The sequence below is a fragment of the Scardinius erythrophthalmus genome (assembly GCF_964197995.2).
Source record: "Scardinius erythrophthalmus genome assembly, chromosome: 1".
Classification (NCBI taxonomy): Eukaryota; Metazoa; Chordata; class Actinopteri; order Cypriniformes; family Leuciscidae; genus Scardinius; species Scardinius erythrophthalmus.
In genome coordinates this window covers 58,863,669-58,924,616 of record NC_138221.1, presented here as the reverse complement: position 1 = coordinate 58,924,616, position 60,948 = coordinate 58,863,669, and the positions used below count along the sequence as shown (strand labels likewise).

Sequence of the window (60,948 nt, the reverse complement as noted above, 5' to 3'; positions counted from 1 at the left end):
CGGATGAAGACATTCTCGGCTCATGTTGTCTTGGCTCACTGAGCATCTCTGGCTGTTGTTATGGGGGCTGCTCTGCGTCTATAGACCGCAGTACAATACCACTGTATGCTGCAGCACAGCATTTACAATAGCTGCATTGTTTACTGCGCCAGGTAGTGACTCATGTATGACCTAATGCTACGAGTGAAAATCCTGGGTTGTAAAATATAGAAAAGTGCTTATTGTTGTCTTGACTGCTAGAGAATAAGGGATGGAGAAGCCTAAGGGGTGGTTGGCACAGGGGCTTATTTTTATATATGGGACAACATGTCTGCCAGGGTGACATAAATTGTGCCCCAGTTGACCAACTATACACTATGTAGCCTACTTATACTATACGCATTCTCACTGTAGGCTATTCTTTCATCAAGTGTATGAAAGTTATTGAAAATATGAAGGTCATTTTGTCATCCAGCATCAGTCTGATCGCTCCTGCACTGCTACATAAGTAAAGCTGTGACAGTTGAGTGCATGAAGTGTTCAACATTCTTGTTGGAATGGTCACTATGTATGAACACTTACACTTACCACAAATTGGCTTAGAATAGTGCATAAGTACACACATTTGGACACACCTGTTACATTCAGGGCAGGGCATTGTCACATTCAGGTAGCTCTATCACAGTAGCCTACTTAGTACACATGTACAAAGGATTGGGAGTAACAGCATTGGTTTCATGCAGCAAATGCATTGCATCATATAACAAAAATGACTGGCACACTGAAATGTCAATAAAACATGCGTTTGCTCTATTGTGATAGCACTAAAATGGGCAAAATAATAATAATAATAATAATAAAATAAGGTACAATTCTCTCTCTCTCTCTCTCTCTCTCTCTCTCTCTCTCTCTCTCTCTCTCTCTCTCTCTCTCTCTCTCTCTCTCTCTCTCTCTCTCTCTCTCTCTCTCTCTCTCTCTCTCTCTCACACACACACACACACACACACACACACCTTGAAAACCAGATGCAGTCCATGGCAGACGATAGACACGGAGGATATGTTTAATATTACATCTTTTATTATAAATACTAATGCCATTTTTCTCACTCTGGCTATGTAGGGAGTGACTATGTTGCTGTAACTTGGACTTTTATTTGACATTCGCGTCTTTCTTGTGCGCATGCGCGTGTTACCCGGCAGTAAAACTCGCTTATTCACACAGGTGAACAACAGCAAAACAGACTCAGAGATCGTCCCGATATCAGAGATTAGACATGGGCAAAGGCGGCGGAACATTTGAGAGACTGTTGGGTATGTATTATATTTGATGTTTTCGGTGTTAATTCTGACTGACAGACCGATGAGTCTGCTAATGCTAACGCTAGCCCAGCTTCAGTAGTCACGGTAATGTTAGCTCTCAGCATCTATTGTCTTTATTTTTCCCATCGAACATTCAAACACCAGTGACACGAACTTAAACATGACATTGCGACTATCCTTTTCAGTTCAGTTCAACTTTATTGTGTTGTTATTGTCTTAAATTAATCAATTAAGTTATCTTATGTAAGCTAGTTAGCAGCGCACCGGAGCTAAAGCTATTTTCGGGCCTCTATTTCACAAGCTACAAAAATCATAAAATAACTAATCATGTGTGCGTTTTTCCATTTATGTACTCTTTCGTGTGTGTCTGGTGTCATTGGCAGTGAATTTTGTTGGTCATTGACAAAATTCGCTGCTGGCAAGGCAATTATACCGCACATTTAATTTGGCATATTGTAATTGCCTTTCTTATAAATATTTATGCTTTCAGTTGCTCACACCTTTTGGAAAAGTGTGATTTGAGGATTTTGGAAGGTTTGAGTTAGTGTATTCCTGTTAGTCACGGTTGGTTCTTCCTGTTTGCTCATGTAATCGAGTCGAGAGAGAGAGAGAAATGTTTTGGTCCACTTACAGATTCACCACAAAACAGTAACTTCCTATTTCACACACCAGCTCCATTTCCAAGACTTCACAAAGCTCTATCTATCTATCTATCTATCTATCTATCTATCTATCTATCTATCTATCTATCTATCTATCTATCTATCTATCTATCTATCTATCTGTCTTTATTGTAATTGTGAAACATTGATTGATTAAATTGTGTACATTTCTGATTTTGAATTAGGCAACATGTAAAATCATTTTACAGTGAGATATCGAACAACAAGTTTTCTTTCTTTTTTGTGTGAATATTGTGTAATTTGTATTTTAAATATGTAGGTAAATGCTGTTTGTATTGTTATATTATTGGTGCCTGTAAATGAAGAATATTAAATATTGTTGTTCCTTGTGTTCATTTAGTGAATAAAAAAGAATAAACATAATATTTTATAGCGCCTATCAAATTTGCATCTCAAAGTGCTTTAAAAGAATGAAAACAAAAATCCACATTAAAATACTTGATGAAAACATGCTATCAAATAAATGTAAGTGCATAATATAAAAAACAATAACAAAATAATCACATAAAATTAAGCTAACTCAAAAAGTTTGAAAAACATGCATTTATTATTTATAATCTGATTTTATCTTAATGTGTAAGGTCACTCACTGTCAAGGACCGCGATTGTTATTTGCCAAAGTTAATTTTAACGTATTCCATAATGTATTCCAGATACAGCAAATACATTTTTTTACTTTATGTATTTGATTATTCTTTCTTGCCAGGTTCTTCAACAATGTATATAATCATAGATGATTTACAAATAATCACAATAGTTTAGAAAACATTATGTGATAAAATTTCAAATTGGAGCCTGTACTCCGTCGATTCTTGCACCCAACAACACAACATTTGTCTGGGCCGCCTCCTTTGTTTTGCCTCCAGCTAACGCCGTGACGTCGGCGCAAAAAGGGTCTTTTCCTCTTCCTTTTCCCATGCTTTCAGTAAACAGACCTTGAGAGAATTGATTCTGATCAGACATGTGATCCTCCAATCATTTACAGACAAGGCTACCAGCCAGCTGCTGCTGGAGACCGACTGGGAGTCCATTCTGCAGATATGTGACCTCATTCGGCAAGGCGATACGCAGTAAGAACATAAAACATTTGGTCATGTTTGCATATCAGTGTAAGAGCACGAGTCATAAATATTTTCTTGACATCCTTATATACTGTTTTGTCATTTCCCACCACCAGGGCAAAGTATGCAATTGGTGCCATCAAGAAAAAACTCAATGACAAAAATCCACATGTAGCGCTCTATGCTCTTGAGGTAAGTGTCAGTCATCTTCATTATATGTTGAACACTCTAGACCAGGGGCTTTCAAACTGGACGCAAAAAAGAAATTGAGGATTAAAAGTTAAAAAGTTTAAAGATAAATTGTAAAAAAAAAAAAAAAGATTACTTAATTGATAAATGATAAATACATTAAAGTGCCCCTATTATGCTATTTAAAATTTTGTTTTGGAGGTCTCCTGCAACAGGTTTCATGTATCCAAGGTTAAAAAGCACTTTAATTTTCTCATAATATACATTGCAGCATCACCTCTTTTCAGAAGATTCAGTCTCTCTGAACCCCTTCTTTCTGTGAGCCTACTCTGCTCTGATTGGTCAGATGACCCAGTCTGTTGTGATTGGTCTACTGCTTAGACCATTTTACGATTTCCTCTCCATCTTGTGCAGAGTTGAGCTCGCAAGCCTTTCAAAGTATACTCCTTTGGTCGTGAGCATGGAAAGACGCATTCGGTGCGAGTGCACTATAGGCCTGTCACTTTTGTGAAAATTTTTTTGAGACATAAGCGTTCATTAAACATTGTAAAATCGATTTTGCATGTCTAAAGATGTTTCCATTTTAAACGCCAAATATAGGCAAATCTAACGTACGTAAAAGGGCGCTTGAGATGCGCACAAGTCAGCAATATTTCTGATGATTTACTGGCGTGAACTTTTGTGCACAAACAGGAGTGCAACATTCTTGAAAAACAATAAGCAGAGTGGACTGCCATAACATCAATGAAAAACATTACTGCAGGCTTCAACATGGCTGTGTTTATGATTAGAAATGTCAAACAAATTTTGCCTACATAGGCAATTGTAGCCCGAATCTTTATCTGTATGCATGAGACTGTTAGCCTGACGTCGTCATACTCAGATTCTAGTCAGAATATGAGTCTAATACTGCTCCATTGGGCTGTGATTATGGGGCGTGTTTCAAACGAACCAGAAAGGAAAATGCCTCTGCACTCAATTGGATAGACCTACAACCAATCAGAGCAACGGACAAATGCCTTGATCGAGGGTTCTCTGTTCCTCTTTTAAAATTAATGCACTGTTGATATCTTCTATAACATACTCTGGGTTCGGGCCGAATACCGAGCCCGGAGCCTCTCCTCGGACAGCACGCCAAATATGTATTTATTCTGTCTGATTTATTTGTAATTGTGAAATCTCAATTCTCCAGCGGCAGTCATCTTTGTTGTAAATTAATTCAACCCAAGCGCTTTTTGATGACGTGGATGATTACGTTACGCCGCCTTCACACTGGCAGTTGAAATGAGCTCCCATATGGCAGCGAAACGACCGGAAGTCATTCATTTCCTATGGAGATTCGCAGACCGCATGCGAATGGGCCCGAACCAGGTGCGAACGAGTGCGGTGCGAAAAAAATCGTGTCCGTTGGCCATCCGGATGCGTTCAAAAAATTGAACTCTTGCGAAAGGCTACGGACGGTTTCTATCCGAAAATCCCAACGGAAGTTAGCGTTGCTATGGTACTGATAAACAAACCTGGATTCTTAACTTTTAATAAAATAAATAATGATTTTATAACGATTAGTTGTCATGTCATTTTTTTATTTTCATGATGTTTTAACGTTATTAGGGCAGTTAATACAATTAAATAATTCAATATTTAAATATACTCGCTTCCGCCCACTGATCTATATAATGACATATATATCTATACGTGTCCCAAGTTTAGTATATATATATATATATAATGTCATTCTATATAGATCAGTGCTTCCGACGCTTTTCACCGTTGTGTACGACATCCGCTGGGGGCGTATTGCGTATTACGGAGCTGATTTCAACTGCCAGTGTGAAGGCGGTGTACCGTTGCTCATCTGTACATCATCGTATAAAGCCCGCCCTGACAATCTGATTGGTCCGAACAATTTTTGTTCGGGCATAATAGCTCCTCAACGGATCGACCTAAAATATTTGTGGGCAGGGCTAAGTTCGGCTGGCATCCAGGCTATGAGACTGTCTGAATACCGGCAGAATTCACATTTTTGTAGTAAAAAGAGACACATGCAGAAGTATAATTTGCTGTTATGTGCGTTTGTTAGAGCCTGCAGTTGCTGTGTGACGCGCGTTCACTGCGGGCGTATCGTGACGAGCTCCGAGAAAAGACCGTTAAAATCGATTCCCTATTTTTGTTTTCGAAACTTGTGTTGGTTGGTCCGATTGATTGTGCAATCGATTTTCGAACGTAAAGTGACAGCCCTAGTGCACTATCTAGTGCACTATCTAGTGATGCGCCGTTGAACACGTGTGTGGACATCCACGGCGCGGACCCTCTTGATGATAGAAATTGCGTCACGCGGACGACCAAAGTATACTTTGGGCCTTAGAGCACCTGTTGGAAACAGGTCACAAGACTGAGACTGGGCCATCTGACCAATCAGAGCAGAGTAGACCAATCACAACAGACTGAGCCATCTGACCAATCAGAGCAGAGTAGACCAATCACAACAGACTGGGCCATCTGACCAATCAGAGCAGAGTAGACCAATCACAACAGACTGGGCCATCTGACCAATCAGAGCAGAGGAGGCTTGCTGAAAGAAGGGGATAAGAAAGACTGAATCTTCGAACAAACTGTTTTTAGACACTGTGAGAAATTAGGTCATGCTGCAATGTACTGTATATTATGAGAAAATGAAAGTGTTTTTTGACCTTGGATGCATGTAAACCTATTGTAGGAGAACTGTAAACCTTTAAAATAGCATAAGAGTAGCACTTTAATGTTGGGTACATACATAGTAAATACAAGAGATTATAAAAATAAAAATAAAAATAAAAGTTTTGTATTGTGCCCCCGATCAGTCAAGGTCATGTGTGTAAGTCAGCATTTGCTTGTCACCAGGTCCTGGAGTCAGTGGTGAAGAACTGTGGCCAGACGATTCATGATGAAGTGGCCTGTAAGCAGACCATGGAAGAGCTGAAGGAGCTGTTCAAGGTGATTGCTGCTAAACTCAACCTGTCTGTCCTGGAGACTGTTGCTTTAAGAGTCTTTGGCTCCGCCTTTATGATCTTTCCAAGTGGGTCAGACCCAGTGACTCATGCTAAACTGTACTTCCTGATTGTGTCATCGTCGTCACATGTTTATTTTGCTGAGGGGAGTTCCAGCAGAAATCAGAAACTAAACGTATTTGGAGTTCTTTTGTTGATTTTCTGTGAGACTAACAATTCCAGAGAAGGATTTGAGGTGGCTTAATAGAGGCTTGATATTTTGTTGTTCTCATGTGTGTGTTTTTTAATGGAATTTTTAGGCAACTTTTGAGTTCAGAGCTCAGAGCTTGTTTTGTAAGCCATCACTGAGAGAATGTGACTCTTCTGTGTTCAGAAACAACCCGAACCGAACGTGAAGAACAAGATCCTTTATCTGATCCAGGCCTGGTCCCACGCCTTCCGCAACGAGCCCAAGTACAAAGTCGTCCAGGATACCTATCAGATCATGAAGGTGGAAGGTAAGATTCACAAACTAAAGGGACCTCACACATACAGCGATTTGCAGTAACCAAAATTATGTGATATTTTATACACTACTGCAAGTTATAAACAAACACTTGCCAATGCAAAATAAATAGCAAAAACACTTGATTAGTTTTTAAATTAGAGTGTCCGTAAAATAAGATTTTGAATGGTGATCGACTGATATTGACTTGACATTCGTAGCAAAAATTGGGCTCTACCTGGAACCTCCAGTGACGAAAATTGTCATAAATAGATGCTTATTAGATATTCAAAGACTTGTTTTAATGATATAAATGTGTTTTTGCTGATTGCTGATGGTAGATTAGGAACTATTGTAGCGTTTGCCATTATTACTAATAATAGAAAAAACAAATGCTATAATATCTTTAAGTGGACCGTTTACGTTCTTTGTTTAACAGCTCTGTCTAATAAATGTATTAGACAACGGATACACTAAACTAAATGAAGATATTAGAGAATGGGAGCTCGGATGCTCAGGCATTCTTAGCGCTTTCAAAATAAAAGTCCCACTTCCGACACATTGGCCATATAGAAAAACATATCTGCCAGCCAGTGTCGATTAATTAAAAATATTTGACAAATATCGTCTGATATATTGGCCTTGATGATATATCGGTCGACCACTGGTTTTGAGCATTTGTGCTGCCTACTTACAATGAAAGGGGATCCAACTGTACAAACACCTTCTACGACAACAATACACAATGCTAAAGAAGCTGTGTGTGAGAATGTGGCATCACAACAACAATAGTTGCTTAATGACTGCTGTGACACTTTTTAAAGAAATACAATCACTTCTGTTTGACCAGGTCATGTCTTCCCAGAGTTCAAAGAGAGTGATGCCATGTTTGCAGCAGAGAGGGTGAGAATAACTGTTGAGTAAAGCGAATACGTTCTGCACACTCTCTGGTGTTTGGTTTGTCATCAGTTTGTCATGTTTTTTTTGTTTTTAGGCCCCTGATTGGGTGGATGCAGAGGAATGTCACAGATGTAGGGTTCAGTTTGGTGTTATGACCCGAAAGGTACAAACCGCTCCTTTGATAATCTACCATACTGAGTTATATAATGTTTATGAAGTAGCCTATATCAGTGTTTCTCAAAAGATGTCCTGAGGACCCTCACCACTTCACATTTTGTATGTCTCCCTCATCTAACACACTTGATTCAACTCATCAGCTCATTAGTACAGACTGCAAGACTGACCATTCGCCCCCTATTCCCTTAAATAGGACACTATTTGAGAGGACAGCCATTTTTACTGGTGTCCGAAACCATGCTGTACGTTATCGAGTGTACTCATTCATTCCCACAATAACGAGTCTACAACTGGTGTACACTCAGCGGCTAGAGAATACCCATAATGCACTGTGACTGTCACGTCGAATGAATTCCCACGTCTCGCCCGCAGCTGTATCATCCATCCATCCATTTATTTTCCAAACTGCTGGTCCAACGTGGGTGCAGCATAATATCATACTGGTATAAATTCCTTTTTAAATGATTGTTTAATTAATTAATACATGCTAGTTTCCATGACAGAGTTCAAGATCAATTTTTGTTTACTACTAGAGCTGCCAGTTTGCTAAGTTTCAAATGATTTTTAAACTGCAAGCCAAAACTATGCAAAAGCAGCTGCCCACCCGGCGCACTCAGTGTCCAAATTCACTCACTCGTATTCATTCACTCCTTCAAGTGGACTATATTAGTGGAGTAATGTAGGGAATTTAGGGGGCAATTTTGAACACCGCTTCGAATTGGGTGCCTGATGTGGGAGACATCCAAAATGTGCAGTGATGGGGGGGGATCCAGGACAGGTTTGAGAAGCACTGGCCCGTATAAGCTGATCTCATCATGTATAATGGCTGGTGGCTTTTCATTCAGCACCACTGCAGGGCATGTGGGCAGATTTTCTGTGGGAAGTGCTCTTCGAAGTACTCTACCATTCCCAAGTTTGGCATTGAGAAGGAGGTGCGAGTGTGTGAGCCCTGCTTTGAGATTCTCAACAAGTGAGTATATGTGAAGACTGATATCTATAACTTGCTATGTTTCCATTCAATGTTGGGAATTTAATTTATGCGCAAAATTGGAATAACGCATAAAACATTTGCGACTAAAGCAGCGTTTCCATACCCTGTGTTTAAGAAAACAAAATCGTCGTATTTGGTGCAGAATATCTGTGATAAATATGGGAATTTGCTGCAATACGGGGAAGCCATTGAGGCTCTTTTTCCTACATCATAGATGACTTGCAGAGCGCGCAGATGAAACGCAGACACGGTCATGTAATCTTTTATTCGGATGCCTTATGTTTGGGAACGCAATCGTGTGAGATGCTTCTCAGAGGGAATTAAAGCAAATCATTCATGACAGACTTCGGCTCAGGCATTTCAGAACGATCAAACCAACATTTGAGATGCTGTGATGCGATTGGTCTGCTGGTTAGTCCAGTTAGTCCAATGGGTTTGTTTGTATTAATTCACACAAAAATGAAATCTCACAAAAGGAGTTTTGTTGTAAGAATCTTCAAACAGCTGGCAAATTTTGAAATCAATTGTGAGTCGAGTTTCATGCTTGGGGTGGGGAGCATCTGACACACTACCATTCAAAATAGGGCTGAACGATTAAATTGCATTTGCGATAATATCACAATATGACGTCACTGTCTGAATCGGTGTATAAAAGTGATGGGAAGATCATTTAAATGAACGAATCTTTTTTTCCAAGTCATTTAGTTCATTTCAGCAGAATATAGTTAAAATGTTATATGTTAATTGCCAAATTCTCCAACACATCTACTTGCATGTTGATCTTAATGTTGATCATGTTGATCACATCTTATGTTGATCACATTTTGAATAAGAGAAAAAGTAGAATTCAACCAAGGTCAAATTATGAGAAACAGAAAATGGTTTATTCATTGCTTATCTGGGTCTTCAGGCTATGCAGTGTGTTAGATTACCTCACCTCCCGATCTGAGTCATTCGTTCTTTTGTCACGTCACATCCCCATAAGCTGAGCCATGCAGTGTGTACCGAATACAGAAATGATTAGTTCACTTCTCGAGTCTTTGGGTTCGAGTCTAACCGTATGTTGCTATTATATGTAGGTATTTGCTTTATCAATTTGGTTTTCCCCATTATACAGATAAAGTTTAAAGCATTAACCAACTCTTTACCACATTTTCAGTTTTATGGGAAAGAACTATCATGACAGAAATTTGCAAATTTATAAATTGTAAGAAATTAAAAACCTACAATATGAGACCAGAAACACATCACAAACAAACTTGTTTGTAAAAAAATTGTGGGAATTATTAACTAATTTATGTTTCCAATACAGCTGTCACGTCACGTGACAAAGAAACAAACGACTCAGACCTGAAGACTAAGGAGGTGAACTAATCATTTCTGTTTCCTGTACAGAACCTATAGGATGTTGCGCATGTGCGGTCAACACAAACTGAACGAATCACTCTCTGAGACAACTCGAGTCATTATAAAGATTTGTTCAAAATGAAGTAATCGTTCATGATCAACCCATCACTAGTGTATGACGAATCGTTTACTCAGAGCACCTCTAAAATGAGAACGCAAGTGCGCTTTACCCCATGTAGCAAGAGTGCCTAGTAAGAATTAGCCTTAATTATCCACAAATTTTTCAGGTTATTTATATGACAATTGTGTAGTAAATTTCCTATGAAATCATTTCATTTAGATTGGAGTGAGGTGAAACCAGAACAAAGCAAGTTGTTGTTAGCTAGCTGCTAATTTTATTCAATTGTATATGGTAGAAAATGAGACAGTTCAAATAAACTTTTTAATGCTATTTTTTTATGCTATTTTTTAATATTGATATTATTATATACCAAAATAATTATCAAAGAAGGATATTATCGGTGTCTGATAATTGCATAGCTTATATATAATTTGGAAGAGTTTGTAAACTGAATAATTCTCAGCCACAGTCCGGAAGAAAATGAGGGGCCAAAAAAAATGAGTGAGCAACCAAGTGTAAACAGTGAGGAACAAAAGAAACAAACATCAAGGTAAGAGATCATACATAATATGAGATATCAAAATAAGATAAGAAAAAATCACAAACTGTTTCTTTGCTTTTATTTTACATTTATTGTCAGTATTGGGCTCGCAGATCACGTGGGTAGGGCTGCTTTTAAATGTGTGTGTGGATGATCATGTCAAAGATCATTTTGGCCCAGGAAAAACCCTGTAACATATCGGCCTGGTCTACAGGAAAGAACAGTTTATGTTTAATCCATCTAATATTGTGTTGGTCATACCATACAATGATATATAGCTTGTCTTTGTTGGATAATAGAGAAGATATTAAAATAATTAAATCAATCGCAATTAGACTTTCCAAAATCGTTCAGCCCTAATTCAAAAGTTTGGGGACAGGAATATTTTTTGTTTGTTTGTTTATTAATACTTTTATTCAGCAAGGATGTATTCAATTGATCAAAAGTGACAGTTGTCAGTGTCCCGTATTAGTGTCTTTTGACCTATCTCAGTTAGGTTGTAGCTCATGTAGACATTGGATAGAAAGGTAGCTCACTATGTTTTTGAATGTTGCTAATCCCCCCCTACTTTTTGTAATTTCTATCTATTGTGTTGTAATATGATCTTTTTGTATTGTAAAATTATCTTTGAGTTGTCCCTCATGTTCATAAGCCTGCTGACTTCCAGAGAATGACCTGGTTGATTGTGTCTCCTAAACCCTCCTCTTCACCAGCCACCCGTCCCTCTCTCCCCCTCCTAGAAAAGCTGAAGGGAAGGCCGCCAGCGCTGGGCAGTCCGAGCTTCCCCCTGAGTACCTGACCAGCCCTCTGTCCCAGCAGTCTCAGGTAGTGCCCACCGAAGCAGTAAGTAGTTACATTTCATAGAGGGCTCACTCTCATGGGCGTCACAATTATGAAGCATGCCACCAAAATGTACTGACACGGGCAGTAAAACAAAAGTTGAATCATCATCATCACTTTATTTGGAACTTAAATGCAAAGCAATTTTGAGGCTCATGAGTGAGAGCACATATTACTGTCGAGTTTGTGTGCTTACTGTCAATCCCACTCCAATCAGTAATGAACGCAACATTTAAAGGTGAAGTGTATCATTTCTGTGCCACTAGTTTGACCAAACAGACTGTTTTCAGAATAGCTTGTTTATTTGCCATTATAATTACAACACTGCTAAAGAGTTTGGGGTCGGTAAGATTTTATAAAATGTTTTTGAAAGAAGTCTCTTATGAAGTGTCCTATACTCATGGCGAAGTTCTTTATCGTCCTTCGCTTAGAGGTTAAAAAGAAGTTTGAAGTACGTGAGCAGTGATATACTGTTAGTGAACATCCCAACGCCATCCACACTGCTGACAGCGAAGGTTAGATGAATATGTAAATGTGCTGCACGCTTTCCTCTCGATAACAAAATAAAGGCACAACTAAAATGACAGCGGTGAGAAAACGGCACTTAAAGTGTCTGTGATTGGCTGCAATGATCAACAATGACATCTTGGATCTGATCTTGGATAGATGGATCCGCTGATAGACAGCACTTTTAAACGCGCCCGTGTGTATCTGTGTAAGCACTCGGTGAAGAGCGTAAAGATGTCATTGTTGATCATTGTAGCCAATCACAGACAATTTTGTTAAGCGCATCAACACAATGGCCAACCAGAGGTGTTTAAGAATCTGTTCAGCAGTGCTCAAAATGCTAGAGGGAAATGCTGATATTGTCACATTTTGTGCTGAGGAAACATACACTTATGGCACATGTCCGAACGCGACGCTGAAAGGCAGAGGTGAAGGAAATAAGGTTTGAATTCTCTGCTGTAATACGATCTCATGCGTAATACAGCACAGTGATTGGGTTAAAAGAGTTTATTCTTATGAATAATGCGGAGAAGTGCTCAAAACCGGCTGACGTTGAATCGTGTCTCTCCAGCCCCAGCAGCCAATCACACACTCCGGATGAACGCTTCTACCTCAGATTCTGTGACGAAATTAACCATAGTAGGTTTCCACAAGAAAGAAGGCGGAGCCTCAGAGCTACACTCAATCCTATTACATCATTGGCACTGACCAATGGAAGGGGCAAACTTTTCTGGAAAGGCAAACTGTTTCGAACTCCCTGATTTGATCGATGTTTGGTGCTTGACGTCACATCACATCAGTTGGTTCTTCGTTTTCTCTTGCAGTATATCGGGGCCTTCAATATCTTTACTGTCACTTTTGATCAATTTCATGAATCCTTTCTGAATGACAGTATTAATTTCTTTAAAAAAAATCTTACTGACTTAAAACTTTTAGTGGTGAATTTTCACACCAATTAAGAAGTTTCACACCAAAGGTAGAGCCAATGTTTTCTCAGGCAAACAGGCAGATTGCAGTTTCACTTGATACCGTTAATAGTGTAGAAATTACACTCTTCACCTTTAACATAGATGTATATCAGTGATTATATCAGTATCAGTGTTGGTGTTTTTATTTAATATTTTTTTTTAACTTGTCCGAATCGGTGGAAGGCAGCATTAATTAAATCACTTATTAATTACTAAGTATTAATCATTTCAATTTAAACTGTAAACTCTTTTTTAATTATTATTATTTTTTTAATAATGTTCTCCTACCCCCCTGGCCAATATTAAAATGTTATTAAAAAAAACTGTATCAGCCAAAATGTCTATATGTGTGCCTTGCTAATATTTAAATGAAAATAAATTTGAATGAAAATGTGTCCTGCCCCCTCTCCTCTCCTGCCTGTTGTTTCGTCCTGACCACCTCTTGCTGCTCTGCTCCTCAGATGCCTCCGAAAAGAGACGAGGCCGCGCTGCAGGAGGAAGAGGAGCTGCAGCTGGCCATCGCACTGTCTCAGAGCGAAGCGGAGGAGAAGGAGAGGATGGTGAGACGGCCACAAGCTAACGCTGCTGTCAGCAGAAATGAAGGGGCACATGATGATTGTGTTTGTGTGTGTTTGTTTACAGAGACAGAAGAACCCTTACTCTGCTTACCCCAAAGCAGATCCCACCCCTGTGACTTCCTCCGCCCCTCCTGTCAGCACTCTTTACTCCTCACCTGTGGTAAAAGACCTTCATTTAAGTGATGAATTGAAGATAACTTTTATCTTTAGTGGCTAAATTGTTCCCCTTTTTACATTTCAGAACTCATCGGCTCCATCAGCCGAAGACGTGGATCCAGAGGTAAAAACAATCATTTAAAGGAATAGTTACACTTACATGTATTCATTTTGGAGACACTTTTAACCAAAGTGCCTTACAGTTTGAGGAGTACAAGCGATTTTAGGCAAGAAACACGAAAGATAAATAGTTCATCCAAGCGAAAAAGACTATGAATGTGTATTAGTAAAGTAAATATGCTGAAGTTATACAAACTAACTACCGTTCAAAAGTTTGAGGATATGGAAGCTTGTTTCTGCCACTGAATAAAAAAATAAAAAAAGGTAATTGCAACATTATCTCACAATTGACTTTTTTCTTACAATTGCAAGATATAAACTCACAATTGCGAGTTATAAAGTCCAATTCTAAGGGGAAAAAATACTTTTTATCTCAAAATCCCGACATTTTTTTTCCTAGCAATTTGCGACTTTATATCACACAATTCTGACTTTATAACTCACAATTGAGAGTTTATATCTCACAATTGTGAGAAAAAAGTCAATTGTGAGATAAAAAGTTGCAAATTGCTAGAAAGAAAATGTCAGGATTTTGAGATAAAAAGTTGCAAGTCTTTTTTCCTTACAATTGGACTTTATAACTCGCAACTGCAAGTTTATATTTCACAATTCTGAGAAAAGTCGTCAGAATTGCGAAAAAAAGAAAGAAATCGCAGTTATCTTTTAAATTGTTTTATTCCATGGCGGAAACAAGCTTCCATACTCTAAAATACAGTAATATTGTAACATATTATTTTCAGCTGGCCCGTTACCTGAACAGAACTTACTGGGAGAAGAAACAGGAAGAGGTTCGCAAGAGTCCCACCCCCTCCGCTCCTGCTCCTGTTTCATTGGCTGAGCCCGTGCCAATCAGCCAACCAGTGGAAAGCCACGCTCCAGTCCAACCCATCAACATAGTGGAGGTACTTGGCGCTCTAAAACGAATAGTCACTGTTTAACATTACTCATGTTCTCCGCTGAATGTCTTGTGTCTGCTTCTTCAGCAGCAGTATCAGAATGGAGAATCTGAGGAGAACCATGAGCAGTTCCTGAAGGCCTTGCAGAATGCCGTCACCACTTTCCTTAATCGCATGAAGAGCAACCACATGCGTGGCCGCAGCATCACCAATGACAGCTCCGTGCTCTCTCTCTTCCAGTCCATCAACAACATGCACCCACAGCTGCTGGAAATACTCAACCAGCTGGATGAAAAGAGAAGTGAGTTATGTGCGCGTATTAGCGCTTCAGGCCCGTTTCCACCTGGTATCAACAGTACTAAATATAGGTGCAAATTGGCCTCCAAAACACGTGATCTGGTCCAAGGCTGCATTTACTATTCAATAATACCGTTAATTATTGAGAATGAAAATAATCTAAATATGGTTTCATAAGCAGTTAGTGAGGTCTTTTGCCTGCGCACCGAAAACGTCAATAAGTAAACAACTCCATATTTGATTTTTTACTGTTAAATTCAATTTACATTTTGTAAAATGGGACAATCATTTGGATCAACACAATATTTAGATAGGTTGGTTGGTAGGTAAGTAGTTAAGTAGTTAGTTAAGTAGGTAGGTAGTAGTGTCGATATTTTGATACGTATCGAGACTGAAATATCTCAAGCAGTTCCAATACTCCTTTTCTGCAGTTTCGACATACCGATACCAGCTGTGCTTTCTCACTCTCTCTTCTCTCCGACGGCAAATTAACACACACCACCTCCTCTCACTCACTCGTCTCATTCACTCTGGTTGAATAGTGCTTAGTGCTGGGCGGTTTGACCAAAAATCAACATCACGGTTTTTTTCTAAATTATACCGGTTTCACGGTTTTTACCGTTTTTTTTTTTTTTTTTTCAAGCATGATGGGTGTTAACCACATTTTCTACTGAGTGAGAGAGGAAATACTGCAGTAGATTTACTTATAATGCCCTATTTTATTGTCATGAGTGACTATTATAGAAAAAATCCACACTAATATTAATAATACAGGTTTGCAAGGCTGTTTACAAAGAGGTGCCAGCAGGACGCGCTTTAGAAGCGGCAGAAACAGTGGTTTCCCCGGTAACGGCTGTACACAAAGCAGCAACGCTCATAAACACTGCTTTATCAGGAAAGATAAAGAAAGATTCAATCGTAATAACAAAGAAACTTTTCTAAAGACCGTCAGTTCACTTCAGATACGTTAATACAGTATAAAAACACGCGCGCCGCGAGAAAAAAGACACTCTCACCCCCACACGTCTCGTGCCCATTCTAGTCAATGCTTGTGTTTCAGATCGAAGCTTCCCAGAAGCGGCTCTCCGCGCCGCTTCGCTAAATATAGGCGCCTAGTCTATTTTGACGCACCGCGTGGAGGACGGAATAAAACCTTGTCGCAGCTGTAATGCGCCGCAGACGTGTGTTGTAAATGAGGGGTGAGACTGTGTCGCGCTGCGCCGCGTTCCGATTAAAGCGACATACACCGGTATTGCGGTATATTAAAAATTCATATCGTAACAAAAATAAACACCGGTATTCGGTATGAACCGGTAAACCGCCCAGCACTAATAGTGCTTGTATTGCGCATGATTTTAGTCATTCCCTCAGGTTTCGCTCACACACCGAAAGCATACGCACCACTGATGTATAAGATGTAGGTGTCGCGCACATAAAGCTGCCTCTCAAACAGCTCGCTAGAGCCAAAGTGGTTCTTGCGTGGCTTATTGCGCTTAAATGGTCTAATACATACAAAATTATGCCAAAATGCCCATCTTGCCAAATATTGAGGTGAACATAGTTTTGGAACATAAATAGTTGAGAGAAAACACATGCTGTGTAACAGTATGTTGGATCTTTTTGTTTTGTTTTGTAAATGTAGTTCAATGACTCAAATAAAGCCTCCCTGTGCTGTGTGTAAGCTATTACAACAAAAATTACCCAAATTATCAAAAAATTATGGGATAATAACAAATTATTTGTATGGCAGTATATATGGCAGCTTTCCCCATGGTATAAAAAATGGTATCGAATATCAATATTTTTCAAGATATCTTTTCGAAGTTGGAAATTCCAGTATTGTGACAACACTAATAGGTATTTTATTTGTTTGGTTGGTAGGTGGGTTCATTGATAAACATTACTTTAAAAAGGTTTTAAATGAACTCCTTTTTTAGATTACAATTAACTAATTGTTTTTTTTAGTTGTCAGTATCCATGATACATAATGCACTAACTGATGTCAACTAATTATATGGAATATTTAAATATTTTACATATTTACTAAAATAATTAGAAATAAATTTGAAAATTAAACCATTTAAGTAATGATCAAAACAAATGTTTTATTATTATATCTTCAAGCTGTTTTTTTTGTTAGAAACTTGCACTGTAGATATCTTTTTCAAAATGACACAAAATGAGCTTTTACTAGTGTATTGTAGCTTGGTGGTTTGGTGATTTTAAAGAATCGTCTCAGGGTGAATTCTATGGAAGCTTGTTTCCGCCACAAAATAAAAAAAAATAAAAGATAATTGCGACTTTTTATCTCACAATTGCGAGTTTACATCTCGCAATTCTGACTTTATTTCGAATTGCGAGATATAAAGTCAGAATTGTGTGTTTTAAAGTCGCAATTGCGTGTTATAAAGTCAGAATTCTGAGATATAAAGTCAGAATTGCGAGATATAAAGTCAGAATTGCGTGAAATAAAGTCACAATTGCGTGTTATAAAGTCAGAATTCTGACTTTTTTTCTCGCAATTGCGACTTTATATCACGCAATTCTGACTTTATATCTCAGAATTCTGACTTTATATCACGCAATTCTGACTTTATATCTCAGAATTCTGACTTTATATCACGCAATTGGGAGATATAAAGTCAGAATTGCATGATATAAATTCGCAATTGCGTGTTATAAAGTCAGAATTCTGAGATATAAACTATTCTGAGGTAAAAAAAAAAAAAAAAGTCCGTCTTTTTTTTCCCCTTAGAATTGGACTTTATATCTCACAATTCTGAGAAAAGATGTCAGAATTGCGAGATATAAACTCGCAATTATGTGTTATAAAGTCAGAATTGCGTGATATAAAGTCAGAATTCTGAGATATAAAGTCAGAATTGCGTGATATAAAGTCGCAATTGCGAGAAAAAAAGTCAGAATTCTGACTTTATAAGACGCAATTCTGACTTTATATCTCAGAATTCTGACTTTATATCTCGCAATTCTGACTTTATTTCTCCGAATTCTGACTTTATTTCACGCAATTCTGACTTTATTTCACGCAATTCTGACTTTATATCTCGCAATTCTGAGAAATAAAGTCAGAATTGCGAGATGTAAACTCGCAATTGTGAGATAAAAAGTCGCAATTATCTTTTATTTTTTTTATTTTGTGGCGGAAACAAGCTTCCATAGAATTCTAAGGTCTTGAGATGCTGAATGTTGTCTTCTCTCTCTCTGTCAGTGTACTATGAGGGTCTTCAGGACAAGCTGGCGCAGGTGCGTGATGCGCGGGCGGCACTGAACGCTCTGCGAGAGGAGCACCGGGAGAAGCTGCGACGGGCTGCCGAGGAGGCTGAGAGACAGAGACAAATCCAGCTCGCCCAGAAACTGGAGATCATGAGGCAGAAGAAACAGGCAAGTTGCTTTTCTGATCACCGTTGAATCACCTGACGAGGCGGGAAACTGACTGCGATTGGTTGCTGCAGGAGTATCTGGAGATGCAAAGGCAGCTGGCGATTCAGCGCCTGCAGGAGCAAGAGAAGGAGAGACAGATGCGCCTGGAGCAGCAGAAACACACCATTCAGATGAGAGCACAGATGCCTGCCTTCTCTCTGCCTTACTCACAGGTGCGCACTGCTGCGTCCACACTTTTGACACAGTCAGCCTGCCGTAGTGTGCAGAGGAATTAATCAGTCATGATATAATATAAGTTAACAAGTAAATGCATAATTTGTATATCTTTGTAGATATCTGAAAGTTTGCTCTTACTGAGGATTGAATTTGAGTTGCTTGAAGAGCTGGCCAATATTAAAGGGATACTTCACCTCTGGGAAGATGAATGTGTATTTAAAATAGGTCATTTAAGTAGAAGAAATGTGGAGAAATTTTTGAATTTGGAGCTTTCTAGACTGAGAAAAGCCAGAAAATGTATTTTTGGCTTATGTGGATGAAAGACAACAACTCCCAGAATGCACTTGCTTCGCTGCCTTAGGAGGCCACGCCTACCGGTTAGAGAGCACAGTTGAAAACAACAAGGCTAGCCTAAGTAAGTGATGAGTTTGCCAGGGATTTAGAGACCCAAAATGTCCGGGATTCGGCTTTTGCGTTCTACAGTCGCCATTCATCATGTTTACTGTGGCGAGCAGGACGAGGCTGACGGCCGCGGGAGAACGGCGCGAGGCCGGTGGCTTCATTACTGAGACGCGCCGGGTCTCGCATCTCTCACGGAGGAGCGGGAATTTTCTTAGCAATGTTAAAACGCACATCAACCAACCAATCACTTGTTTAGCGTTCATGTAAACACTACAGTCAGATTCACCGATCGGAATTAATTCAGTTAGATTGAAACGAGAGGTGTGCATGTAAACAATGAATGGCGACCGCAGAACGCAAAAGCCGAATCCCGGACATTTTTAACAGTCTCGCCCGCCGGACAAGTCCGGGAAAAGGAAGATGGTAACCCCTACTTACTCAGCTTTCTCCTATTATTCAGCTTTCTCCACAGAACAAGAGCATGCTAGCTTAGCTTCCAAAGAAAGACGGCTGATACTGTGTACATTCTGTGAGTGAGATCCCACCCTGTATGGGCGGGTTGAAAACATGCGGAACAACGCCATCTACTGGCTGTAGTCTTTAGCCTCTGGACAGAAAATCCTCCGATGACGCAAAATGACGATTTTTGCGTCATCGGAGGATTTTTTCCAGACAAAAAATACATAAATCTCTCCTCTCAGGGGGATATGAGGGGGGAAAGCATGGTAATTCGAAAATACTACAGGTTTTCTACTAATACAAAGCTTAATGCTAAATCCTGAAGTAACCCTTTAAAAGCAGTATATTTTGACATTTTTGACAATTTAATATCTCTAATAATAGATATATTTTGAAATGTCTTGTAAAAAGTAAAATAATAATGGGTCAATATACACCAATCCTTAGTTTCAAAATTTGTTTTTGTCTTGCCCTGATTCACTACGGTAAGCCTCTTATAAGTGTTTATAATATTAAGTTAAAATCACTAAATTAAAAATGATGATAAATCAAAACAAAAGCACTAATGGTAACTTGTAGGAGGAATGCAAACATTCACTCATCTGAACATAGCAATTATTACATTTTATACCCTATTACAAAAGTCCCTTTACAATTGCAGCTTTCGTAAAAGTACAGTTGTGTGTATTACATGTAGAATTATAAACCTGCATTTAACCTCCAATGAGTATTTTAGAAAATATCGGAGCTAGTGCTCTGTCACCCCTGCTTCAGTCTTTAAAGTTTAACGGAGACCCGTTTGCTGTCAGGACAATCCTTTCTGCGAAATGGAAATAATCACTTGACTTAAAATGCACAGACACAATTAATTCATAATCAGATTCTTAGGTGATCATTGTGATCCTCACTGATTTATCGATTAGTTGTTGTAGCCTTGTTTGTAATGTTCTGTTTGCAGATGCAGTCGCTGCCTCCTAACGTTGCCGGAGGGGTGGGGTATCCCCCCGCTGGCCCTCCCAGTTATCCAGGCACGTTCAGTCCTGCTGGTTCAGTGGAGGGGTCGCCCATGCATGGAGTCTACATGAACCAGCCCGGACAGACGTCTGCTGGTGGCCCGTACCAGGCCATGCCTGCAGGTCACCCAAACATCCTCTACCTTTTGTTAATGATTCAACTAGATAAGCTTCTAATGTGGTACAATTATTTTTTCAAATTTATTAATAGATTCTCTACCCACTGTTTTTTAGATCCCAACATGGTGAACGCTTACATGTATCAGCCTGCTGGCACCAGCGGACAGCCAGTCGCCCCTGGACAAGCCCCTCCCACAACCACCCCTGCCTACACTAACTACCAGCCCACACCCACGCAGGGCTACCAGGTCAGGACATCCCATTCAGAATCAAAGCCTTACATTTACCTAATATGGGGTTAAAAACACTGATTTTATACGATTCTCACTTCAGTGAACTGATATTGATTCTTAAATGCCAATTATCAATCTTTTATTCTGTTGTTTACAGTTGATGTGTGAACAAAACTTTACTAAACACTATTTGTAACGCACACCCCATCCAAATACGTTTTGTGGTTTGTCACTTTTGAAATGAAACAGTCATAGTTTTCAATTAATATGAATTTTATTTGGAAATTCAAACAATAAGTGCTGTTTTGGCGCTCTTAATGTGATCGCTGTGGCATCTCAGTTCAAGCACCACGTGAGCTGATCATCTCTTCTGCTTTAGTATTAGCCGCTTTCCGACCAAGTAGTTCTAGGAACTTAGTTCTAGGAACTGTCCACTTCTAAACAGTTCTAAGAACTGCTCTCCCCCAAACTCGGTTTTGCTGTTTGCGTTCGCACTGGCCAAGTGGCCATAGGAACTGGTAGGAGGGGTAAGGGAGTGACGCAAGCACGGTGACTTTTATTTTGACGGCGCAACAGACCTTTATTTTGGCGGCGCTGAGAACGCCAGAGCAAACAATGCTCGCATTCTCTGTGTTTATTAGTTAGTGATCTGTCTAACAGTACTGTTTAACATGTTATTAGATAGAACTGTTATAGAAAGTAGACAGTATATGAAAAAAGGTTATTAGCCTACATAATCATGTTTGGCTTGGCCCCCTCAAAGTTGCGTTGGATTTTCTCTTCAGCATAAAGGTTTAGAGACCCATCTATCACTGTTTTCCATGTTTGTATAGTTAGTTTATGGAGTAAATATATAGGCTATAATCTTTGTGTTTACATTATAGCTGTTTTAAAAATGGCGGGTGCTGGTGTTCCACATGCGTTCGGTCAATCAGCGTACACTAACGTCACGGATAGTTCCTATAGTGCTGGTTTAGACCCTACTCTGAAGTAGGACCTAAATTAGTTCCTACAAATGGAGTTCCTAGAACTAAAATCGTTCCTAGTCGGCGTGTTCGCACCGCAGGAACATCCGGGTACTTTAGTCAATAGTTCTAGAAACTGTGAAAAGGTTCCTCCGGTCGGAAAGCGGCTATTGTTACAGTACAAAATAAACATGAATGAATGAACGTCAGAAGGTATATTGAAAGATACAGTACAACTTACTGAAATGTATCATGTCACATGCAATTGTTCAATGAGTGTTTACAGAAAGATAAAACCACTTGTAAAGTCACGTAATGTTACATTTACCTCAGAAAAGCCATTCACTGTCCATAAACTAGATAGTTAGCTGGAAAAATGACCTCTAGAGAAGAGCGTTTTTATAAATAAATGCATTTTGTCATATTTTTACGTAAGCTGTTCTTCAATATTAAATGTAAGTTTGAATAAATCGGTGATAAACATGTTTAAATGTTTATTTCAAAAACTAATTGGTGTAGAAACATTTATGTCATTAAAAGATTATTATCACAACTTTATTTTAAAAACTGCCTTGTGTAATTTAAATGTATTCATGTCCGTTGTTATTTTAACCTCTAAATATTATAGTAATGTACCAACTGACACGGCGTTCCCCATATAGTTAACGGTGTTAGTTGAAAGATATTTTTGACGTACTGTACCTGATATATACTGTATATCCAAATGAATTGATAAAGAATTGAATTGAATCAATATCAGAATTGAATGGAATTGCAAGCTTAATCGAAATCGAGTTATGAAAAGTATGTCTATTCCCAGCCCTAACAAAACACAATGTTTAATGTTGGGCATGAATGTTTTCATGTTGTTTCTCTAGAACGTGGTGTCCCAAGCTCAGAGTTTGCCCCCTATGTCCCAGGCTCCCCCCACCAATGGTATTGCCTACATGGGCTACCAGCCATACAACATGCAGGTATGCTTTACTATATCAGAGCACATTCGTGGCTTGCATTAAACCTGTATGTCTCAGATCTCATGTCCTTCTCATAAACCATACAGGATGTAAAGTTTGATTGCTGTTGCATTCTGTTGCAGAATATGATGAACGCTCTTCCAGGACAAGACCCCAACATGCCCCCCCAACAGCCCTACATGCCTGGGCAGCAGCCTATGTACCAGCAGGTCAGAAGTTTTATGGATAAATATTTCGTTGTGTGGAATAGCATACTCGCATACTACTCTCTTAACATTTTGACAGTGTATTTTTTTACACATCCTAGACATGTTATACCTTACGGTAGTGTTGTCAAAGTCATTACTGAAATTTTTTTACTGAAAATGTGATGATACCATTATTTCCCTCTAGCATTTTGAGCGCTGTTGAATGGATTTCTTAAACACCTCTGATTGGCCATTGCGATCACACACTCAACATATGTCTCTGATTGGCCACTGCATTCACACGCTCAAAATATATGTCTCTGATTGGCCATCCAGAGACACGCTCAGCATATATGTCTCTGATTGGCCTTTGAGTTCATGCGCTCAACATATATGTCTGATTGGCCATTGTGTTCACGCACTCAAAATATATGTCTCTGATTGGCCATTCAGAGACACGCTCAACATATGTCTCTGATTGGCCATTGCGTTCACACGCTCAACATATGTATCTGATTGGCTACAATGATCAACGCTTCAAATACATGTTGTCTTCACCGAGCGCTTCACAGAGACACATGGGCGCGTTTGAAAGCAGGTGTCTATCAGCAGATCCGTCTATCAGTGAATATATTAGGGATCCGCTGATAGACACCTGCTTTCCAACGCTCCCGTGTGTATCTGTGTAAGCGCTCTGTGAAGAGCGTAAAGATGTCATTGTTGATCATTGTAGCCAATCAGAGACATATATGTTGAGTGTGTGAACACAATGGCCAACCAGAGGTGTTTAAGAATCTATTCAACAGTGCTCAAAATGCTAGAGGGAAATGCTGATATTGTCACATTTAAAACATTTCAGTACCAAAATGATCAGTATACACTCAACTGTTTGTTGATGTTTTTGAACAGATGGCTCCCCCTGGTGGTCCGCAGCAGCAGTCCCAACAGCAGCACCCGCAGGCTCCTCCGGGCAGTGCAGAGGCTCAGCTCATTTCATTCGACTGATCGCTCATCATATGCCTTCACCCACCAGATCCAGCACACTACATCCAACCCTCCTGCACCCTGCCGGTTCTGGGGTCATTATCCTCCACCTGCTCTCGCTTCACAAGTGTTGAAGGTGTACAGATACAGTAAAAGCATCTGGCTGTCTGAGTCCCTCTCCCTTCCCTGTCTCTTTAAATGGAGGAGGAGAGGCTACAGACAGAGCTGGTGGGGAACCTTTGTCTCTCAGCTGGATGAATCTCACAAAACTCAATGTCTGGGTCACATTTTACACCCAAAACAAAAGAACCCCTCCCCATAAAGAAAACCAAGCCCTTTTGGGGTATTTGGGGGTGTATTTAATTGTCATGAAAATAATGCATAAAATTCTTAATGGTCCTAAATTAAAAAAGGCTGCTTTATTGTTTATGGAAGCCCATTTCCACCACATAAGATGCTCATGCTTTGGATAAATCATAATTATGACATGAAAATTTTAATTATGTGATACTAAGTCATAATTGTGAGATTAAAATTCACAAATTTAATGTTAAAATTTTGTTGAAATGTTGAAAATCAAAATGATGAGACAACGTATTGTAAATATGACTATACGCATTTAGCAATTTAGAGTTTATCTCAGTTTCTCTATCATCTCAAATTTCAATATTATGGGTCATAATTAGGTTAGAAATTATGATGCTAAAAAGTTATAATTGTGACAATCTTTTTACATAAATTGAGACTTTTTATCATAATTATGACAATTTCTCGATCACATTTTAAAAATCATTTATTTTGAATCATAATTGAGTTAAGTTGTAATTAGAATGTTAAAAAGTTAATTGACAAATTTAATTTGACTTTTTACATCAAAATTGTATCTCATAATTATGATTTAGTATCTCATAATTTTAAATGTCATAATTATGATTTACCAAAGCATGATTCATTTTTTCTCATGTAGCAGAAGTGAGCTTCCATAAAGCCGTGATCTGGACATGTTTGTGAGATTCACCATACAGCTAACTTTCCTCTCTAGATTTTTTCAAATGTAGTTTTTCCTAATAAAAACGAGCTTATGCGAAGTTAGTCATTCGTACTATAGAGAAAGAAACACGGTTTGATTTAAAAAAAGACGACATAACCATCCTTTGTCTCATATTTTCTTAAAATGTGTTTGCATGAGTGAATATGTAACAGCCATTTGTTTTCTTAAATTTCGAGACTTGCTGGCTTTAGCAGAGGTCGCTGAGGCGTCACACACCATTTTCCAGCACCGCTCTGCTCTAAAAAGATCATGTGACACTCCCGTGCTGGTTTCTGTGTCTGCAGTTCTAGAAATATTTCAGAAACTCTTGAGTTTAGGATCAGTGTTGTGGAATCCTTGCTAATGATTCGTGCGGTAGATGGTGCACACATTGGCTTCTGTCATATAATTAACAGCCAATGAGATGTCAACTTTACTGCCATTTGCATATCACCAATGGAATAGATCCAGATAAACGGGCTGGTGTTTCCAAGTACTGCATGTGAGTTTGCCAGACGTCTTTGCTCGATGTGGATCAGCCAGGGGTTCAGAACCAGACGAATCAGTCGATCTCAAAAGCCGCAGTTTCATTACCAATTAATCGCAGTGTAGAATTGAGCATCAATGGCAGACAAAGGAAGTCTATTTTTAACAGTGGTTATGGATGGTTTTGAAGAGAGATGGACAGCTTTTGGATGATTTGAACGGTGCATGTTTGTAACAAACACACACAACCGGTGACTTCTGTAACCCATTTAATATCATCTTTGTTCCATACTGATCCGCCTCATCTTAAAAAAGTAATTTTAAAATCATATTTAATAAATATCTTGTTCTTTTATTGGTCATACATTAGTGGAAATGTTTCTTTTCTTGTCTCTGAAAGTATGTGCACAATAAAACAATGTAAATCTGTCCGGTTTGTGTGTTTTACAGTACTGTTAGAATGTGAAAATAATGTGAAACTGAGTTCACTGATGGGAAGTGGCTGTTTTATCCCGTTTTCTGAATGAATGGATTTGCTACAGTCTTCTGAAGACAAGGCATTTGTTGCTCTCAGGCATCTCAATCTGTTGAATAATTAAGCAAATGACAGGTTATTAATATTCCGTCTGGAACAGGAATCAGTGAATCGCATGACACCTGTCAAGAACGCCCTTCTCATGTTTCTAATATCACCATGATGAGAAATTATATTTAGCTTAAAGTCCCCCTGTAGTAAATAATTTCATCCCTTAAAACTCATCTTTGATCACCAAAATGACAAATTTAAATGTTTTTTCCTTGGAAAAAAAGAAAAATCTGTCATGCCTTAAGATAGTTTGAACGTAACTCTACACCCTTGCCTCATTTAGTCATGCGGTTCTATGAATATGGAAATATTCCCCGCCTCCACTCACTCACACCAGCTCAGAGATCCACCACAGACATATAAACAACATTAAAAGCTTGATTTAAGGGGGACTTTAAGTATGAATGAAAAAAAATGAAGCATGTATTTAAGACTATTAAAGGGTAACTAAACCCCTGGTCAGAGCTTGACTCCACCCACTGGCAATATTTGAAAAATGCTGGAAAAGTAGGCAGAGCCCAGTGGAGAGGGGGCGTGCATCTGAGACGTATCTCTCTGTAGGTAAGGGCGTGGTTAGCTGGTACCCTCTGACATCAGAGTGTACCACAACTTCCAATAGGAAAATTCAACTGCAGTAGCCACTGTTCAACCTGAAGAGGACAGCACTCAGACGTTTTTACACCATATTTTGTAAAATTAAAACACTTTAAACACAAATGTCAAAAAAATTACTTGAATCAGTGAACAGCACTAATAAAGCCCCAATCTTACAGAGCATTAACTAAAAAAAGTTGGTTTAGGGTTTAGTTACCCTTTAAGATTTAGTGTGTTGTGACATTATTTTCATCATAATTTAGCAAATAAAACCCTCCAACCCCTAAATCCTCATTACAGTTTAACACCGACATGAAAAAAAATGTGTATGTTATGTTAGTATTATATTGCAATGTGAATAATAAAAGAAAACCATCACTGAGAATGAGGATTACAGAAAAAAAAAAAAACATTCAAATGCATTATGATTATTAAAATTATTGGAGAAATTTGCTTAATTGTTGTATGGTTCAAAATCAAAATGGCGTCGTCTTTTTGACTTTAGGTTCAGTTCATTATTTGGTTTCTTGTTTGTACTAGAATAGGTTAACATGCTTTAATGTTCACATACTGTACATTTTTGCAACACCTTTATTCCCAGATAGTCTGAAACTCTGATTTCTAGGAAGCCCCGCCTTCTGAAAAGCCCATAGTGTTCTGATTGGCCAGAAGACCCAGTGTGTTGCGATTGGCCAAAAACATCAAGCGTTTGTCAGAAATGTAACTCCCCTCTCCATAATCGTTAGCTTCAACTTCCAAGGCTTCAGAAGCAATTGCAAACATGAACGATTAATAAAGTCATTGGTTTTTCAGATTCGGGAAAATGTCCCTTTCTTGTAGACTATGAGCTTTGTCACTGTGCAGATCTTATACATGTACAAGCATACACTTTACAAAAGAAAAGATAAGGAAAACATTAAAAAGCATCATACGACCCCTTTAAGGCTTCAAAAATGAGATTGAGCGTCCCTCACCATTCGTTCCATCCTCATCCCATTGCTGAAGGCCAGCTGTCGGAGCACGTCGATGTCTGGAAGACCCCACTCCGGATTCCTGATGACAGTAGGTGTAAAACAGGGGAAGGTTTGTAAGCAGTGCACCTGAAACACCTGTCTGCATATTTCATCTAATACCTCGCTAAATAGGCTACTGAATCTTGAAATAAAGAGGCAAAAGGAGTCTGGGTGTGAAAACCCACATCTGGCGTAACGTCTGGTCCAGGTGTTCATTGCAGATGGGAGTGATGGTGCCATTGATCGCGTACGGCTGAGAGACATTCATTACACAATGTTATGATGTTTATACTGAGATTTGTCTTGTATTAAAAGTGATTATAACTAAGTTGTTTATCAAACATAATTGGACAACATGTAGAAATGAGATAAACTCACTCCGTAAGTCATTAGAAGGCCGTTCTGTTTCAGTATCTGCCCAGATCCTTTAAACACACCCTGTGGATTACATTAATGTCACCATGAAATCAAATTTGACAGTTCTTGTTTTTTTTTAAGGAATATTGCAGTATTTATGAATGATTTATCCACATATTGATTTATTTTTTAAATGAATGTGCCTCGTAATCTTTAAACAAAAGCAACAATTCTTCTCTGAAGACGTGTTTACCGGGGCAACCTGTCACTCACATGAGATCAGCCAATAGCAAACCACAACCATCCAATCAATTCCCCATGGACAACATAAAGTCTACACTTGTTTGAGAAGACGTAGCCTAAGCAATAAGGAACGAGAGGTTGTGCTGTATCGTGAATAAGTCACGGCTGAAGGGGGTTGTTTTAGGCACGATCGAACCGTTTTATTAAACCGTTACCACACAATACAAATATTAAAGCCCAAAAATATGTACCAGCATCCAGAGTTCTCACGAGAGCACAAGTTGAATTTGCTCAGCGAGTTACTCTGGGGTCGAGTAATGATGCTCATTAAATATGCCCCTCGATCTGAGCTGCACCAATCACATCGGGTTATCTGATATAGGCGGGCCAGAGGCGAGCTAAACAGATGACGACAGCGCTGTGAATTATGTAGGCTATACCCGTGTAAAAGCAGATGAGTGTGTGTACTGTATATGTGTGTGTCATCATACCTCTGCAGTGCTGAAGGGGCTGTACTGGAGCAGGTTGATCGCTATGATAATGTCACAGGAGCTTCGTGGCAGTCCTGCCCATTTCTCCCAGGGTTCACTGGCATCCAGATGCACCGGCTCCAGTGCTGTTTTTACTTTAGTGGCCTCAATGTAAGCTCTGATACTGCAGCAGAGTAACGTTACGCTCAAAACCCAGATCATTCCATAATACACACTTGAAAATAAAGGCTCCAAAACTGGATTTCCACAGTGGTGTCATAGATAGAAATACATTTTTGGTTCCTCAAAAACCTTTCAGTGAACTATTTTTTTTCTCAGAGGAACATTTTAAAGTCCCCCTGTGGTGAAAATCCAGCTTTTAATGTTGTTTAAATGTCTATGTGGTTCACTTTAAGACAAACCATGTGTATATTCATAAGTCAACATCATTGCTGAATATTTTCTCCTTAAAGGAGAACTCGGCAACTCTAGCGAACTCTAGTCACTTCTTCGCTGATTTTCCCTTTTGTTGTCGCATGTTTTTCCCACGAGCTCCCCCTACAGCTGTGGGGGGGCGTATATTTCACAACACGGTCGTAAACAACTTGCGGCGGCCTCCTCCCCATCTCTACCGCTGCTCATGTGCGTTTGTTTTGATCGGAGAAAGCCAACTGAATCGTGTGGAGCTTTGTCTAACGAGGTGGGTAATCTGGTAATACATCATTCATGCGTGTGTGTTTACGTTGAATTGCCGTAAAGCGATTCGTGTTTCGCGCTCGTTCTCGTTCTCGCTTCTCACGAGACTTCCAATTTCTATTTTGCCGGGACGGTAGTCCCCAAGTTGCAAGGTTGGTTTTCCGCCTGGGAACGCTGGGGGGAGCGGGGAAAGTCACCAATATCACCAGAACAGGTTGTTTAACCATACAAATGATTTCTAGACAGTTTTATTAAGTTAAAAAAGTTACCAAGTTCTCCTTTAAAACTGCAGTGAACCAAAGACAGTCTCAAAAACACGGTTTGAAATCGCTGGTGTTTCTGACGTCACAAACTACCTTGTAACCAATCAGGTCAACGTGTGATCGTCAACCAGTGGATCTCTGAGCTGGAGTGAGTGAGTGGAGGCGGGGCTAATTTCCATATCCATATAACCACGTATACTAAACGAGGCAAGGGTGTAGAGTTATGTTCAAGCTCTTTTAAGGCATTAAGAATTTTTTCAGAGGAAAAAAAGTTTAAATATGTAATTTTTATGATGAGGTTTAAGGGATGAAATTATTGACTACAGGGGGACTTCCATTATAAAGAACCTTTTGTGGAATGGAAATATTCATGGAACCATAAATGCCAATAAAGAACCTTTATTTTTACGAGTGTATATAAGAGTTATGACATTTATAATAGCACAGTAACAGAGACAGCAGCCCGTGTACCTGTTTCGGGATTCCTCCTTGATGTCTGACGGCTGCCATGTGACAAAGGGCATTTCTTGAGCGAAGTGCACCACATGCTGGCCCGTGCCGGATCCTAACTCAAGGCCGAACAGCTCACGATGAGACTGATCCTCCAGAATCTCCCACAGTACCGACAGCAAGCTGTCCTGACTCCGCTCGGCCGCCGGCGAGAGCAGCATGATCTGCAGCAGAAGGGAATATTAAACATATACTTAATATACTTAAACATATTTTTTATAGGTGGTAGAATGACGCCATTGCCCCAAGGCTGTGGCGATAAATACAGACCAGTTTGCAAAATCACCACAAAGGCGCAAAGGGATGTTTGGCACCATTGATAAGGCTTTCATTTGTAAATGAAGATTAAAGTCATCATGAAATCAAAATGGCCGATTCTTATTTATTTATTTTTATTATAAATGATTTACCCATGCACATTTCTTTTTAAATTCATGTGTCCTCATAATCTTTAATCAAAATAACCTTCTCTTCTCTGATGATGTGTTTACTGACGTGAGGACGGGGCAACATGTCAATCACATGAGATCCACCAATAGCAAACCACAACCATCCAATCAATTCCCCATGGACAATATCAAGCCCCGCCCTTCATTTGTTCTTGTCCGAGAAGCCGTTTCACTCACACGTCACAATAGGGAAGAAAACACTATAGCAATTTCCGTTTCATGCTGACTTTAAAGTAATGGAAAAAATACTACTACTAATAATAATATATCATTATAACATTGAATCTCGATTTATCATAGGTAGCTAAGATTCCAGCAACTGCTACAGTGAAATATTACAGTGACCGCAGTGCTTGAATTTGCTCATTTTTTGTAGTCTGTATTTTAAGTTACTACACATTATGCCATAAAATAAAAATGATAGAGGTGGATTACTCTAAATTGGGACATTATGTGACAACCTAGTTTTCTAATACATGGATATATTTTCACATGCGTGAAATCACATTATTTAATGTCACAAATAAAACGTGTTATAATTAATCGATGCATTTCGACAAGTTACGCACTTTGATATTCATTATCTGTCATTTTTTGACACATCTTTTCCATATAGCCCTACACATGACATGCCAAAATATAGGCTAATTTCCATGAATTTAAAAATTGTTGGCCACTTTTAATTAAATCGTTCCTTCGTTGTTTTTTGGTAAAACTAAGAACATTGTAGCTTGTATTTGTAGGAACAGAACTCAGAGACACATGATAAAGATGTTGTTGATACTCACGCTGTGCTGTAGTTCAGTCGGAGCAGTGGAAGAGCTCAGTGGTGGACAGCAGATTGATCAGGAGATTACACGGGTAAGAAGCTTCTGTCTGCTCCTCCCCTTTAAGATCTGTATAACCAAACGCCTCAACATTTATACAATAAGGAAATAAACGGAGAATGCAAATAACATTTATAGCCAACCTTTAAATAGCCTAACCTTTTTGTTGAGCTAGATTCCATCAAATTCCATCATTAGTTAATTCTTTGTTTTTATAGGTTAATCCATCTCAATTTGATTTCCGAATGTTTGCCTATGAATTGGTACTTTAAAACTATAGTTTCTTGTTATTAATAATTTTTTTATTTTACTTATATAAGCATTCATGGTGGACATTTTGGTCACATCAAGATAGCCTGAGCTCCTTGAAACAAAAACTGACACATATGCACTTTACATGTACACATATATTTTGCACATTCTTGCTCCTTAAACGTAGAACTTAGTCCAAATAGAATGATCAAGATCATTAAAAGTTTCACTTAAAATGTCAGTTTATAATGGGAAGGATTTGAGTCTCAGTCATATATATATATATATATATATATATATATATATATATATATATATATATATATATATATATATATATATATATATATATATATTTTTTTTTAGCGAGCATCTTAGTGTGACATAGCCTACATGCAGAATAGTTCTGAATTTTTATTTTAATATTATATTATTATTTTTTTTTTAATGCATTTTTTAACATGTCTCCTCCTTGATTATCTGGTGGATGAAATTGTCACATAGCCCTAAATGGCGTCTATGCTAACTTTCAACCAATCAAATCAATGAATCAATCATTATATTTATTTATGGTTTATAGTTAACAGTAAATAAAGTTAACATTAAATAAAATTAGATACGAATTGTGAGTGGCATAAATAGGCTATTATTTCAAGGATTTGTTTTAGAAACCTTTATCTACCCTAATTTGTGTATGCATCAATTTAGAGAGATATTAATAACCCACGTCTGTAGGTTTTTATCACGGTATTTATTTATTTTATATTTCTTGCCCATTGTTTACAGATTCATTAAAGTCATTTAATTAAAGGGATAGTTCACCCCAAAACGAAAATTCTGTCATCGTTAACTCACATTGTTCTAAACCTGTTTGTGTTTCTTATTTTGAAAAATGTCAGTTACCAAACAGCTGCTGCTCCATTGACTTCCATAGTAGGAAAAGAAAATACTATGGAACTCAATGCGGACCAAAAACAGTTTGGTAACCAACATTCTTCAACATATCTCTTGTTCAACAAAACAAAGAAACGCATACAGGTTTAGAACAACTTGAGGGTGAGTAAATGAGGACAGAATTGTCATTTTTGGCTGAACTCTCCCTTTATGAAGGTTTTGTGAAAGGAGGGTTTTAAATAAAGTTTACCCCTCCGTCGCAATGCATTGTGGGTAGGTCAGGAAGCGCCGGTGGAGGACGCCATGTGCTTCAGCTAGAGGAGGACCGACAGTCAGTCAGTCTCAGTCACACACTCACACACACTGTTCGGTCGTTCACGGAATCGGGTCATGATGTATTGCAGCAGACACTGCGTCCGGATCGCGCTGCGGGCCGCGGCAAACACACACCGGTAAGATCCAGAGACTCAACTAAACCCCCTGCAACCCTCAAGGGCAGAGGACTGACACATACTACAAGCATCGCTGTCAATAAAACACACACACAGATCTTATTAATATAACTGTGTGATGTGCTAGCATGAGCTGCATCTTTATTATTCTGCGTCAGATCTGATGCATTCATCGCTGACCGTCAGAAGTGAGGGAGTGTAGTTTAATTCATGCACTGCATTGATGTTGCATCTGATAACTAAACAAGAATGACCCCAACGTGTAAGGTCACGTGACTTCTGTTAATCAATCACAAGTGTACAAGTTCCTCTTATGCATGTCTAGTAGTGGTCATTCAACCGATATAGAGAGAGCAGAGCATGGACATCTGGGCTTTGTCTGTTCATTTACAGCTGGAAGCTGTTTTGAAATGATTGAAACACAGTTGTGATGTAAAATGTATATTTTTTCTATTATGTTCTGTTACTGGGTCTGTAGTCAAATGCAAGTAAATGTATGTGACATTGACCGTGGGAACTGCTCTGTCCTAAAGGTCAGCAGTGGGTACACTAGCACCCTTAAGCTAAGTAACCATTAATAATAGTAGATACAAAACCTTACTGAGGTTTCGCTTGAGGGGTTTTATGCCACACTTTCTTTCATTGATGCTCTCGATCCTCAAAAATCATGGTCATCATTGCTGTGCTCACTGCTCACTGGTAATATATTGTGTAATAAAAAATGCAAAACATTTTCACTAGTTGTCCCAGACTTTTGGATCCCGCTGTATATTTATAATGCAATTCAATGAAAACAGATGTTGAGTTTCAATTATACAATATTTACTGAATCATAAAATAATTTTTGAAAACCAAAATTGTGTATCCTTTATAGTAGTAAAAAATGTAGGCCTGTATTATCTATAATATAGCCTACATAAAGTTTCTGAAAGAGTCTCTTTTGCGCATCAGAAATGCAGTAAAAACAGTCATATTGTCAAATATTATTACATTTTAAAATAATTGTTTTCTACTTTAAAGGGTTAGTTCACCCAAAAATGAAAATTCTGTCAGTAATTACTCACCCTCATGTTGTTCCAACCATGTAAGTCTTTCGTTCATCTTCGGAACACAAATTAAGATATTTTTGATGAAATCTGACATAATTTTGACTCCTCCATAGGCTTCCAGTGTGACCGAAACTCACCGGCCCAGAATAGTTATTAAAACATCGTTAATATAGTCCAAGTAACTACAGTGGCACTACATTAAGTTTATCATGCGACGAGAATACTTTTTGTGCGCAAAAACAAACAAAAATAACGACTTTATTCCACTTTTCATTTCCTTCTCTCTGGGCCTCGTAGTGTTTTTGCGCTGCGCGTCTGTGTTGCACGTCATCACGCAACACACACATGACCGGCGTCGGCCAATAGTGAGCCTACGTGGTGACGTGTAACACAGACGCGCTACGCATTGTGCGCAAAAAGACTACGCGAACCAACTAGAGGCCCAGAGAGAAGGAAATGAAAAGTGGAATAAAGTCGTTATTTTTATTTGTTTTTGCGCACAGAAAGTATTCTCGTCGCTTGATATACTTAAGATTGAGCCACTGGAGTCACTTGGACTATATTAACGATCTCTTTAATAACTTTTCTGGGCCAGCAAGTTTCGGTCACCTAGCAGCCTATGGAGGAGTGAAACATGGCTCAGATTTCATCAAAAATATCTTAATTTGTGTTCCGAAGATGAACGAAGGTCTTACGCGGTTGGAACAACATGAGGGTGAGTAATTACTGACAGAATTTTAATTTTTGGGTGAACTAACCCTTTAATATATTTTAAAATGTAATGTATTCCTGTGATCAGAGCTGGATTTTCAGCATCATTACTCCAGTCTTCAGTGTCACATGATCCTTCAGAAATCATTATAATTTGATGATTTGATGCTCAAAAGACATTTCTGATTATTATCAGTGTTAAAAACAGTTGTGCTGTGCAATATTTTAGTGGAAACCGTGATACATTTTTTTTTTTTTCAGGATTCTTTGAATTGAAAGTTCAAAAGAACAGATTAATATGAAGCAGGCTTGTTAAATGATGTCTTTCTTTTGAAAATAATATTGACCCAAACTTCTGAATGGTAAAATCATGCTAATCACTAGTAAAGACATTATTTGGAGTAATAACTCAGCCACACATTGATTTTTTTGCTAATAGATGCTCAATATGGTGTTGCTGCTTTATACGCTCATGATTGTTGTGTGAATGGACACGTTTCACAGACACAAGCTACAGACGACAGCGCTGTGTGCCCTGCGAACGCTCAAGACCAGTCCTGTCAGTGCGTCTGGTGCCATTACAACACCTCCTCTGGATGGGGCACCCAAGCAATACTCGCCCAAAATCCAACAGCTCGTCAGTGACATCGCCAACCTCACGCTCATAGAAGTGTCCGACCTCAACGAGTTACTAAAGGTACAGCGCACTGTGTGTGTGTGTGTGTGTGTGTGTGTGTGTGTGTGTGTGTGTGAAATAAAATACAGTAGAAATCTATTTAAAAATAGCCAAATTATGTTTCCCACTAAATGAACAGAAGGATAAGTGATATTTAATCATTTTAATTCATATACACAGTCATATTTTTATATCGTGACACACAACAATACACATTGTTTGCCTACATTTATTTTAACTGGGAATACTGTGAACGTTTTTCAGTGATGATACAAAAAGTAGTGCGCTTAATTGTACTGGATGTGCACTTTATTTTCACAAACTTTCTTGTAGATATTATTATAATATTAATGAAAAAGGCCACTTGAGTGCACTTAAAAAGAGCACACTTTCATGACTGTTCATTAACATACTTGAACCTTTAAAAATGCACATTGTAAATAATGTCTAATTAAAAGTACATTTTAAATCATTATTTGTAATAATATTTTGTCGTGTTTCAAAGATGCACTTATTTTGATATGTTGAATAACATACTAAAGCAAATGTAATATACTTGATTATAATTTTAACTATACAGGGTTATTCAGTTTAACTGAATTGAAATGTTGTCATTACAAAGATATTTAAATACTGGCACGTTTCCACATAAATTACATTGAAGTATAATTCAGTTTACCATAAATGCTTGTCGGAACATTCAGCAGTATATGTGATTTCTGTAGTAAGTATTTTTTTAATGTAAAGTATATGGGCTGTTTGAACTGATTCACAGAAAAGAATCAAAGTTTTAACTCTTTAATAATTGCGAGACAAGAAGCAATTGCAAAATTAGTTTTATTAGAGACATCATCTTTTGTAGACTTAGTTGTCAAATAAAATTCTTCACTATATTCATGATGTTGCTGAATTTAAAATCACCTGCAAAATCATTGTGAATATTGACTCGATTGCCCGGCTGTAATCTTATTCTTAAGCTGAAAACACTGACGTATATGTATTTTTGTCCCCATCAGAAAACACTGAACATTCAGGATGTTGGAATGATGGCAATGGGCTCAATGGCAGCAATGCCTTCTGCAGCTGAGGTAAAGATATACTCCCATGTCCTGCGAATTTATATTTTCTTTTTGTGTGTGAGTGGAGTCAACTGTAGCATACAGTTTTTTTGATAAGCTATAGACCTTATTCAGAGCAGCGCCATGCCAGTGTTTGCCGTGGCAAACTTGCCGTGTTTCCAATGGCATCCGCTGTAAAAAGCTGTATAAAGCTCCTTGATTACTTACAATTTTCCACAGCTTATATTGTCGGGAGTTTTTTGTCAACTGAAATGTCATGGAAAGATGTTTTCCAGTGTTTCATGAGCAGAACAATCCAAAAACACATTAACTAACAGTACAGCCCATTGAAGAGAGGCATGTCTGTCCCTCACAGCCTCGCTTTCATTTCCATTAAAAATCAAACATGGCGCTACTGTGAATAAGGTCTATTATCTAACATTAAATTAACCTAGCCTGGACAGAAGGTAGTTTTAAATGCATGAAATGACAACATGGAGAATGGGGTTTATCTTCAGAGGTTTTGACTTTCTCTGTTTTATGATTTTAAATGTCATTAAAAATAAGTGTAATACCCAGAAAAAAATGATTAGCTGTGTGCCACATTTGTTGTGCAATTGTTAATATTTTAAAATTTCACTCCCTATTACCCTTTTTTTTTTTTTTTTTTTGGTTTTGTTTCTTATTTGTAAATTATGTGTTCATGTAATCTTAACCATTACTGCTTTTGCACAAATCAAGGTTTTAAGCTGCATTTAGATGCATCCCAATTTTTGGTAAAATGGTTGCACAAATGTTTAAACCTCTTAGAAAATGTATAAAAGAGAAAACCTCTCATATTTTTACTGACCATTTGTTGAAAAGGAACTCCATTTTAAGAGTTTAAAATCATATTTTGTCCTTCTTGTGGAAAAAGTGCCATGTAACAGTTTTGTTAGTGAGTTTTTCCCCCTCTAATGTTTTAACTGAATTTGCAGGCGGTAGAGGAGGACGCGGCACCTGCAAAGAAAGAGAAAACACATTTTACAGTCAAACTGACAGAACTAAAGGCGGCTGATAAAGTCAAACTGATTAAAGAAGTGAAGAACTGCATGGAGGGAATAAATCTTGTACAGGTACGGTGTTTTTACATGAACTCACAGTTGAATGACATGGGAATGTTTTTTTTATAGGCCACTGTGGCAGAAAAAATTTAATATCTTTAAGTCTCTTATTGGCGCACATCAGTCTAGTCAAAAGTATTCGCAGTGACCAATTTTGTTCCCAAAGTTTGCTACTTCAGTTGTTGGAGTGTTGATGCACATTGTTTCTAGATTATTGTGCAGAGTGATCGAATGCATTCGCAAAAGCTTAATTGGCCCAAATAAATAAATTACCACTAAAACCCAAATTTCACTGTTTTTTGCCCCGGTACAAAATGACCAGCTAACATCATTTCACTATTCATATTAGCACATGGGAAAGTGTGAACAAGTACTAGTCAGGTAATATCACTGTCATTTTGATTAGATTATAAGAGCAGACCGATTGCTGTAAAACGAGGGAAGTGCGTCCAATCATTGTGTTCTTGTGTTAGCAATGGTAACCTCCCAAAAAAAGAAGTGCAACCATCATCACTTTGCATCAAAACGGCCTCACATGCAAGGAAATAGTCACAAAGAATATTGTACCTGAAAGAAGCGTTTACCAGATCACCAGAACTTCATCGAGAGTGGTTCAACTGCAGTGAAGAAGGCTTCAGGACGTCCCACAGTGTCCCGGACTGCCTCCCCTTGAGGAGTCGGCTCTGGAATCGTGTCGCCACCAGTGCAGAGCTGCTCAATATTGGCAGCAGGGTTAGTGTGAGTGCAAGACTTTGGGAAAATGACCTGGTGTCAAGAAGGGCACCAAAGAAGCCTGAACTTCTGCAGGAAGTATAAGGATTGGACAGCAGAAGACTGGTGCAAAGTTATTCTCTCTGAAGAAGCCCCGTTCCCACTGTTTGGGACATCTGGAGAAGAAAAGGTGAACGCTACCATGAGTCCTGTGTCGTGCCACACTTCTGCCCAAAAACACTGCCAGGAATAAAGAATGGTATCAAAACGTCCCGCAAGAACAACTGGGTCATTCCTTGTCAACTCAACCAGAGGTCCTCGGCTAAAAATTTAGATTTTGATATTTTTTTTCTGGTGAAAGAAATGCATAAATGAAGAAGAAAGCCAAAATATTACATTTCATGAGTGTATATTTAGTGAGTAATTCACTGTTTTCTAGAGGGGGTCAAAATGAAAATTTTCACCTGAGATTTGGAGCCAAATTACATGGGGTAAAAACCTGAGCCGGGGAAGTTTCTGAAATTTGGTTGCTTTTGACAATGAATGACTTTTAGCGATCCAGGAGCAAAGAGTGATGATGAAATGACTTGGAGATCATTACATTGAAAGTTTGGATCCGTGTCCAGGCAACTGTCCGGATCTTAATCCCATAGAGAACCTGCGGTCAGTCCTCAAAAGACGAGTGCACAAGCAGAAGCCCACAAATTGTGATAAACAATATGACAATTTGCTCTTCCATATGTAAAAGCACTTAGAGTACTTAAATGTAACGAATTATTATTATTATTATTATAAACTATATTTGCCTTCAGTCAGGATTTGGCCCAGAAACTGATATCCAGTATGCAATCGCGTACAGAGTCAATCGCAAGGTTATGAAGAAGGGTCATTGCTACATATATTGACACTTCGCATTTATTGAATGTATTTTTGCAAATGAAAGCCTTTAAAACTTATGAAACGTATCTACATATACTGAAGCAGCATACGGAATCCATGCCACTGTCAATATTCTTTGTCCATGGCTCTGGTGTGTGTTTTTAATATGTGAAAAGGTTTCAGACAGCAATGCATTTCACTAGATTCTGCAACCCATTAATGAGATTTAGGGCTTGGATCATGATGTAATGTCCTTCATTACTGTTTTTTCTCTCCCAATCACAGGCTAAGAAGCTTGTGGAGTCCCTACCTCAGGAGATCCGGGTTAACGTGTTTAAAGACGAGGCAGAGAAGCTGAAAGCAGCACTTGAAGCAGCAGGAGGCACTGTGGTGCTGGAGTGAATATCTGCGCTGGCTCTTTACTTCTTCAGTCGTTACCTGTCAGTCATTGTTTTGTTTGTTTTTTATATATAAAAAAAGATTAAAGGAATTTGAAGAAAACAAATAATGCCTTTAAAATGACCACTTGGTCCACAAGAGACTGGATGGTGAACTCTGACTGAACTCTGACAGGCTCTGAGCCTGCAAACACACCACCCCGTCAATGACTCGTCCATTTGTCGTTTAGCTACACACGTGCTGTCCTGGGCTGGTCTGTCTCTCTGAAGCTGTGTCTCTCAGGAAACTGAGCTGCCCTGACAAAGGGATGTGATGGCTGTTTCTTGTGGTTAAATAAACATGTTATACTGTACTGCGTATTGTAATCAATACATCTTAAAATCCCAGTTATCTTTAAAGGTATATTTCTCCTTTTCCATGTTTTTTTCTAAGAAAATGTGCTTGACAAATGTGTTCGACCACCTCATGTCTTGCCATGTTTCAGGCATGACGCCCTGTTATAAAAACATGGCACTAAAGTTAAAATAAGTTACACTCAGCATTTCACAAGAACCAGTATAAGAAGCAAACCACACTAAATGTAAATTCAAATGAGAACTCATGGCTATACACTATATGGACAAAAGTTTTGGGACGCACCTCTTTAATTATTGAATAAAGGTGTTTCAATCTGAACCATTGCCACAAGTGTATAAAATCAAGCACTTACATTTACAAACATTTGTGAAACAAATGGGTTGTTCTGAAGAACTCAGTGAATTCAAGCATACTGTGATCAGATGCCATCTTTGCAACAAGTCAGTTTGTTAAATTTCATCCGTTAGATAGTCCACGGTCAACTGTAAGTGTAGGGATGTGCCGAATGAGGCTTCTGAAGCATTGAGGCTTTTACAACAAACTGCGTTGGTGCTTCAAAGCTTTTGATAGAGTTCTCTACTTCGCCATCTGGTAGTCAATAAAAATTCCTACACCAAATGTGTCATTCAGAAGTACAGTTTTGTTCATTGGGTTGTCCTTGTATGGTTTATTTGTATATTTATTGAGCATATATGTTATTAGCAAAATGTGCAGAACAGTGGTTGAGCCTGCAAGGTGTTTTAATTTACATTCAGACAACAGACATTCACACGTCATTGTTTTTAATAGTAGTACCTTAATTAACAACAATACACCACATAAAAAAAGCTACATACACATAGGCATGCCCGATATAATATTACACTAAATGGATAGCGGGTATGGGACAGCACAATCGATGCGCCCTGTATTTGAGCCCGGTGTAGCGTGTCAGTGAGGTAACAAAGCTTAATTTCCACAGGTCACGTGACTGCCTAATTTTGAAACAGTGCTCTGGAACACTGTTCCAGAGCACTGGTGCTCTGTTCCAGAGCATGGTGTGTAAAAGTCACCAATGCTCTGTTGATTCCATAAGAGTTACAAACTTCCACTGGCTTTAATGTCAGGAAAAACTGTGTGGCGGGAGCTTCTTGGAGTGGGTTTCCATTGCCGAGCATCTGCATGCAAGCCTCACATTATCAAGTACAACGCTAAGCGTCAGATAGAGTGGTGTAAGGGATGCCGCCACTGGACTCTGGGGCAGTGGAGACATTCTGTGGAGTGACGAATCACGCTTCTCTGTTTGGCAGTCTAATGGGCAAGTCTGGATTTGCTGGATGCCAGGAGAACGTTACCTGCCTGACTGCATTGTGCCAACTGTAAAGTGTGGTGAAGGAGGGATAATGTTATGGGGAATGTTTTTCAGGGGTTGGGCTAGACCCCCATACTTCTAGATAAGTGAAATCTTAATGCTTCAGCATACCAAGACATTTCAAGACAATTCTGAGTTCCCCACTTTGTGAAAACAGCTTGGGAAAGTCCTTTTCTATTCCAGCATGGCTGTGCCCCAGTACACAAAGCAAGGTCCATAAAGACATATTTGGATGAGTTTGGTGTGGAAGAACTTGACTGGCCTGCCCAGAGCCCTGACCTCAACCCCATCAAACACCTTTGGGTTGAACTGGAATGGAGATCGCGAGACGGATTCATGAACCTGGAGGCCTGAGGTGCAGCCAGGGAATCTGCAACACATGGTCAAGCTGGAAATCGGGATGCACAAGGCTGAGCTGTAGAGCTAGATGGAAACAGCAGAGAAGGAAAAGCCGAGGAGCTGAACGGCACAGGGGGAGGCGGCGGTACCAGGGAACTGAACGGCACCAGCAGATCAGGGAGCAGGATGGGACCGGCTGACACGAAAGAACTAGGAGGCTGGGTGGGAACATCTGGGTAGGAAGGACTCCAGATGGAACCAGCAGCCAGACGGGACAGGCAGAGAAGCAGAAGGTTCGGGAGTGGGAACATGGATGGGAACTGGCTCTGTGGACCACAAATCAATGAGCCAGTGATCCGATCCTGGCTCAGGGATGGTTTGTGCAGCAGGCCCTGACTCCTGGAAGAACCTGGCGGTAGGCTCCGGCATTAGGACAGACATGGTGGATGGCTCCATAGCGGGAGCTAGCAAGGGGTGCGTGGCGGATCAGGGCTCAGGCTCTGGTTCTGTGGCGGGTGCCAGGGCTGATGCCCTCTACATATTCAGCGAAGCTCGTTAGTGTAGTGTGAAAGGCACACCAGGTCCTCGAGAGAACATAATCCTCTTGACTGATGAGGAGTCGTTGCACTGCTGGTATTGTATATCCATACCTTTAGTATTTGTACTTCACTTTTTAGGCTGGTTCTTCTGTTAGATGTGGTGGCATACATGAAGACAAGTTGGAGTTGCAAAAATACTCTGTCTTTTATACACTAAATCAAAATACTGAGATGTACGGAGATGTAGGTGCGATGTAAACCACACAAAAGGTAAATGTAAATGCAAACAAGACCTGACCGACTTAAATGGGAACTCAGGGCTATATATACAAGGAACAAAAAAGGAAAATAAATGAGATACAGGTGAAAACAATGGGTAGCTTTGTAAACAAACGAGAGCATAATTAGTAACCAAGGAAACCAAAACTAAACAGAAGAGATAGGGGGTGCCCTGCCACTGATCTCTATATATAAATATAAATATTATAGATAACACTGACATAACACTTACAGATCAATATTTTCGCCCCTACCAATGTCACAACTCTGCAACTCGTGTCATCTAGAATTTAGTTTCTCATTCTTTAATACAACTTTGGCCTGTCATTCATGTGCTCAGAACAATATTTTCGACTTCACTTGAAGGGCACATAAACAGCAGGAAAGTGACCTTTGACCAGGAATGAGGAATTAAACTGCTTTACACACGTCACTCAAACACAGAAGCAGGAAACTATTTCAACTCCTCAGTTCAGAGAAACAGAAACTTAAGTGTTGTTGAGCTGTTGTGTGTTTGTGTCTCTCTGTATTCATGCAGTAAAATGGCAGAAGCCAGAATTTCAGTGGATCAGAATGAGTTCACATGTTCAGTGTGTCTGGATCTCCTGAAGGAACCAGTGACTATCCTCTGCGGACACAGTTACTGTAAGATCTGTATTACAGACTGCTGGGATCAGGAGGATGAGAAGAGAGTCTACAGCTGCCCACAGTGCAGACAGACCTTCAGTCCAAGACCTGCTTTAGCTAAAAACACCATTCTGGCTGAAGTGGTGGAGAAACTGAACAAGACTAAACTTCCTGCTGACTGTTACGCTGGATCTGGAGACGTGCAGTGTGACGTCTGTACTGGAAGAAAATACAAAGCCGTCAAGTCCTGTCTGGTGTGTCAGGAATCTTACTGTCAAACTCATTTTGACCGCCATGAGGAATATCACTCTCGTAAACCACACAAAGTGATTGATGCCACTGGACGACTGCAGGACATGATCTGCCGTAAACACGATAAAGAGCTAGAAATGTTCTGTATCACTGATCAAGAATGCATCTGTGTGTGGTGTAAAGAGTATGAACATAAAAACCACAACACTGTATCAGCTGCAGCACAGAGGACAGAGAAACAGGTATGAGCTGAGAGGGGTTGATCACGCAGAAATGAAAGTGCTTTCTTCATTTACTCACTGTCGCTCCGTTCCAAACTGGTTTGACTTACTCTCTTCTGTGAAATTTAAAGATAATATTTTTAAGAACGTCTTGTCTATTTTTTGGCTCGTTTCCACTGACCGGTACGGTACGGTATGGTACGCAATTATTTCTGTTTCCACTGTCAAAAGTTGTGAATGGTTCCAAAATGCCGAACCGTTCTGTACTTTTCGGGGGAACATAGCACAGTGGTACAGTACTAAAGGGTGGAGCTAGACTCGCTACACAATGTTGATTGGTTGACAGAGTATCGTCACCTGCGCGTGCTACAAGGGGATTGACAACATAAGAAGCGCCTTTTTTATATACAGTTAAAATATAATACTACTGTTATTGTGTCACGAAATGTAATAATAATAATACATTTTATTTATGATGCACTTTACATTTCAACGAAATCTCAAAGTGCTACAGTAACAGGGGGTTAAAAACAGTCCCAAATATCACAAAAACAATAAATAGCAATAAAACACCACAAAGTTAAAATTAAAATCATGAGAGTTAAAAAGCCTTTTGAAATAAAATGTCTTTAGGCCCTTCTTGAAAACCTCCACAGTTTGTGGGGCCCTTAGGGTCTCTGGGAGGGCATTCCAGAACCGTGGGGCGACTGCCTGAAAGGCCCTGTCTCCCATGGAGGAGAGTTTAGTCCTTGGTTGGTACAGGCAGTAGGTAGAGGTAGAGGAGCGGAGGTTTCGTGTGGCGGTGTGTGGGATGAGGAGTTCACTAAGATAGGCAGGGTCAGTTCCATGTATACACTGATGGGTGAGGAGACAGATTTTGTACTGAATTCTATGTTGAATAGGCAGCCAGTGTAGTAATTTCAGGACAGGTGTGATATGATTGTATTTTCGCCTCCTCATCAGGACCCAGGCAGCGCAGTTCTGAATATGCAGGAGCTTTTGCAGGCTTCTGCCAGGGATCCCAACAAGGAGGGCATTACAGTAGTCCAACCTGGAGGAGACAAAGGCATGGATCAACCTCTCAGCATCCGGTTTGGACAGGGAAGGGCGGAGTTTGGAAATATTTTTAAGGTGGAGGAAGGAAACCTTACAGAAGTTGCGGATGTGGGTGTCCAATGTAAGATTTGAGTCAAGTCTGACTCCGAGGTTTGTAATAGAGGTAGAAAGAGCGATGTGATGGCCAAAAATAGATATACTACTGATGGGGGAGGACTGGGTTTGGTGAGGGGTACCAATCAGGATGGCTTCGGTTTTGCTGCTATTTAATTGAAGAAAGTTGTCAGACATCCATGCCCCTATCTCCTCCAAGCAAACCTGAAGTGCAGACGGCAGCGCTGAGGGGAGTGAGGAGTCCATTTTTATGTATAATTGTGTATCGTCTGCGTAACAATGGAATGTAACTTTATGTTTATGGATAATGTGACCAAGGGGTAGTAAGTAGATGGTGAAAAGGGTCGGAACAAGGACGGACCCTTGTGGCACTCCACAGCTGACTGTGTGGGGTGATGATTGGGACTGTCCTAAAGCCACATACTTCAGCCTGCCTGCGAGGTATGACTGGAACCAGCTTAGTGTGGTCCCCGAGAGTCCTACCACAGACTGGAGACGATGGAGCAAGATGTTATGATCCACGGTGTCAAAGGCAGCCAACAGGTCCAGTAGGAGAAGGAGAGATGGTGAGCCCTGGTCTGCAGTCATAAGTAGGTCATTTACGACGAGTACCAGAGCTGTCTCCATGCTGTGTGCTGCTCGAAAACCAGACTGAAATTTTTCGTATATGTTATGGATTTGAAGGTGATTGTGAAGTTGGGCTGCAACAACTTTTTCCAGGACTTTAGACAAAAACGGCAGGTTTGAAATGGGTCTGTAATGAGCCAGGATTTCCGGGTCAAGTGACGGCTTTTTCAGATGTGGATGGATAACTGCAGTTTGGAAAGCTGGAGGAACCTGACCGGATTTGAGTGACTGGTTGATGATTACTGTGATCAGTGGACTGATGGCTGTAATGTTGAATTTTAATAATGGTGTGGGGAGAGGGTCTAGTGAGCATGTGGAGGTTCTCATGCACTTTATGATCCTCTCCACCTCTGTCTGAGAAATGCATAAGAAGAAAGAAAATGTTTTAAATGGATTTGCAAGACTGATTTTGGAGGAAAGTGAACCTGTAGCAGAGAAATTGGACCGAATTGAAGTCACCTTGTTGGTGAAAAAAGTCCATAAACTTATTGCACTGGTCTGTACTGATGTCAGCATGTGCATATGTGGGAGGTTTGAGAAGAGAATTTATTGATGCGAACACCTGTCTTGAATTTCCAGTGCAGTTTGAGATTTTATGTGAAAAATATTGAGACCTGGCTATGGTAAGTGCTTTGGAGCATGATTTTTGGTGTTCCCGGTAGACCTGTTTGTATACATGTAAGCCACTGGAGGTGAATTTCCGCTCCAGGGCACGGCCAGCCGTTTTCATCCTCCAGAGCTCTGTTGTATACCAAGGGGCTGACCTAGAAAAAGTAACTGTTTTTGTTTTGATTGGTGCATGTAACTCAAGGATATTATAAAGGCTGGAATTATAATGGTCAACAGAGCCATTAACAGATGCGAACTGTGTGACCAGTAAAGCTTGCTGTATATCTTGGTTGAAGAGGGTGGAGTCTATTGCTTTTAAATTTCTGAACCGGATTTGACGTTTTGTTTTATGATAGGGACTTGCTAGGGGGGCAATTCCAAGGAGATAACCTTATGATCAGACACGCCCAAGTCGTAGACTTTCATGTTGGTGATGGGGGCAGTGTCTATTATCACTAGATCAAGAGTGTGGCCTTTTCTGTGTGTAGGTACTGTGAAATGTTGTGTAAGATGTAAGCAGTCCAAGAGTTCAAGGAACTCTGCAGCAGGGCGGTTTGTGGGGGAGTCAACATGAAGGTTGAAATCTCCCATAATGAGTGTATTATGGGTTATTGCACAAAGTGATGTGAGTAGATCTTGTAGCTCAGTGATAAATCCAGGATGTGGTTTTGGGGGGCGATAGATGAGGAGTATTGTCATTATTTCTTTATGAGATCTGCATTTGAATAGAGGACACTCAAATGTAGTCAGCTCTGGAAGTGGGAGGGAGGTGGTAATCAGATCTTTGCGATGAATAACAACAAGACCTCTGCCACGGCTGGTGTTTCTAGCCTTCTCCAGGTAAGTATATCCTGGAGGGCAGGCTTCGTTTAGTGCAAGATATGACTCTGGTTTATGCCAGGTTTCAGTGAGGCACATCATGTCTATTTGTTTTTCAAGAATATGTTCAGATATTAAACTAGTTTTATTTGTCAATGACTGGATATTGAAAAGGTCTATTTTTAATTCTGAGATGATCTTACATTTAGGAAAAGTGCGGAGAAGGTGGAGAAGGTGAATCCACTCCGCGTTTCCCATACCTCCAGTGTTGCCCGTTCTGACGCAGCCCTTTATTGGTCCTTGTGTTTGTCATGTTCTGATGACGTAATTTCCAGTGACACGTTTGATGAGTGCTGCGGAGAGACAGCCGATGAGGATAAGGTCCAGGTGGAGACGAGCCGACGGAATCCCCATGTCCATCAAACATGGCAGTCTACATGCGTGTTGGGGTCGACGATGGTGGGGCCCGCGCTCCACCACGCAGATGGGATGCGATGGCCCGGATGCTGCCGCAGCGGGGCCGGCGTGCGCAGTCCCTCCCAAGCACCAACGCCGCTCCCGGGCTCCAATGGCTCCGTCCCGTTGACCGCCTCGTCTGTCCGGTTCATCCAGAGCAAAGCGCAAGCAGCCGTGTTCATAAAGCACGAAGAGTCGCCGTTGCCATTTCCGAGATCTTTGCATGGGATTATCGAAGTCGGTTCCCTCGGGCGCCAAACACAACCATCCACCATCCTCCTGTCCCTCCCGTAACACTCCAAAAATAAATCACTGTGAGCCAAGAGAACAACTTGTTTCTTTTGCTTGCGTCTGTGTTTAATTAATGATCCAGGTTGTGTTTTCATATTTCAGTTTGCTGTCGACGTGAGCAGACAGCTTCAGCAGTGTGTCCTCCCTCTAAATGTAGTTTCAAGAGTTTTTCAGGCGATAATGTAGTTGTTTAAAGCTCAAATCTGTGGTTTATTTATAAAGATTTATGAAAATTTTATCCAGGTTGTGAGATCCATTCCAAGCGATCAACGGGTGCTCGGCGCTCATGTACCCCGCTTGGAACAGCCTTTCCTCGGCTGTTTCCTTGGTTAAACATGAGATATAATTTGTCTTGTGTAGACCTAATAGGCGATCTTTGGTCTCATGAATATACAATTTGTTCCCTGGCCAATCGTTTTGTGCACATATTGCACATTAATAAGTTTAATATTTTTTTTAATGTAAACGAAAAGAGGCAGGGTTGAGTTTTATATTTCATTTTAAATAGGCTATAACATTACATGCAGTGAATATAATCAATACGTGTTGCCTGAACCACATTGGTGTAGCTATAATGTTTAAGATTTCTTTAAATGAAAACAAAAAGAGGCAGTGTGGTGATTTATAACATATTTCGTTTCATTGTTGCCTAAAATAGGCAATAAGAGATGACCGGAGTAACAGAGCGAGCCGAATGATGCTTTCAAGAACGCGCTGTTCATTTGCAGAATTACCGGACTCGCGTCCTTGGCAAGTCCAAACTTTGCCTAATGTTGGTGATTGGCTTCTTGTGACAAACATGCCGAGAAGCAAGAACAAGATCTGCTGTATGTCATCCATTGTTGTTTATGTCGCTTTCTTCTTCGCGCGAAAATGACGTCGATCGCTTCTTTCTGGCATAGGCTACACCACGCCTATCAAGTAAGGGTACTGTTGGCAGTGGAAACGCTAGCCGATTCATGGTTTACCGACCCGAACTGTACCGTACCGCTCTGTGGAAACGAGCCATAAGCCTAAACATTAAAAGTACAAAAGTTTCAAGCTCCAAAAAGGAGAAAAAGTTCAAACTTAAACAACTCCAGTGCTTTAAAAAAGTAGTGCACTTAATTGTATTGAATGTGCACCTGTAGTGTGTAGGCTACTTCAAATCTTAAAACTACATTTTTAAAGTCCGCATGAACCGGAAGTTGCAAACGACTTTTCTCCAGTGTTGTGACGTATTTCCCATTGAAAAGAAATATTGAACAGAGGGCAGGGTTTTACTCTAGCACTCCTCCTCTCCATCTCTGCTCATAGCAGACTACGGTTTGAGGGGAGTGGTTCAGCGTTTCCCAAACCAAGCCGTCAAACCTACATCATCAGCCATTCCAGACCGGAAGTAGCCTAACTTTTCAGACTTTGATTAAAGATTACGATGGCAAACAATTTTTTTCTATGTATTAACTTGCACGGATTAATTTTTCACCACAAGACTAGGAATATGCACTAACAAAGTAAATAGGGTCAATTTTGATTTTAGTTGGACTTTAAACCTGTACTTGCAGATAGTATAATATTAATAAAATAAAAGGCTACGTAACGTAAGTGCACTTAAAGAGAGCACACTTTCATGATTTTTTCTTAAAAAACTTATACATTTATAAAAAGTTATAATGTTAAATTATACTATATTAGCTATATTAGCTTTTGTTGTGCTTTAAAGAAGTGCAATTATTTTGATGTGTGGATTAACATACTAAAGCTCATTTAAAGCTCATTTCTTGTTTATAATTTTAACTGTAGTATGTTGTTCAGTATCATATTTAAAGTGAATATATTTTTAATTTACTAAAGTGCAACTTCATCATTATATTGTGCAAAAACAAATATATTTAAATACATTTACCATAAATGTTTGTCAGTAAACTTTAAAGTAAACTATAATCTTTAAACATTATGTCAAAGTCCTACTTAAGAGGCTCAAAAACACTCTAAAGTTAACCTATTAATATAAATTGAATCTGTAATACATTTTCATTTAATTGTAAATATCATGCAGCTAAGTGTCTGAAAACATTACGTTCAGTTCACACTTAAGTTGTTCTTTTATACTATATTATTTCCAGTATGTTAAAGTGTTTTTTCTAAACTAGGAGCCTAATTTTGATTCACAAATCAAATCATTGATCAACTCAAGTATACGGAGCATCAAAATTAAATATGGTGACATCAAAAACATCAAACTTCACTGGTGCTTGTGTCATGACATCATGATGTTTAGTCATGTGACTTGGACATGCAAGAAAAAGTGAGGTTTGATGTTATTGATACATCACCATATTTATGGCTGATACATTCTTCAAAATATCTTCTGTTGTGTCCTGCAATAGACAGAAAGTCATACAGGTTTGGAACGACATTAGGTTGAGTAAATTATGACAGAATTAAAACTTAAGTGTAAAGTATGCATATTTGAAATAATGCCGACACTGGCTTCATATTCATTAATAATCTCATTTCAGGAAACTATGAATCTGTGGTTTAAACCTACAGTATATCCATATTACCATGCTGGATCTTTAACCACTCCGCCAATTCTGGATTTATGTAACTTTAATTTTCTTTTGTGATAGTAGTTTTACGTGCCATTTGCTGTTATTGGTTTGTCCTCCAGAAACATAAACTACAATTAATACAAAACTCTGCTGCTCGAGTATTGACAAAGACCAAGAAGAAAGAACACATCACACCTATACTAAAATCATTACATTGGTTACCTGTTAGTTTTCGTATTGATTTAAAAAAAACCTTTGATTAGTTTATAAGGCACTGCATGGACTTGCTCCAGACTATCTTTGCTTACAGTTAGTGCCGTCGCAGGTGGGGTGCGAGGCCCTGTGCGAACTTGAAATGCGAGGCCCTGCTCATTGATGTGGATGCTCAATTGTGCTATATAAATAAAATTTGCTTGCTTGCTCCAGAAACAGTTGAAGGAGGCGCAGATGAAGATCCGTCAGAGAATCCAGCAGAGACAGAAAGATCTTCATCAGCTGAGAGAGGCTGTGTAGTCTCATAAGGTGAGTCTGGAGAAGAAGAGAAGTGTGAGACGTCTCAGTTTGGACTCACTGAACTCACTGTGTGATTGTGATGTGTGTAACAGCGCTCTGCACACACAGCAGTGGAGGACAGTGAGAAGATCTTCACTGAGCTCATCCGCTCCATTGAGAAAAGCTGCTCTGAGGCGACACAACTGATCAGAGATCAGGAAAAGACTGCAGTGAGTCGAGCTGAAGGACGACTGGAGCGACTGGAGCAGGAGATCAATGATCTGAGGAGGAGAGACGCTGAGCTGGAGCAGCTTTCACACACACACACCATCACATCCAGTTCCTGCAGGTAACAGAGATCTAGAAGAACTGGATCATAGTGGACTTGAGCAAGAGACTCACAGAGAAATATTTCATGAGAGCAGAATGAGACCAACTTAAGCAGGGCAACATAAAAAGCACTCTAAAATTCAGATATTTGCATTTAATACAAAAAGTAAACTATAACACATTAATTTAATTGCAAATAACATGGAATTAAGTTTCTGAAAACATTAGAAACTTACATCTAATCTGCATTCATATGTTTTAAAGTACATTATTTATGTTATAATTACGGTACTCTTTAAAAGTGTTCTTTCTTTTGTGTTCTTTTGTGAAAGTGTTATTTCACAAGGAGTGTAAGTGTGAAATACTAGAGTTTGTAGCATTAAATGATGAATATGAGAAGAATGTGCTGATTGTGTGAAAGTCCTGGATTGAAGCGAGTCACTGAAGAGAAGTGAAGTCAACAAGAGCCGTTCAGGGGTGCGTTTTCAAAAAGCATCGTTAGCCAACTATGTTCGCAAGTTCCATCGTTATCAGCATAGATCAACGAGTCGGTGTTTCCCGAAACCATCGTTCCAACGAACATTCGCAAACAGCATCGCAAACTTGTGTGGTTGGATCTACAACTCTTGACTTGTGGTTAGAAGCAGAGTTTCTAGTTTGCATGACGTGGACTCAATACATCATTATCTTGAGCAAAATAAGCAAGCTGACATTCAGTACAACCCGTGTCTTTTATTTAGAATACATACAAGTGTCATTTATGTCTTTTAGTTTGTCAAGAGATTTAAAGCACAGATTTTGAAGAGTGCGCATGTGCGAACATGCTCTACTATGTAAGAACGAACCGAAATAACTGAGAAAAATGAGAAATAGTCCTCAGGTGCCATGTCTGTAATTTATATAAAAATCTAGCATTAATTTGATCTTAAACAGTTTAATTAAAGTAAGTTTTTCCTCCACCATGTGCGTGACGTCATAAACCAAGGTGGTTGAACGACCACTTTGCAACAATATGGTTTTGGGAAACAGTCGTGACTAGCTAGTTGATTTCTTCAACGATGCATCGCACTATGTTAGTGAAGCAGTGAGTAACATCGTTGTACGGGAAATGGCAGGGGAATGTACAGGTTATTGGCTGAAGTGTGGAGATGATGAGTTTTGATTTCTGTTTTCTGTAGAGTTTCCAGTCTCTCTCAGCACCTCCTGAATCTACAGACGAACCCGACGTTCCCTTCGGTTCTCTCTCCTCTTTTGATGGCGTGAGAGAATCTGTCCGTCAGCTGAGAGACAAACTGGAGGATTTCTGCAAAGAGGAGCTCAAGAAGATCTGTGATAGAGGTAAAGTCCTGCTCCTCCTTTATTAAGACGTGCGTAGAATGATCCGAAATGTGAACGTACAACAATTTCTGAAATGTTCCTATGATTTATAAAACATCCATTCACACAAATCATTTTCCTACATGCATCCCACTTTATAAATCACAGTTCATCTTTAATTCAAGAGCATCAACTCTACTAAACAGCGACAGACATCTCTTGATGGTTTAGAAGTAATAAATACATATTTGACGTAGAATGAAATCCATTGGAATTTAGGATTGAATCCGATATGAGTGTTTTTTATATTTGAGGCATCTGGAGATTCTTCTCTTCTCAGAAATGAGTTCTCCATCATCTAATATCAGATTAGAAACGTCTCAGAAATGGATGTATTTTATCTGTCATCTGTTTTTTTCCACAGTCACATTCATCAACAAGAATCCCAAGACCAGGAATGACTTCCTACAATGTAAGTCACTAAGAAACAAGCAGAAAAACTCACTGAGTGTGTTCATGTTCTTCCTGTAGAAGGAGAAATAAATCATGATAAAAGAGTTTTATAATTGATCATGTAAATGATGATTTGCACAGGATATCTGATCAGCTGTGTTGGAGCTATTTAGTGCTGTGTTTAGATTTCATTATGATAAATTTATTCATTTTTGATTTAATTATGATTAAATTTCTGTTAGTGTTTTGTTAGTTTATTATTTGTTTTGTTTGTTTCAGGCACGCTAGGGGGCACTATAGGTTATTTAGGTAAGCGCACGGCAGGGACTAGCATGCACCAGGTTAGGCATATGTTTTTTTACCGGAGCGGGAGAGGCACAGGAAATTTTCTTTGATCTGTGTTTGCTCGACTTCAGTCAAAAACTAAACCACGTTTTTGTTGAATTTTAATACTTGTTTGGACCTGATGTTTTTCCCACCCGCGTACACCAAAACCCACGGTGCATCAGTGGCTTTTTGATTTTGTTTGATTTGAACTTTGACTTGAGATTTTTGTTACTTCGTTGACAAACGGCCACTACAAGCTGTAATGAAACACTGATGATTGAACATTGATTCATGAAGAGTTCAGAGACATTAAAAGATCAGAGAGATTCATAATTCCTCTTTTCTCTCCATCAGATTCTCATCAGCTGACTCTGGATCCGAACACAGCGAATAAACACCACTTTCTGTCTGAGAGGAACAGAGTGATTATTGACTCTTTCCCAAAGTGTTATCCATATCCTGATCATCCAGACAGATTTGATACGTGGTGTCAGGTGTTGTGTAGAGAGAGTGTGTGTGGATGCTGTTACTGGGAGATTGAGTGGAGTGGTGAACATGTGTATATATCAGTGTCATATAAGAGCATCAGAAGGAAGGGACGGGGTAATGAGTGTGGATTTGGACATAATGATCAGTCCTGGAGTTTGTACTGCACTTCCTCCAGTTACTCATTCAGACACAATAACATACAGACTGTTCTCCCTGTAAAGCCCATCAGCAGAAGAATAGGAGTGTATGTGGATCACAGTGCAGGAACTCTGTCCTTCTACAGCGTCTCTGACACAATGAGCCTCATCCACACAGTCCAGACCACATTCACTCAGCCGCTCTATCCTGGGTTTCATGTTTGGTCTGGATCATCAGTGAAACTGCGTTGATGTTTCAGAATAGACTGTAGAGAGATTTTACCCATAATACTTCGAGCTGCATGATAAATCAGTAACAGTGAGATGTTTTAGAGACTCTTATTTTCTCTTATATTTTTCACATGATTTTTGTAATCCTCAAGATGTGAGTAAACAAGCAACACTGTTAGAATTGCATCATCTACTATCTTATTTGACTAATAAGTGAATTGAAAAGGATTGAATAAGTGTTGAGTAGCATTACATACTGTGGCGAGCAGGGCCTGTTTCAGAAAGGAGGTTCAACCAACTCTGAGTTAAAACTTGAATTCTGAGTTGACTGACTCTGAGTTAAGCGCGTGCACCACAACTATAAAAAGCCATTATCAATGGAGCGCAGATATTATGAGTCACCATGGCAACAGCACCAGACAAAAAGAGGTCTGCATATTTTTCACCAGCAGAACTGGATGAGCTTCTGCAAGCATATGGAGAGTACGAACACATATTATTATTATTATTATTATTATTATTTTTTAAATATCGGCTGCAGCAGCGAAGGACAGAGAGTTAGCTAGGGAGAAAATAGTTGCTCGAGTCAATGCGTAAGTTTACATTTTAATTACTGCTATACAGTGTTGGGTGTAATTAATTACCAAGTAATCTAAATACTGTAATTTAATTAAAGGGATTACTCTTATTTCTTATTTCTGTAATTTAAAGTAAAATGATGTAATTGCATTAGACAATTCTGTTAACATACATTTTTAAAAGGTATATTTTTAATGTTCTACACACTTTGGTCACTGCTCTCACACACACTGAGGGTGCTTTCACACCTGCCTCATTTAGTTCGGTTTAATCGCACTAGAGTTCGTTTTCCCCATTGGTGCGGTTCGTTTGGGCAGGTGTGAATGCGGCAATCGGGTGCGCACCAAAAGCGGACCAAACAAGCGTACCGAGACCTCCTGGAAGAGGTAGTCTCGGTACACTTTGGGTGCTTTCACATCTGTAGTTCAGTTCATTTGGTCCGGACCAAGGGTGAAAAATGATACTTTGTAGCATTTTTCAGGCGTTTTGGTTCCTTTTCACACCAGACTGATCGCTCTGGTCCGAATCAGTTTATGAGTTGATAAAACGAACCAAAATGCAGTCACGTGACTACATCCACATCACTCGTTGGCCAGATATGTCTGGCATTTCCATAACTGCACTTCGTTTGGTCGGAATTAACGTGCGGGAAAATCCGGCAGATAACACGCCGCTGTTTACTATGGAGAGACGACTGCGTGGGCTGATTGTCCTTCGTCATATTTTATTATATAGTTTGTCTACACCACTTTAGACAAACAAGATTATTTGAGAATGAAGCGAGGATGCGGCTGTTAATAATTTCTATCAGGCTCCGCACCTCCTCACAACTTAAAGTTTGTCCGCGAGTGCAAACTGTCAACAAACATTTCTCCTCATCCCATAATCACAGCGCAGCTGACTACGGCAACTGGCTTAGTCCAAAAATGCGCAGTTCTTTGGCAGTTGGTTCTGTTCAAGGTCGGATCACGTTCTCACCACAAACGAACCGCTCCAGAGTTCGTTTCAAAACGTACCGAGACCACCTCTTCGAGCAGGTCTCGGTACGCTTGTTTAGTCCGCTTTTGGTGCGCACCCGAGTGCGATTGCCGCATTCACACCTGCCCAAACGAACCGCACCAGTGGGGAAAACGAACTCTAGTGCGATTCAACCGAACTAAATGAGGCAGGTGTGAAAGCACCCTTAGAAACGAAATCTGGAGCGGTTCGTTTGTGGTGAGAACGTGATCCGACCTCAAACAGAACCAACTGCCAAAGAAATGCGCATTTTTGGACTAAGCCAGTTGCCGTAGTCAGCTGCACTGTGCATTAACGTTATAGGATAAGGAGAAATGTTTGTTGACAGTTTGCAGCATGCAGACAAACTTGAGGTTGTGAGGAGGTGCGAAGCCTGATAGAAATTATTATTAACATTATTTTCGAGCCGCATCCTCGGTTCATTCTCAAATATTATTGTCAGTTTGTCTAAAGTGGTGTAGACAAACCAGTGGTTCCCAAACCTGTCCTGAAGGCACCCCAACACTGTTGTCACAATGTTGTCACGTGACTGCATTTTGGTTCGTTTTATCAACTCGTAAACTGATCCGGACCAGAGCGATCAGTGTGGTGTGAAAAGGAAACAAAACGCCTTAAAAATGCTACAAAGTATCATTTGTCGCCCTTGGTCCGGACCAAATGTACCGAACTACAGATGTGAAAGCACCCTGAGTGAACACAGTGCAGGACCAGAGACAGAGAGGGTCGAAGAAAGCAGCGGATGCAAGTAGCGTATTCTCAGAGTTTGCTGTGTAGCCTGCTCCCTGAATCGTCGCGCTTATTCATTTGTGGATGTTAACTAAATCTGTAAGTCAGCTATGCTGTTTACCGTATTTCTGAATATTATATTTTATTCTGGTGCGCTTAACGTTATTGCTACTGTATAATAGTAGCCTATATGCTATTCACCAACTAAACTTATACTACAGGGCCGTTGAATGCTTGAATCTGATTGGTTGATGAACGTTCTTAGGTGTGCATTATTTTCAGGGAAACGCACAGCTAAAGTAGTTCCAGGCAGGTCTTGACCGCATTACAGTTCCATATCACTTCGCGTAGTTAACGGTAATAACGGAAAATAGGATACAATTCATAACAAGAAAAAACATGCAGCCGCATGCGCTTGATCTGCAATTTTCAATGTCTAGCTTCACAATCAATGGAAACATGCAGTTTAATTTTAATAAATAAAGGACATTCCTATCTATAATCAATAGAAAATTAAACTGAATATAGGCTAAATAAATGGATAGTCCTGCAGCACGGATTTTTATTGCAGATATTATAACAAATAAATAATTATTGATAGGCCTTACTTGTTAAAAGGCTTTTTTTTTTTTTTTTTTTTGGCTATAGTCTACTGTCATCTGTCAATAATGAAAAAAAAAAAGAATGAACGAATTAATTAAAACGAATTGAATTAATAAATAAATAATAATATCGACGCACATGCTTTTCTGTCTCATTATTGCAACATCTCTCTCTAATAACTGCATAAAGCCGAGCCGAGGACACACTTTAAGGCCGGTTATGAATGTAATTTGATGTCTGATCATGCCCAAACGCGTGTTCAGCGCGTTCAGTCTGTGTTCAAAGTCGGTGTTTAAAATCTGCTGCAGTCGATGAAAACAGTCAGAGAATGTGTCAGCTAGTCGTGTGTCCCAGCATTAGTCTGGTATCAGTGGCTCAAACCTCCGTTACTAACTCTAAAATGACGTTTTGGAATTCGCAACGGAGGCATTGGTTTGCTGCGTAAGAAATTAGTCCTACATACAAGAGCGTTTTAATGACAAAAACTTTACAAACGTCTTGAAATACGTAATCTGAACAATGTTTCGAGGTGTGGTAACTGTAGTATAAGCGGAATAATTGACTTCAGGCCGTTGAATTATTAGAAAAATAATGCACACCCGAGGTGAACGGCCACTCCGCTTCGCGTCGTGACCGCATTACCACCTCAGGTGTGCATTATTTTTCTAATAATTCAACGGCCTGTCGTCAATTATTCCTTACATATCCTATTCAATGCGTTCACAGTCTCTTTCACGGACATCATTTGTAGTGGCCTATTCACAAACTGTTTGCTCAAGTGTAGCGTTTTCTCGGAGTTCACTTCGTAGCCTGCTCCCTCAACCGTGTAGTTCAATTTTCCATAAATTTATTGTATGTCATTATGTCAGTATCAGTATTTGCTTTCTACCATGCACAAATATAAATGTCACTGAACCTTTGCTATGTTATTGTAACAATGAGCACTCAAACACACCGAACCAACAATTGGATGGGGGTGATCATATTTGGGGGTCCATGACATCTAAAAGATAATAAAACCGGTGTAATTGTAAATGCCTAAATATTGTTTTTAAATTATTATTATTATATTTTTTTTACACAACTATACAGTCAGGGCTTGTGTGAGCTCTGATGTTGTTAATCAATGCTGTTTCTGACCCTTTAAAGAGGATCACAAATGAAGAGCTGCCAGATAAGAGGACTTTATCTTTTAAAGATAAGAATAATAGACAAATCCTTCACAAGTGAGATTTTATGTGTTTGCAAGTGCTGAAATATCACTATCAACACAACAGAGTCTGTGTGATGATTCTTCTCTCCAGCTCGTTTCATGAATGTTTTGAACACAGTTTGTTGTTTCTCCTCACAGTCTCTGGCGCCCTCTGCTGGTCTGATGTCACTATGACCTCATTTCCTGCACTCTGTGTTGCTCTGCTTATCAAACCCTTTATATACTGTCTATGATCAAACCTGGGCTGCATCCGAAATCAAATCGCACCTACTCAAGAGAATAAGCGATTTCGGACGTTAATCAAATCTGCCTCTGGATCTTCCTCCCTGCTGGAAGTTGGGCAATGGCCAATGGGCAAATTTTTTTTTGGCTAAATGGCGATGTATGGTAGGCCAATAATCTCAGTATTTACAATATTTTTCTATTTGAATTAAAAAAGATCTGTATTTTCTTTAATTTTTATTTCATATCCTAATCAACATTGTCTTATAACATTGTTCATTGAATGCTAGGAAAACTGCTATCATAAAAAAATACACTTGTAGCTTTAAAATTCGATAGCACATTTATGTCCACAAACAGCAACAAATATTCAACAACAAATATTTTTACTTAGTGTTGTTTATTTAAGTCAGAATTATTGCGCTCCTATTCTACTGCGCTCCGTCTGTTTGGCTCGCATGCACGCGGCGGCGCTCGTTCACGGAAGTTTAACTTTCAGAAAGCTCGTCCACTCCTGACAGCAAAATGGAAATATTTGCTTGACTTTCTATCATTTATAGATGGAGAATATGTCCGTGAAAATGTAAGTTATGCACTGAGGAAATTACTGGATGTCACTTCAGCTTAAAGATTATTAATAGAGGTATATTTGTTTCCACCAATCGCTGCACAAGACAAGGTTATGTATGATGACGAAGGCACGTTAGTGCTAGCCCTCCCGGAACCGTAGAGAATGCATTGCAGTGCCTGCACTCAAACACACCAAACCAACAATTACTAAAAACACACAAAAAAACTGATTTTGCACGGGCATTTTGCACTAGTAATATACATTTTAGGATGGGGGTCCCTCACGTGAGGGTGATCATATTTGGGGGTCCATGACTAAAAGATAATAAAAAACCTGTGTCACACAAGTTTGCACACTGTCCCTGATTACATATGAATTTGAAATGCCTAAATGTTGTTTTTATTGTTTTTTTACACAACTGTACAGTCAGGGTCAGTGTGAGCTCTGAAGTTGTTAATCAATGCTGTTTCTGACCTTACTTTATTAATCAATATCTTGAATCTCACTTTATTAATCAACGTCTTTGCTGTTGACTTTCAATGATCCAATTCAACCATACTAATAAGCTTTAGATAAACTTCACATTTGTATTTAATTTTTTCAACATAATGCATTACTTTCAATAAAAAAGTAACTAAGTAATGTAATTAGTTACTTTTTTTAGAGAGCAATGCAATATTGTAACTACTTTTAAAAGTAACTTTCCCCAGCTCGGAATACAATAGAATCATCCCTATCATATTTTAAACCTGATCAATGCAAGTCAAAGGGATATTTTAAAACTTCAGTACTAAAAATGTTATATAATATAATGAAAACCAAAAATAGATAGAACAGCTGAAGTAGGCTAATCTAAAAAATGTTTGAAAAGAGTTAACATTTACCTGCTATATGCAAAGAGACTTTTGCATATAGCAGGTAAAGGTATAGTTTTTTTTTTTTAACCCAGAGCAATTCCAGGCTATGTGACACCAGAATAATAGAGTTGACCCTGCGTAATATATATATATATATTATGGCAAGCCGTTCAGGAAATACTTAATATGAAGTCTGAATGAAAGTCTGAATATATAAAACGAATGTCTGAATATATATGGAATGAAAGTCTGAATATATAAAGATATAGAATGAAAGTCTGAATCTATAGAATGAATGTCTGAATATATAAAATGAAAGTCTGAATATATAGAATGAATGTCTGAATATATAAAATGAAAGTCTGAATATACAGTATAGAATGAATGTCTGAATATATGAAATTAAAGTCTGAATATATATAGAATGAAAGTCTGAATATATAGAATGAAAGTCTGAATATATGCAACCAGGAGCGCTGTCTTCATAGACAGGAACTTAAGCTCCACTGATTGCAGAGGCTCAAAGGGAGCACTCTGCAGGGCAGTTAAAACCACTGAGAGGTCCCAAGAGGGTACGAGGGGAGGACGAGGAGGATTTAGTCTCCTGGCTCCCCTCAGGAACCTGACGATCAGGTCGTGCTTCCCTAAGGATTTACCATCAACTGCATCGTGATGTGCGGCAATTGCGGCAACATACACTTTCAGGGTGGAGGGAGACAGCCTACGCTCCAACCCTTCTTGCAGGAAGGAAAGCACGACACTGATGGGGCATTTCGTGGGTTCTAGATTTTTAGAAGAACACCAGTTGACGAAGAGGTTCCACTTCAACGCATAGGCATGTCTCGTGGACAATGCTCTAGCGGAAGTGATGGTAGCCACCACAGCTGGTGGTAGGGTACTCAAACCTGCCTCATCCCGTCCAGGAGCCACACGTGGAGGTTCCACAGATCGGGACGAGGGTGCCATAGGGTGCCCCGTCCCTGAGAAAGCAGGTCCTTCCTCAGGGGAATAGGCCAGGGAGGTGCTGTCGCGAGGAGTACTAGTTCTGAGAACCAGGTGCGGTTGGGCCAATACGGGGCAACCAAAATTACCTGCTCCTCGTCCT

General features: G+C 39.4%; 3 protein-coding genes and 1 pseudogene across 13 annotated transcripts; 3 read left to right on the top strand and 1 right to left on the bottom strand.

The window, feature by feature from the left end:
* Positions 1–972: 972 nt before the first annotated feature.
* Positions 973–26,045, top strand: hgs (hepatocyte growth factor-regulated tyrosine kinase substrate). 10 transcript variants are annotated; one of them, XM_081387131.1, is made up of 22 exons: positions 1,023–1,292; positions 2,970–3,054; positions 3,162–3,237; positions 6,115–6,207; positions 6,595–6,718; positions 7,556–7,608; positions 7,700–7,768; positions 8,628–8,752; positions 10,705–10,791; positions 11,523–11,607; positions 13,559–13,657; positions 13,740–13,835; positions 13,917–13,955; positions 14,692–14,853; positions 14,935–15,148; positions 18,374–18,546; positions 18,618–18,758; positions 20,582–20,759; positions 20,871–21,004; positions 22,833–22,928; positions 23,051–23,137; positions 24,026–26,045. In XM_081387131.1, exons 1-22 carry the CDS (start codon positions 1,256–1,258, stop codon positions 24,119–24,121), a joined length of 2,349 nt encoding a protein of 782 aa, XP_081243257.1. In that variant the 5' UTR covers positions 1,023–1,255; the 3' UTR covers positions 24,122–26,045. The 10 variants fall into 10 exon arrangements, with proteins under 10 accessions (XP_081243260.1, XP_081243257.1, XP_081243255.1 ...); XM_081387129.1 differs by having other exon boundaries at positions 11,523–11,625; XM_081387128.1 differs by having other exon boundaries at positions 11,496–11,607.
* LOC308703576 (methyltransferase-like 26 B) lies at positions 25,877–34,607 on the bottom strand. The gene is made up of 8 exons (XM_081387214.1): positions 34,287–34,607; positions 31,586–31,693; positions 30,310–30,512; positions 28,901–29,063; positions 28,188–28,247; positions 27,995–28,062; positions 27,771–27,849; positions 25,877–26,200 (listed from the first exon to the last, which is right to left on the bottom strand). Exons 3-8 carry the CDS (start codon positions 30,507–30,509, stop codon positions 26,153–26,155), a joined length of 618 nt encoding a protein of 205 aa, XP_081243340.1. The 5' UTR covers positions 30,510–30,512; positions 31,586–31,693; positions 34,287–34,607; the 3' UTR covers positions 25,877–26,152.
* On the top strand, positions 33,032–40,160 carry mrpl12 (mitochondrial ribosomal protein L12). Its single transcript, XM_081387230.1, has 5 exons — positions 33,032–33,222; positions 35,487–35,679; positions 36,675–36,746; positions 37,694–37,831; positions 39,695–40,160. The coding sequence occupies exons 1-5, from the start codon at positions 33,161–33,163 to the stop codon at positions 39,809–39,811; spliced, it is 582 nt and encodes a 193-aa protein (XP_081243356.1). The 5' UTR covers positions 33,032–33,160; the 3' UTR covers positions 39,812–40,160.
* Positions 40,161–43,194: 3,034 nt separating this feature from the next.
* LOC308691841 (tripartite motif-containing protein 16-like protein) lies at positions 43,195–54,076 on the top strand (annotated as a pseudogene). Its single transcript has 6 exons — positions 43,195–43,794; positions 50,706–50,801; positions 50,885–51,120; positions 52,280–52,439; positions 52,843–52,890; positions 53,553–54,076. The product of its transcript is annotated as a tripartite motif-containing protein 16-like protein (transcript).
* The last annotated feature ends 6,872 nt before the right edge of the window (positions 54,077–60,948 follow it).

Excerpts from the sequence above, each read along its gene's own strand:
- mrpl12 (XM_081387230.1), top strand. The coding sequence starts at position 33,161 with ATGATGTATTGCAGCAGACACTGCGTCCGGATCGCGCTGCGGGCCGCG. Across the intron at positions 36,747-37,693 it reads CAATGCCTTCTGCAGCTGAG|GCGGTAGAGGAGGACGCGGC; the intron begins GTAAAGATATAC and ends CTGAATTTGCAG. Across the intron at positions 37,832-39,694 it reads AGGGAATAAATCTTGTACAG|GCTAAGAAGCTTGTGGAGTC; the intron begins GTACGGTGTTTT and ends TCCCAATCACAG.
- LOC308703576 (XM_081387214.1), bottom strand. The coding sequence starts at position 30,509 with ATGCTGCTCTCGCCGGCGGCCGAGCGGAGTCAGGACAGCTTGCTGTCG. Across the intron at positions 28,248-28,900 it reads GCCCCTTCAGCACTGCAGAG|GGTGTGTTTAAAGGATCTGG; the intron begins GTATGATGACAC and ends TGTAATCCACAG. Across the intron at positions 26,201-27,770 it reads GGATGAGGATGGAACGAATG|ATTGAGATGCCTGAGAGCAA; the intron begins GTGAGGGACGCT and ends ATTATTCAACAG.
- hgs (XM_081387125.1), top strand. The coding sequence starts at position 1,256 with ATGGGCAAAGGCGGCGGAACATTTGAGAGACTGTTGG. Across the intron at positions 13,836-13,916 it reads CTCTTTACTCCTCACCTGTG|AACTCATCGGCTCCATCAGC; the intron begins GTAAAAGACCTT and ends TTTACATTTCAG. Across the intron at positions 18,547-18,617 it reads TCATGAGGCAGAAGAAACAG|GAGTATCTGGAGATGCAAAG; the intron begins GCAAGTTGCTTT and ends TGGTTGCTGCAG.